Source organism: Artibeus jamaicensis, unplaced genomic scaffold (assembly GCF_021234435.1).
Source record: "Artibeus jamaicensis isolate MK-2021 breed Jamaican fruit bat unplaced genomic scaffold, CSHL_Jam_final scaffold_847, whole genome shotgun sequence".
NCBI lineage: Eukaryota > Metazoa > Chordata > Mammalia > Chiroptera > Phyllostomidae > Artibeus > Artibeus jamaicensis.
The window spans coordinates 11121565-11183726 of record NW_026522057.1 but is presented as its reverse complement, the minus strand read 5'-3'; the positions used below and the strand labels follow the sequence as shown (position 1 = coordinate 11183726).

The 62162-nt window shown below is 42.5% G+C and overlaps 3 protein-coding genes across 9 annotated transcripts; 1 reads left to right on the top strand and 2 right to left on the bottom strand.

The window, feature by feature from the left end:
* Positions 1–8468: 8468 nt before the first annotated feature.
* On the bottom strand, positions 8469–23202 carry ZBTB8OS (zinc finger and BTB domain containing 8 opposite strand). 6 transcript variants are annotated; one of them, XM_037149803.2, is made up of 8 exons: positions 23030–23195; positions 22666–22814; positions 15231–15255; positions 14622–14743; positions 14319–14401; positions 13259–13311; positions 11635–11671; positions 8469–8761 (listed from the first exon to the last, which is right to left on the bottom strand). In XM_037149803.2, the coding sequence occupies exons 2-8, from the start codon at positions 22760–22762 to the stop codon at positions 8675–8677; spliced, it is 504 nt and encodes a 167-aa protein (XP_037005698.1). In that variant the 5' UTR covers positions 22763–22814; positions 23030–23195; the 3' UTR covers positions 8469–8674. The 6 variants fall into 6 exon arrangements, with proteins under 6 accessions (XP_037005698.1, XP_037005701.1, XP_037005702.1 ...); XM_037149806.2 differs by lacking the exon at positions 15231–15255 and having other exon boundaries at positions 22662–22814; positions 23030–23202; XM_037149807.2 differs by lacking the exon at positions 22666–22814 and having other exon boundaries at positions 23030–23194.
* A 208-nt stretch (positions 23203–23410) lies between these two features.
* RBBP4 (RB binding protein 4, chromatin remodeling factor) lies at positions 23411–46046 on the top strand. Its single transcript, XM_053660128.1, has 12 exons — positions 23411–23566; positions 24136–24283; positions 28700–28845; positions 36715–36888; positions 37220–37335; positions 37455–37615; positions 37726–37852; positions 38017–38094; positions 40494–40570; positions 40777–40834; positions 40920–41030; positions 45064–46046. The coding sequence occupies exons 1-12, from the start codon at positions 23551–23553 to the stop codon at positions 45127–45129; spliced, it is 1278 nt and encodes a 425-aa protein (XP_053516103.1). The 5' UTR covers positions 23411–23550; the 3' UTR covers positions 45130–46046.
* Positions 45521–61130, bottom strand: SYNC (syncoilin, intermediate filament protein). Of its 2 annotated transcripts, XM_037149798.2 has the most exons (5): positions 60998–61130; positions 54818–56075; positions 48478–48602; positions 48298–48353; positions 47142–47207 (listed from the first exon to the last, which is right to left on the bottom strand). In XM_037149798.2, exons 1-5 carry the CDS (start codon positions 61048–61050, stop codon positions 47197–47199), a joined length of 1503 nt encoding a protein of 500 aa, XP_037005693.2. In that variant the 5' UTR covers positions 61051–61130; the 3' UTR covers positions 47142–47196. The 2 variants fall into 2 exon arrangements, with proteins under 2 accessions (XP_037005694.2, XP_037005693.2); XM_037149799.2 differs by lacking the exon at positions 48298–48353 and having other exon boundaries at positions 45521–47207.
* Positions 61131–62162: the final 1032 nt, after the last annotated feature.

Genomic DNA, 62162 nt, shown 5'->3' with positions numbered 1-62162 from the left:
CAATAAACCACACACAAAAGAAACCAAGGGACTCTTTTCAAGGCAAAATATTTTGAAGTGTACTTACTTATGTAGCATGATAAATACTTTTCCCCACCCCGTTTCTTTTTTTCACATCAGCAAAAGTCATTGGATGTTTTATCACCTTTAGAAAGGAAACCAGTGACCAGGTTAATGCCAGTCACCACTTTACCTCTGGGATTGACTAGACCATTTGAAAACATTATTACATCAAATGCAGCTTGTAAAGTACATCTAAGATTTTACTACATTTGCTTTGTTCTTTCAGATTTCTAGATATAGAAATCCATTATATAGTTTGTTTTTTTTTAAGCTTCACCTGAGGACATTTTTTTCATTGCTTTTAGAGAGAGGAGGGAGAGAGAAAAAGACAAATATCAGTTGTCTCTTGTACAGCCTAGGTATGTATGTGCCCTGAGCAGGAGTGAAACCCACAACTTCTCAGTTTGCGGGACTGCACTCCAACTGAGCCATGTGGGCCACAGCTATATAGTTTTTTGATTTTCCCACTGGGGAGATCTTTTAATCCCTAGTTGATATTATTCACAAGTACTTAATCTCTTTATTAAAGAGTAACTTTTATAAAAAGATTTTGCCCTGGCTGGTGTAGATTGAGCACAGGCCTGCAAACCAAACAACCACAGTTTGATTCCCAGTCAGGGCACATGCCTGGGTTGCAGGCCAGTTCCCAGTAGGGGATGCATGAGAGGCAACCATACATTGATATTTCTCTCTCTCCTTCCCTCCCCAAAGATAAATAAATAAAATCTTTTTTTTAAGATTTTATTTTTAGAGAGAAAATAAGACTTTAAATCTTTTAAAAATCTTATAAAAATAAGATTTTCTTTTTATTTATATTTATTTTAAAAATAAATAAAATATTAAAAAATATATAGATGCTTAGGCAAATTAGAATCTCTGGCAGATGAAGCCTGGTATAAGTATTTAAAACAAATCTTACTAGCATATTTTACATGCACAACATCTCCTATTCCAGGTTCCCCCTTTCTTCCCCATGGAAGTACTAGAGATGGGCACTCAGACCATTTCACCTTCCAGTCTATTAGTTCTGAATCCTGTCACTAAGGAAAAATTTTAAAATACAGATGCCCAGTTCAAAAATATATAAATTTTGTGAAATTACAAGATACTATGTATGTTCCTTTAACATTTTTGTTAGGGACAAATAATATGAACACTAAACTAGTAGGTAGTCTTAAAATAGCCCATTTTTACTTTGTGATGTATTTGGATTTTGATTATGGGTATTACATTCTGGAAATGCACATAGTACTTCAGACTAATAAAAAACTATTAGGAACATGTGACTGAAATATGATATCCTGAAGTTTTGTGAGCTTTTAATGTTTTTGCTTTTAAAAAAGGAACCAGAACACCGTCCAAGCCTTATGATGCTTAATTGCTACATGTTAGAATTCCATCAGTGAATTGAATTAAATAAATTTTTAAGATTTTACTTTAAAAAAAAAAAAGATTTTACTTATTTTTAGTCAGGAAGAGAGGGAGAAAAACATCCATTGGTTGCCTCTCACACACTCCCAACCAGGAACCTGGCGGGCAACCCAGGCAGGCCCCCTGACTGGGAATGGAACTGGTGACCTTTCCATTTATGGGGCCACGCCCAACCCACTGAGCCCCACCAGTCAGGGCTGAATCAAATTATTTTTTATTTAAGTTAAACATTGCACTATATAGAAATAGTACTCAAAACTAAGATGTGTTTTTTAAAGGAGATTTGGGATAAATATGGAAACAAAAAACTTTACTTCGTGAATTACTATTAAAATTATTTTTAAAGATTTTATTTATTTATTTTTAGACAGTATTTATTTTTAGACAGAGGGGAAGAGAAAGAGAGAGGGAGAGAAACATCAGTGTGTGGTTGCCTCTCCCATGCCCCTCACCAGGTGGCATGGCCTGTAATCCAGGCACATGTCCTGACTGAGAATCAAACCAGCAACCCTTTGATTGGCATGGTGGCACTCAGCCCACCGAGCCACACCAGCCAGGGCTAAATTTTGTTTTTAAATAACATCTTCTAAGTAGAGTACCGTTCTTATTGCCATGTTTAAGGTTATGTTCGCAATGCAAACAAGTATATCCCTTCAGTAGTATTGTATATACAGACACTCCCTTGCTTAGTCTCCTCACCCTGCCTGAACACACACCATATCCAATAACAAAGGCGGCACATTATTGTATAATTCAAAAAGTTTAAATGCTAAAATTAAATTAAAATATCGTGCCTTTTGTTGAGTCAGTTGATCTAAATTTTTTTCCCTTTGGAGGAAAAGATCCCCAAGGAACACAGCAGTGGAAAACGGTGCCTGTGAGCATTGGCCCTAGACGCCCCAGTGTTTCAGGGCACGTTTAAAAGTGAAAGCCCGGGTTTTACCCCCTAAGCCGTAGCGACGTTTATTCACGCTCAGGCGTGTGACCAGAAGACTATAACGGCTGCTAGACCCTCGGAGAAGCCCCGGACCTACCAGACACCCCTAACACCAGAGTCTGGGTAGTGGAGCAGGGGGTATTGAAAGCAAATTTTCTGTAGGGCGTTATTGGGAGCTCTATAAAGAGCCTACGTTTGCCAGGGATCTACTAGACGCCAAGACTCAAGTAGGCACTCGCGCCTTTCCCATTTAAAGCAGGAGAAAACTGAGGCTTAAGAAATGACCCCAAAGCCACCCGTGACTCCTTGCCTCACGGGGATTCGAGCACACACAGTGTGGAACGCCTACCACTACCTAAAACCGTCGCTCTGCTGCTGGGAGGGCTGGTCTATTTTATCCCCTCTTGGTTACAAGATTGTTACCTGCGGGACAAAGCATTTCAACGCTCTAGGCATCCCTGAAATGGCCTGCACCCCCAACCCTCTTCTCACACAACCCACAGGGCCCATGCCCCTGGCCTCGCGGCCCAGAGAGGTGGGCCCCCGCGGCCAATCAGCGCCTTTGGTGCTCGGGTGCGGAGAACGAACCCCACTCTGCATCCGTCCGTTGGCCAGATTCTGCCGCACTGTTTTCAAGTTTGCAGAGTATCCGCCTTTCCTCGTTTCTTCCGGAGTAGTAACTCTTTAAAAGATACTAACCAACAAGTTTTATGAGAGTTTCCTGACAGCCAGGTGAAGTTGGTACTATTTTGGCGAATGAAGAAACAGGGTTAGAGTGGTGAAGAGACTTGGCCAAGATCAGAGAGAAAGTCTCAAGAAGGAAATTGGAAGCAGAGGCTTTGGCTCCAATCTTTCAGGTATATATATATCCCTCCACATATTTTAAGTTGAGGCACTGATAATGACTTCGGGAAGTCACATGCAAGGCAGAGAAATGAAATGATGTCCTGGAGTAACTTTACATTCCAAGTAGAGAGACTTCCATACAGCTAATAATAATATGAAGTAGAAAGTACCAAGTGCCAGAAGCACATCCGTTTATTTCTTCAACAAATATCTTAGTATCTTCATTTGCACCCTCTTCTAACTACCCAGTTCCCTAGAGTAAATTCAGACAATTTGGGCAAGGAGAATATCATATTTGTTTTTGCATAAAAATGAATGTAAGTAACACAAATAGTCCTTAATCCAAGATGCTCATATATTTAACATTTTTACATTTATTTTAGAGAGATGGGGAGGCGGGGAGAAGGAGAGAAACACTGATGTGAGAGAGAAACATGGATTGGCTGCCTTCCCTATGCACCCCAGCTGTGGGGCTGAACCTGCAACCCAAGCATGTGCCCTGAACTGACCCAGAATCCAACCAACAACTTCTCAGTCTGCAGGACACCCAACTAAGTGAACCACACATGCTGGGCTCTGCTGATACATTTTTAAGGATAATTTTGAGATAATGCCTCTTAGAATGGAGAGGACATCTAAAATTCAGACACAGTGAAAGGAACAGAGTTGCCCTGGCTCGTGTGGCTCACCAGACTGCAAAGCAAGGGGTTGCTAGTTTGATTCCTAGTCAGGGCACATGCCTGGGGTGCAGGCCGGGTCCCTGGTAGGTGGCATGGGAGAGGCAACCACACACTGATGTTTCTCTCCCTCTCTTTCTCCTTCCCTTCCCCTTTCTCTAAAAATAAATAAATAAATAAAATCTTAAAAAAAGAGAAAGGGGGGCAGCGACCGGAGGGGAGAAGGAAGGGAATTTAAAGGGAAAAACGGGGAGGGATTTTGAAGAACAAGTATGAAAGACACAGGGATGAGGACTGGGGGGGGATAGGAGGGAGGTGGGGAGACGGGGTGGGGGGGCTGTGATGGGAGAAATAGATAAAAAAAAATACTGTACTTGAAAAATAACTAAATAAATTTAAAAAAAAGAGAAAGGCACAGAGTTGATCAATAACTAACAAATTAGCAAATAGCTGAGTGCAGGGAATGGAAAATATAAGAGAAATTCAAGAAAACTCCAGTGTGGGATTGTGGGAGGGTTGGATGATGTTAAAAAAACAAGAAACCTGGAATGTGGACATGAAAACATGACATTAGAGACCTCCCCTAAGGAGCACGTCACCAGGGGCTTGGAACCCGGAAGATCTGGATTAAACATCACTGAAAACAGACTATAAGATGAAAGGTTCAAAGTTACATAAAATAACCAGGAGCCACTTCCTTTGCTTTTTAAAGTGCTCGCTACTTAAAAGGGGAGTTGGACTGCTACCTATGTTAAGAAACTTGATGCAGCAATGTATCCATAAATTTAAAATGTGAAGTATTTCACTGGAACAGAAAGGACCCAGTATAGCAGGGATCAGGAAAGTGGGGCTGCCCAAACAGCTTCCAAGAGGTGCATTTCCAGTTCTATAGAAAAAAGACAAGATCTGCGTAACACAACAGACTGGTGGTTGCCCAGGGCTTCGAGGTACGGGAGAGATGACTGCTTAACAGTGGGTTTCTTCATCTTTTTATTCATGCATTTATTTATTTATTTTATTTATTTATTTTATTGATTGATTGATTGGTTGGAGGGGGGAAGAGGGAGAGAAATATCAATGTGTGGTTGCCTCTCACATTGTCCACGTTAGGGACCTGGCCTGCAACCCAGGCATGTGCCCTGACCAGGAATCAAACTCGTGACCCTTTGATTTGCAGCCTGAGCTCAATCCACTGAGCTACACCAGCCAGGTCTTTTTAGGAGGAAAAATGTTTGAAAATTGATTGTGGTGATGGTTGCATAAGTGTGAATATGGTGAAAACCATGGAGTTGTACTTTAAATGGTAGTTGTACGGTATGTGAATTATACCTCAATAAAATTGTTATAAAGAGAATCTGGGCAAAAACATCAAAGGTTATGTGGTGTGACCTTTGCTGGTACATTTGGGTAGGCTGCTCTTGCCATTGGGACAATGAGAAAGGCAGAAACAAATTTGCCCAATAATTTGTTCATTTTTATTCTCAATGTGATACACAGCCTTTGAATGTTTAATTCTGTGGCTATCAACAGAATCAGTTAGGGACCATAAATGGAAGAATTGGTTTGGCATAATGGGATAAAGAGTTTTTGAAAATAGATGTTCAACCTGGATATGTTAGAAAGAAAACTTGATGAATCCTGGAAGGACTAGTACAGCAGGAGAGGGAGGGGCAGAGATCAGTGGCTTTGTTTGCTCTTATTGATAAATGGAGACTCTAGCAGAATGGCACTGCCACTGGGTCGTCTCTAGGGTGGCCACACCACCTAACCAAGCACCGTGGGTTTTTCAGAATTAAGGAGAAAAGTAAGGAGGGTGTTAGCATTTATGTCTGCTGCAATAACAATAGCCCTCGTTTACTCTATCAGGAACTGTCGTAAGAGCTTTATGTGTATATATTCATTTAGTCCTCTCAACGATCCTACAAATACTAACATCACCACTTAAAATGAGAAAATTGATGCATAGGGAAGTTACACAACATGCTCAAAGTGGAGAATTATTAAGTGGGGAAGCAAAGACAAAAACCCCAGTGATCTGGCTCGTTTGTGCTATTAACCACTATAACCCCAAAATAAAAATGTTAGCCCAGCAGTGTTTAAATTCCACAGCTCCACGCTGACTGGTGAGGTTCAGTGGGCCGAGTGCTGGCCTGTGAACCAAAAGGTTGTGGGTTCAATTCCTGGTCAGGACACATGGTTGGGCTGTGGGCCAGGTTCCCTATTGGGAGTATGAGAGGCAACTGGTCCATGTTTGTCTCACACATGATGTTTCTCTCCCTCTTTTCCATTCTAAAAAATAAAAACTTAAATTCTTTGGTTTGCAGGCTGGCACTCAGTCCATTGAGCCACACCAGCCAGGGCTAAAAAAAAAATTCTTAAAGCCCTGGCTGGTATAGCTCAGTGGATTGAGTGCAGGCTGTGAACCAAAGGGTTGCTGGTTCGATTCCCAGCCAGGGCACATGCGTGGGTTACAGGCCAGGTCCCCAGTGGAGGCAACGTGAGAGGCGACCACACATTGATGTTTCTCTCCCTGTCTCCCTCCCTTCCTTTCTAAAAGTAAATAAATAAAATCTTTTTAAAAACACCCTAATTTGTGCTTAATGCACATTTTTTAAAACTTTTAAAAGTTTATTTATCTTTAGAGAGGAAGGGAAGGAAGAGAGAGAAGTATCAATGTATGGTTGCTTCTTGTGCATCCCCTGCTGGGAACTGGCCTGCAACCCAGGCATGTGCCCTGACTGGGACACATTTTTAAAAAAAGATTCTTAACCTAGGAAAGCTGGGGACAGGTGTATGCCAACTATACTTTAATATTAAAAAGTTATGTGATGGGCAAAAACAAAGCCAACTTCACATATTAAGGGTAACATACTTATTTTCCTTTCGTGCAGAATCTTCATTTTGGCATATTTGCTTATTTAATCCTCACCTGAGAGCATTTTTTTATTGCTTGTAAAAAGAGAGGAAGCGGGGAGGGAGAGAGAACATCAATTGGTTGTCTTCTACACGCACACCAACTGGGAATCTAACCCACAACCTAGCTATGTGCCCTGGCCAGGAATCGAACCTGCAACCTTTCCATGTATAGGACATTGCTCCAACAGAGCCACACCAGCCTGGACCATCTTGGTGAATTTTAAAACTAACATACTAATGTTCAAAACTGTGATAAATTATACATCTATCATAAGTAAAAAGTTTGTATTGCTTTTACTGAACTCCATCATATAGCATTGCTGGTAAGAGAAATGGCTGTGCCTTTCCTCCTCGTCAGGTTTATACACTACCTGGCTTATCACATCCCTAGACGTCTCACTCTAGTTGTGGCTCTCCCACTGCCCTCGCAGTATCCTCTGGTTTATTTTCACAATCAACCCCCCAAGCGGCCCATGATGTGCAAAGTGGTCCAAGAAAGACAGCCCCAACACAGTCTGGAAATTCATCCTAACAAAAGGCAGAGACTCCAGACATTTTCTTTGCTTAGAGCCACAATCCAGACTTGCAAGATTAAAGAAGGTTAAGACACACTACCCCTGCTGGGTATCAATTTGAAGAGCTACAGGCTCTTTGCCTAGCCTTCATTAGCCCCACTCTGTTAAATGCCCCGGGAAAATTCTGCAGTGCTCAGAGAGAACACTTAGAAAGCTCACCATCTCTTCCTCTTAGGCCAAGTTCAACCTCCTATAATATTTAGCACCACCACTGGCAATCTCTTATGTTTGTGTGAATAAATAACAACTTTGCAAATTCTTGTATCACAAGAAAGAATACCTCAATTAATGAAGAGAATAATTTTGCAAATCAAACCAAAGCAGTTTCATTTTTTTTAAAGTCATCAACTTTGGAAAGTTCAGATCATTTTAAAGTTCTTTTCCTTGATTCCTGTCTCCTTAGAAATAAAGAGCTTAGGTAATTTTTTAAAAACAAAGAATTTTTTTAAAGATTTTATTTATTTATTTTTAGAGAGGGGGGAAGGAGAGAGGGAGGGAAACATCAATGTGTGGCTGTCTCTGGAATGCCCCCTACTGGGGACCTGGCCCACAACCCACGCATGTGTCCTGACTGGAAATCGAACCTCGTCCCTTTGGTTCGCAGCCAGCGCTCAATTCACTGAGCTACACCAGCCAGGGAACAAAGAAATTTTTAAAAATTCCCACCCCGGCTGCTGTAGCTCAGTGGGTTGAGCGCCGACCTGTGAATGCAAAAGTGGCTGGTTAGGTTCCCAGTCAGGACACATGCCTGGGTTGCAGCCAGGTCCCTGGTTGGGGGTATGCAAGAGGCAACCAATCGACATTTATCTTACACACTGGTGGTGTTCTCTAACTGTATAAGTATACTGGCTTTAATAGAAGGAAGGAACCATTTGTAAGGGCACTAAGTTTTCTTATGGGAAAACAAGAAAGCATCAATACGATCCACTTTTGGACCAGGCTGGAGTGCTGGCATTCCACTGGAAGGATGTGCGCACCTGCTGCTATGGCAGGGAACAAATGAGGAACCATACTTGCCACCTGAAGAATTCTTTAGCATTTGAATATTTAGTTAACACAAACCAAGGCTATGCCTTGATTTTCCATTTGTGAAAGTTACACTTTTAAGTCAAAAATTTGTTGTGCATATCATCATGTATCATCAGACTGTAGAATTTATATCATGGTATCTTCTCAAAAAGAAGAGAAAACACAGTTCTTCATAGGAGGCTTTGTTTGTTTTTTGTATCTTAAATGTCAATGATCACAAAAACTTCTGGCTTCTCTTCATTATAGACCTGCATTGCTGAATATGTTATTGCCTTGACTTCAGTTCCCTAAAGTTGGGGTTAGAGAAAAAGACAAATAGGAAAAAAAAGGACATTGAAATCAGAATCATTAACTCTAGAACAACTGGCAGAAAGTCAAAATTTTATTATTTTGAGAAACTAAAAACTCAGTGAACAATTACTTATCAAATTGATATAGTATTACACAGTGATCTAACAAAAACAACACGCGCACAGTAGAAACAGCACTGAACTGCAGTCAGGAGATGGAACTCTAATCCTGCCTTTGTTTCCACCTGGGTACAGAAGCTGTCCGACCTCTCCGGGCATCGGCTTTTTCCATTTATCAAATCCACAAATCGAAGAACACAAACTTTCCTCCTATTTGCTTGGGGTTCCTTCTGAAGACTTCCTCCTTGCAGTCTAACCTGGGCCCTAGGAACTCGGTCTAGTCTCCCTTCAGCTGCCAATATTCACTGTACCTTGGAGGGTTCTCTCTCCACATGTTTCTCATACATGACAATGACCTGCTCCAGTTCAGAAACACAGTATTTGATGTTCTCTTAGTTCCTTTTATAATAACCCTGTTCACCACAAAATGCACCAGAGAATTAGGGGGCTGGCACGTGCCAGCTCTGTGGCACCAAAGAAATCCAGGGATTTTAGACAGGTCTGAATGGCACCTGCCTTTGCTTTTTCCCCTCTGCCATAAACCCCGGGGGAACAAGCACTTCGATCAAATTCAACTTTCTGCCTGCGGCAGCACACACCATGCAGACTGATACCACCTTAAAAGTCTCCCACAATTCTCAAAAGGGTACTCAGCGCTGACCAGTAATCCAATTGTACATTTACCACAAAATTCACTTTCTCACTCTGAGGCAACTGAAATTTCACATCTTTACCTCTAGCCTCCGTCTTTCATTTTCTCTCTCTCTCACCTGGGCTTTCTCAGAAAAAACAAGAACAATCAGTAAGAAGTGATTCATCTCCCCCACCACCACCACCACAAATCTGCCACCCTGCTGTATCTGTACTCCCATCAGCCTTTTGTCCCGTTGCAATGGCCAGTCCCTGCTCCTATGAGAAGGCCAACTTCACTTCAAGACTCTACTGACCCCCAACCCCTAGCCCTTAACAACTTAAATCTTTGCTCTAAAATCACTCTTCCTCTTCAGCATGATCAATTTCCCCCCATATACTAGATTATTTCCACTTGGCATGCAATCATGCTACAAAACCTTCCAGCTAATACGAGGCAAAGCACAAAACTTCCCTACCAGCCACATACCCCTCTAGCTACTACATGTTCCCCCTTTCTGCAAAGTCATCAAAAGAACTGTCTCAATATACTGCCTCTACTTTCCCAACTCAGAGTCCTTCTTTGACCTACCCCAAATAGTTACATTATTCCACTGATTAGTAAATCCAAGGTCAATTCTCTGTCCTTACCTTACTCAATCTTTGAGCAACCTTAAGAGCATTAGCTATCTAGCTTCCCGGGCTGCCCCTTTCTCTTGCTCCCCTCACTAGGCCTTCTTCTCCCTCTTTTCCTTTTTGGGCCCAAACCTAATGCCTTCAGGGTTCGGTCCTCTCTCCTACTCTCGCTCAGCTCCCCTGCCTCCCTGGTAACTTTATCTAGTCCTGTGACTATGAACAACCATCTATTCAGTGATGACACAGAAAGTCTGTATGTCCAGACACACCTCTCTCCCGAACAAGTCATTCTATACATAAATGCCTATTATCTGACATATCCATTTGGATGTCTAATAAACTTCTCAATTATAACATGTTCAAAAAAACCCCATGTGTCACTTGTATTACAAAAATAATGTTTTCAATCCATATGCTCCCCACTACTGGTTTCTTTTCATTCTATGCTTCTCTCTCTCTCGAAGATACTGCACCAGCCTTCATTTCATCTTATATGAAGTGACAAGTTGAAGAAATGATACCAGCATTTCCTAATCACCTCCAGGTAATTTAGATCTCCTTGACCTGAACGCAGGGGTCAGGAAACCACTAATCACAGGCCAAATCCAACCTGCCACCTGTTTTTGTACAGTCCCACAAACTAAGGATGGTTTTTACATTTCTAAACGGTTGGGGAAAAAAATCCAAAAAAAATATTCCATGACATATGAAAATGACATGAAATTCAAGTTTCAAGGCCCATAAAGTTTTACCGGAACACGATTGCATTCATTCATTCGTGTATTGTCTATGCGGCTACTGTGTTACAACACAAAAGGTGAGGTGGGGGTGGCTCTTCCATCACTCTACCCACAAAAGCTTAAACATTATCTGGCCCTTTACAGGAAAGTTCTGTCTCCCCGATTCCAACAGATTTGATGACACAGAGTGAAGCCATACAAGCTGGCAGATACAGAGGACCAGGTGGTAGAAGGTCCTTTAGAGAACATCTAGTCCAAAACCTTCCTCACAGAGGGAGAAACCAAAGCTCCAAAAGGCAAGGGACTTATTTTTCAAGTCCACAATGACCAGTAACAAACCTGACCCTCAAACTCAATTGCTGACTTTTTTTTTAAACAAGTTTTTTTTTTTTTTAAAGATTTTAATTAGTTATCTTCAGAGGGGAAGGGAAGGAGAGAGGGAGAGAAACATCAATGTATGGTTGCCTCTCGTGTGTCCCCTGCTGGGAACTGGCCTGCAACCCAGGCATGTGCCCTGACTGGGAATCGAACCGCGATACTTAATTGCTGACTTTTAATCCACCAAACCAGGTATGTGAAATCACAGTGCTTTAACAAAATGTGCCCAAAGAGGTCAACGACAGTTGAGAAAAACTTACCACTTTATACCAATTTATTAAAAGTCATTGAAGTTTACTGTCACATACACGAAACTTTATGGTAAGGAAGTACAAAATGTTTTTAATGACTGGAGTAGAAACGTACCTGAGGGTGCTTGGACAATGAGAATTCTTCTCCCCACCTTGAGAAGGAAAATTAAAGCATAATTAAGATGTCCAAGAGTTGCTGTTTGTCTCTCTTCACAGATTTCATTTGATTTTTTCCTTTTCATTAAGCTTATTGGGGTGACACAGGTTAACAGAATTTACAGGCTTTCAGGTGCACAGTTCTACAACATGACATCTGTGTAATGTACTGTGTGTTTACCACCCTAAGTCAACTCTCTATCCGTCAGCATTTGTGCCCCCATACCCTCCAACTCCCTCCACATCCTCCCCCTATTCACCTATTTTAAAATAAGCCTTACAAATGTAGTTAAGATACCAAAAAGCCAAGAGATGGAAGGGGTAAGAAGCTATAAAGTTCATTTTAATTGCCAGTGGATACAGCTACTGAGGGACTTATGTGCAACAGCCATTTAAACAAAGTCATAATCTTAAAAAAAATGTACCCCAATATAGTGTGCATAGACAGATTCTCAATAAACACTCTTGAATATTATTTCATAATAGGGTAGCATGTCCAAAATGTTCTCTGTACTCAAGGATACAGAACTAATAAAATACCATGTCCCACCGGAGAAGACAAAATAAGGCAAAATAATAGATTCTATACTATGGTCTGAACTTGGTTTGCATTTTATAACTTTTTAAAAAATGCCCATGTCTGTATGTGGAACGCCCTACAAAGGCACCCATTCTCCTAGAGCATGGCTAGAACTAAGTGTCCTCTCTCCCTTCAACACTAATGTGGCTGAAGATCACAGTAGTAGAAGCAGTAAGCAGTAGTAGAAAGAGGAAAATTTTAAAACTTTGTTCAACCATTTATTAGCTAAGTACCCTGGACAAGCCTATTTCTTCACCCACCACCCCCCAAAAAAGTGGTGCTAATAAAAGACCTCACTTTACAAAAGCAAATGAAATAAAATTCAACATAAAATGGAAAAGATAGGTTTTACATAAAAATAACATAAAAGAGCGCGGGCCTGCGAACCAGAGTATCACGGTTCATTTCCCAGTCAGGGTACATGCCTGGGTTGCAGGCCAGTTCCCAGCAAGGGACACATGAGAGGCAACCACGCATTGATATTTCTCTCCCTCTCTCCTTTCCTTCCCCTCTAAAGATAAATAAAATCTTAAAAAAAAATAACATAAAAGATACCAAGTAACTAATGACTTGGGAAACACCAAGCGCAATCGAAGTGACCTAATCAAGTGTTAACGAACTCTGGAAGAAAAGAATAATAGAAGAAACTGCTCTGAATGGAGTCCAGGTGTGAGGATCTGTGAAAACTGACAAATCAGTGGTGCCCATCACCAAGCTAGGCTTTATGCATATATCGAAGCGAACTAGCAATTATGTATTTTTTGTGATAAAAATCAATAAATTGGTGGTTAGCTTTGACAACTCCAATCAAGTCTGTCCTGACAAGTTTCTGGTCCTGTGAGCTCTCCCTCCTCGGTGTTAACAAACCTTAACCCACTTAACCAGCTGAACAGCCCTACTACTGACATGCACTTGGTCTTCTGACTTTCTGTCTGCTGAGTTCAGTGACCAATGTGACTTAGTATCTTTCATGACCTGCTAGTAAAAAATTTTTTAAACTCACCCAATTGACCGTAATTTGAAACTTCTTTGATCAATATTAAGTACTTTTACTTCCTAAAGAGGAAAAAAAATTTTAATTAAAAAGAAATGTTCATTACAGACCATCTACTAAACACGTGTCTAGGTTATCACCTTTTCTAGGTAACAGCATACAACTTCTATTATGCAAAGAAAATTAAAACGTTAACTAAAATAGAACAATAAATAGTAGAAAACTGTACTTGAAAAATAACTAAATAAAATTTTAAAAAAATAGAACAATAAATTAAATATACTTCAAGGAAATAATGTTTTGTTCTTATATATTCAAGGGAGGTATTCTTTAAAATGTACAATCTAAAAACAAGTCGAAAGAATTTTTCTGTAAAACAGAGGATGACCTAGGATTTCAAACACTCTCAGCCTATGTTTTTCAACTTTATTGAGGTATAATGGACAGAACTCTTAGCCCATTTTTATGTAATACTTCAGGCACTTGAACTCTGTAAGACGAATGACCCAGCTGGAAGGGTGTGTGTAGGGAGCTGGAAAGGGAGAGAACGAGGAATTAGGGGAGCAAGGAGGAGCCATGTGAGCTCCAGAACAGTGAATCTGGAGAGGTATTCCTTTCCAGAGGTTGATGGCAACAAGCAATCTCCTTATGGCTTTTTCTTTTTCACATTAAGGAAAACTAAAAGGACCAATTTTTTGACTTAGGCCAACATGGCAGAGCTGCTAAATTTCAAATGGGACAAAAGGAACATGTAAATGGACAAAAAAATATAGCTCAAATTTGGGAGACATAAAGTGTTGATAAAGACAGTAAATGCATTCTTACTGCAGAATCCTGACTGGTGACAAGTATACACTAAGAGATTGAAATACAAATGACATATACATGGGCAGACTCAGGTTAACCACAGAGAGCCTATGGTCGTTACAATCTCTGCCTATCAGTATCACTGTTACGTATCTCTATGGCTTGGTTTTACGCCACATGTTCTACTTTAAATCACTCGTGCCATTTTAAAATATGAACTAAGAACCCACATGCTCAGTAAAAAAAAAAAATCCTTGCTTACCCGGGGTATGAAGAAGTCATCAGCACTGAACTTATAAAGCCACTCATCCAAAAAGTGAAACAGAAGAGACTGCAAGTCATCTCCTACACAGAATCAAAAAGAACCATAATAGTATGATGTTTAATAATTCTCATCTCTAAAAACTTGTTTGAATTTAAAAGCACAATGAATTTCTTAGGCAAGTTGCAAGAGGAAGAACACGCTCATAATCAGTTTTGTTGTCCTTAGTGTGAAAATATTCTGCAATTATGCAGAATACTGCACACTTGTATAATAATTCTTCCCTGTAAATAAACTGGTTACCTTGTGTTTCCACTTCCACTGTTTGGAGGGGCTCCACAGTCCCCGTATCTGTCATGTAACCAAACATGGCCATCGCACACTGCTCGAATGCTTCCTCCAGAGTATCTCCCCATGCGTGTAACCTGAAGAAAGACATTCATGCCCTGTGTAATATAACCCACTGCAAGAGAGGAAACCTGACTGAAAGTCAAAATAAAATCAGTATGATAAATACAAAACCAAAGGCCTTCAGTCAATTTAATGGCACTGAAACTGGGTGCTTTTAAGCCATCATTTTCATGTTCTAAAGGAACATGAATAAGAAAAATTAAAATGGGGAACATCAAGATGAAAACATCAGCCTTTTTTTAAAAAAGATTTTATTTATTTATCTTTAGAGAAGAAGGGAAGGAGAGAAGGAAAGAAATATCAATGTGTGGTTGCTTCCCATCAGTCCCCTGCTGGGAACCGGCCTGCAACCCAGGCATGTGCCGTGACTGGGAATCAAACCAGGACCCTTTGGTTCACAGGCCTGTGCTCAATCCACTGAACCACACCAGCCAGGGCAAAAACATCAGCCTTCTTATTTAAGCACATGGTTTCAAAGGCATCAATTCCAGCTATACTCACTGGACATCCGCTGTATGATCCAGATCTGAGGGAGAGAATGGAAAACACTATGAGCAACTAAACTGGACTTGCTAATCACAAGAAAAGAACTCTCATTCATTGCTGACACCAACCTTGGAGAAAGAAAATGTGGGTAGATCACACCTTATGCTATCCATTTACACAAAAGTTAACTGCTTTATTAAGGATTATTTTTTAATTTTTAAAATTTCTTCTAGGCATTTACAGTTATTATTCTGTTAATATAAATTAAACAAATGGCTAAACAACTAATAGTGATACAATAAATATTAGCATATTAATGTTAAAAGGTTATTTTTTAAAAAGATTTTACTTATTTATTTTTAGAGAATGGGAAAGGGAGGGAAACACCAATGTGTGGTTACCTCTGGCACATCCTGCACTGGGGATCCAGCCCACAACCCAGGCATGTGCCCTAGACTGGGAATCGAACCAGGACCCTTTGGTTCACAGGCCTGTGCTCAATCCACTGAACCACACCAGCCAGGGCTAAAAGGTTATTTTTTAATCTCAAAATTTACATTTAAAAGAATGACAAGTTCTAGAAAGCAATGAGGCGCTGGTCTTCTAGGTGACCTAAAATGTGTCTAATACATCAGTTTCTCAATTTAAAAAAATGTCATTTCCTTCCCTGGCTGATGTAGCTCAGTGGATTGAGCGTGGGCTGCGAACCAGTTCGATTACCAGTCAGGGCACATGCCTGGGTTGCAGGCCAGGTCCCCAGTGGGGGCCACCACCCCCAGTGCCTCTCACCACTGAGAGGCAACCACACATTGATGGTTCTCTAACTCTCTCCTTCCCTTTGCTCTAAAAATAAATAAATAAATAAATAAAATCTTTTTTTAAAAATGTCATTTCCTGATAGTTACTTTTCCTTTTGAATGTAATCATAAAACTGGTATCTACTGTATGAATGATCAAAATTCTAGGAACTATATCACCATCAAAGATATGAAATTCCAGATTTCCCTGCTTCACCTTTTCATGCACGGTTAGCCAAATCCTAGATAAAATAGTTTTGGGGTTTTTTAAAACAAGAGCCAGGTTTTTTTACCTGTCGACTTCTAGCATTTGACGAACTCTTTGATGATCTAGTTGGCTGATAAAACGGTTTTAGAAAGTAAACTCTACGATAAGTATTAGGAGCTTTTCCCTGATAGTCTCCCAGGAATACTGGTAAGTAACAACGGCTACTATAGCAAGCTCCCCCTGGATCTGTTATGTCAACACTTCCGTCTACTCTTCACCTGTGGTATAGCTTTCATCAATTCTTCCCACTCCAAATCACAGAATATTCAGGATGAAAGTGAGTCTTAGAGATCATTTAATATAATTCTTTTACTTACAAGAAGCAGCCCGAAACCCAGACACTGTGTGACTTGTTCAGGACTACACTGTGGATTAGAGGTAGAGTTAGGGCTGGAATTGAGATTTTTCTGACTCCCAACTGAATGCACTTTCCACCATAACACATTGTCATGTGGTGGCACTCGAGGTTCAAACTCATCGCTAATTTACTCAGCTATATTACTGAGGATTTCAAACATTTCAGGCACGAAGGGGCTCATGACCAACAGAGATGACAAACCAGTTAAAAGAAAGTGACTAGTATTAACCCTAGAGAAATGAAAGCATGTATCCACAAAGACATATAAGAATATTCATGGCAATTTTATTCCTCAAGATTAAAACCCAATGTCTGCCTGGCTGGCATAGCTCAGTGGATTAAGCGCGGGCCTGCGAACCAGAGTATCGCGGTTCAGTTCCCAGTCAGGGCACATGCCTGGGTTGCAGGCCAGTTCCCAGCAGGGGACGCACGAGAGGCAACCATACATTGATATCTCTCTCCCACTCTTTCTCCTTCCCTTCCCCTCTCTCGAAAAATAAATAAATAAAATAAATTTAAAAAGAATTAGACTTTAAAAAAAAAACAAAACCCAATGTCTGTCGAGAGAATAGATAAAACAAACTGAGGATGCCCTGGCTGGTGTGGCTCAGTGGATTGGGTCCCAGCCTGTAAAACAACAGGTCACTGGTTCGATTCCCAGTCTAGGGCACATGCCTGGGTTGTGGACCAGGTCCCCAGTATGGGGCATATGAGAAGCAACCAATCAATGTATCTAGCACACGTTGATGTTTCTTTCTCTCTCCCTGCCCCCTCTCTAAAAATAAATAAATAAAATCTAAAAAAAAACAACCCAAACCTGATGAATATAATGTGATACTACTCAGCAATAAAAAAAGTGTGAACTACTGATATTATATTAACATGAATCTCAAAAATATTTTAAGTGAAGGAGACTTCCGCCAAGATGGAGGCATAAGTGGATGTGCCGTGCCTTCTCACACAACCAAGTTTAGAGACAACTAAATATTAGCAACAGAAAACACAGCCAGAACACGGAAAATTGAACTTTTTGGAAGTCCGTTAACAAATTCTTCAGCCTGACTGGTAAGGGGCGAAACCAGCAGCTGGTGAGGCGGGGTTGCACAGGAGGACTCGGTCAGGCGCACGGAATCCAGGCACGCGGAATCCAGGCGCAGGGTTGGACCTAGTGAGCGACCGAGCGAGCGACCGTGGGGGAGACAACGGAGGAGCGGTGCTGCGTGTTGACTGTGGTCGCGCATTTGTGCGCAGGTGGACGGGCGAGGGAGTGGGCGGTTGGACCGGGGCCCTGCGGGTCCCGTGGCAAGCGGCAGTGGAGGGCGCCGCCATTTCCCTGCTCTGACCCCACCTCCACATACAGCGTCATAACCCAGCGACTCTGAGTGGCCCGGCCCAGGTGAACCACCTAAGATGCTAATCTTCACCCAGCTGTGAGAAACAGCAGAGGGGGTCGCCATTTCCCCGCTTTGACCACGCCCCCACATACAGCGTCACAACCCAGCGACCTGGGAGTCCAAGGCGCCGCTTCTCACACTTAAAGGGCAGAACAGACCAAAAATGGCGCAGGAAGATCTCAAAGCACCAGAGCCTATAGATCTAAGCAATGAAGAAATAGCAAAACTCTCAGATGCACAGTTTAAAACACTGGTCATCAGGATCCTCACAGAACTTGTTGATTATACCCACAAATTAGACAAATATATGAAGGCGAAACTAATTGAAATGAATGGAATTGCACAGGACACCAATAGCACAGAAAAGGAAACTGGGACTCAAATCAATGGATTGGACCAGAAGAAAGCAAATAATGGCCAAACAGAAAAGAGTCAAGAAGCAAGAATTCAAAGAAATGAGGAGAGTCTTAGGAACCTCCAGGACATCTTTAAATGCTCCAACATCCGAATTATAGGGGTACCAGAAGGGGGAAAGGCACAGCCACCAGTGGAAAACTTATTTGAACAAATAATAAAGGAGAATTTCCCCAATCTGGCAAAGGAAATAGACTTCCAGGAAATCCAGGAAGCTCAGAGAGTCCCAAAGAACTTGGACCCAAGAAAGAACACACCAAGGCACATCATAATTACGTTAGCCAAAATTAAAATGAAGGAGAGAATCCTAGAAGCAGCAAGAGCTAAGGGGACAGTCACCTACAAAGGAGTCCCCATCAGACTGTCAGCGGATTTCTCAAAAGAGACCTTACAGGCAAGAAGGGGCTGGAAAGAGGTATTCCAAGTCATGAAATCCAAAGACCTACAACCAAGATTGCTCTATCCAGCAAAACTTTCATTTAGAATGGAAGGACAGATAAAGTGCTTCTCAGATAAGATCAAATTCAAGGAGTTCATCATCACCAAGCCCTTATTATATGAAATGTTAAAGGGACTTATCTAAGAAAAAGAAGTTAAAGAAACATGAACAGTGAAAGGACAACAAACTCACAGTTATTAACAACCACACCTAAAACAAAAGCAAACTAAAAGGACAGCTAGATCAGGAGTGGAAACATAGAAATGAAGATCTCAAGGAGAGTTAGCAACAGGGGAGTGGGAGGAGGAGAAGGGGGGAGAAGGTACAGAAAATAAGTAGCACAGATAGAAAACAGAAGGGGGGGCAAGAATAGCATGGGAAATATAGAATCTAAAGGACTTGAGACACATGGTCATAAACTAAAGGGGGGGTAATGGTGGGGATGGGGGGTAGGGTGGAGGGGAATGAAAGGGGGAATAGAACAACTGTAACAGCATAATCAATAAAAAATTTTTTAAAAAAAGAAAAAAATATTTTAAGTGAAAACTACAGAAGTCTCAGCACCTAACGACTCCATCCAAACCCCTCTGCACTGAGAGTGGCACGGCTTGAGCACGGCTTCTAGCAGCCTAAAGCCACCCACCTTCCTAGGACTGCAGTGCTTACCCCTACCCATACCCCGCATTACAATGCCTGCCTGAGAAATTGCAACACAGCCAGAAGAATTCACTGTTTGTTCTGGCCAGCACCTGACCACAAGCCCTTGACCTCCCTATCTTAGAGCATTGACTAAAAAGGATTTACGTTGTAAATATTTTATCTTTTACAGCTCAGAAGTGTCTTTCTCAAGGACTCCAGAGCCATTCCTTTGAAATGTAATCACCAGGAAGGTCTCTGTCTGGGGAGGGGAGCAGGAGGACACAATCCGAACTTTGCAACTGCCAGCTAGCAAACACTGAGTTTACACTAACCCAAACTTTAAAAAATTTTCACTTCTTGGTGTCTACTGAGCTCCATCTTCTCCCTCAATTCCTTTCTCCATTTAAAACGGGAGGGGATTAACAGTCCTCCAGACCCCTGCCTCTGATACTGGATTGTTGGGGGGGGGGGGGGGCAAGAGGAGGTGCTGAACCACAGAGGCCTGTCAGTCTAACTAGGGGGTGTAAACCCATCCAAAGCCCATGAAAACTTGGGAAGTTGGTCGGTTACTTTGAGAAAGCACCTGGTCTATCCCAAACCCAAGCTCCTGGTTATAACTCCAGGGGGACAAAGAACTTTCTTCCTCTCTTGACCATCCCACAGTGCATTTCTCTCTCCATAGCCATGACTTTAGCAGCCTCATGCCTGGCAGCCACATGAACTCCAATGGATCAGCTGGAAACAAGCTAAGCTACCTGGATGGGGACTGAGACCACTTAGCAGCCACCTGCAGGCTCCAAAGGGACAAAGCTCTGTCTTGTTTGGAAATCCATGTTTGTCCCATGCGTTCACATGTCCTCTCTTCGTAGCCATGCGGCTGTGTGGCCTCCACGTGCAGGCTCCAAGAGGGAACCTTAATACTGCAGCACAGCAGTGGGCTGCAGCTGGAAACACACGCTAAGGGGGCCAGATGCTGGACTGGACTGGACTTGAGTATGGAGCAGAAACTCTGGAAACTGGCTTTTGTTTTGGCTTTGCTGAGGACAAGATTGGACTTCTTCCGTGGAGAAACAGATGGAGACAGGACATTGGAAATTCAGGAGGGCAATCCCCTTAATTTTACATCATCGATAAACCATACCACAGAGTCTCATCTTCCCATGGGGGGTCTCAGGAAACTCTTCTCCTTGTGATACTGGTAACAGTATGATAGGAGAACATAAGAGATAACGGAGTCTAGACTAAGGGGTGCAGGTAAGATTTTCTAAATGAAACAAGACTTAACACTTTAGTACCAGAAAAATAAGAGTAATCTATACTTGCTTGTTCATTCTTTTATTCCCAATTTCTACTCAGTGCCTTATACACAACTGGTTCTCAAAAATACTTCTGAATGAACGAGATGACAACCAAACTGAGTCACAGAGGAAAAACAGGCCTCAGCATATTTAAAAAAAAAAAACAAAGACGAAGAAAGAAACAGAAAACAGGCCCAGGGTGAAGTAAGTCCCTTGGCTTCAGGATCCCAAACCAAGATTAATTTCAGCCCTACCCAGGAATGTGACCTTAAACCAATCAGTCTGAAATTTCCTGTTCAATCTGGTGAGGTAATCCGCCTGGCAAGACCCTACCGCCCTTGCCCCAAAGAAAGATGCCCTTGCCTGAAACAATCTCTTGTTGTCTTTTGTTAGTAAGTTTGTCAAACCAGTTTCTGCCTATGAAAACCTTCTTTCTTTAAAAAAATAATTTTTATTTATTTATTTTTAAATTTATTTTTAGAGAGGGGAAGGGAGGGAGAAGGGGAGAGAAACATTAAGGTGTGGTTGCCTCTTACATGGCCCCCACTGGGTACCTGGCCTGCAACCCAGGTATGTGCCCTGACTGGGAATCAAACCTGTGACCCTCTGGATTGCAGGCCTGCTCTCAATCCACTGAGCTATACCAGCCAGGCAAAAACCTTCTTTTTTATACATCTTTTCAGAGCTTCCTTCTATTTGCTAGTTGGGATGCTGCCCAAGGCATGAGTCATCTAATAAAACCAAGTAAATCTTCAAATTTATTCATCAATACAAGGATTCTGTACAAAATGTTGGCAATTAAAATCCAGTATGACCAAGTAGGATTTATTCCTGGAAAGCAAAGATACAATTATGGGTAAATAGATTAAAGTAATTTACATAAATGCACAGTCATCTTCTCAGATGTAGTCATGATGCATAACATAAAAAAAATATTACCAGGATTTTTAGGCAACAGGTTTTCTCTGTACAATAAACAAACTATTTTGTACTTTTCCTCTCATTCTTACTCACTGCATTTTAGTGAATGTTGTAATTGGGAGGCAAGAGGTACACTGGTGCCATACTACTGAGTGGACAAAAGGGCAGAACCTCAATGGAGAACAATTTGGCAATAATTTTGAAGTTAAAAATGCACACATTTGACAAAGCAATGTACCTTTTAGAACCGAAACCTACATATAATCTTGCACATGTGCAAAACAATGGATGTACAAGTGTATTCCCAGCTGTGTTGTGTCTAACAGCTAAATAGTGAAAATATTATAAATGTGCCTCAACTGGATACTGGATGAATAAAGTAAATGCTAGAACGTCTTTTGGATGTAAACAGGCTGAATCTAGTGAGGGAGACTAGGTTGCTTGGGATAAGCCCTGAAAACTTTTCAATACATATTTGCTTTGCTTTTTGAACTTTTAATCACATATAGGACCTACAAAAAGTAACTTTAAAAAAATTGTTTCTAAGTGAGAGAATCATGAGTTAGGGAGAACCTGGCCACACTCTATCCTACTGTTAGAGATACCAAGGGGTGACAATCACTCAAACGCTTGCAAATAAGGTCATCTTCAGAATTAACACCCCATTGGATTCCCACAAAATAAATGCGATTAGGCACATGTAGGAAAAAATCAAGAGACTGTAAAAGCGGGAGACCATGTTTCCTGAACTCTCACAAACCGGGTGGCTTTGTCTTTCAGCATTCCCCCAACAGGTACGAATGAGACCACAACACCGGGCGAAATGGAATCATGTCTGAAGCACCTTTTGGGGAAAACTGGTAAACGAGACCGGAAGCTCCGGGCAAGGAGAGGAGATGAAAGAAGTGAGCCACCTACTCACACTCGTACTTCCGATTAACCGGAGGATACTTGGCCTTGATCGCCTTCTGCTCCTCAGTCAAATTGTAGTCTCTAACATCTTCCTCTTCCTGCGCCATGACTGCAGCTATAGACACTCTACTTCCGCCCTTCACCAGTTGGACTTCGGCCCTGATTTACAAATTCCGATTTAGATCCCGCCCCTTGGCATGCACCCTTAAAGCACCAAGACGTCTCGGGCGTACTTCATCCCTTAAGACTTCCGTTCCAGTCTTTGGCGCTTCTAGAACATCTTTTAAAAGTCAATACCCCATTTCCTGGTCTTGCTCCACAAATGGTTCTAAATACTAAGGAAACAAATTGGGGGATTTAGGAATAAGTAATACCTGAGTTAGACACTTGTAGGTCTGAATGATAGAAGCCTTTTCTTCCTGCCCCAGTCGGTAACTACACCAGAATGTATACTAGACCTAGATTATTCATTTGAGAACTTTGAAGAGGTGTTAGCCTAACAGTCTTTAAGAAAATGGCTGCCCCCAGGAGCGTGAGGATTAAACCACTCACGTGACCCTGGACGGGCGTTCGCCCACCAACAGCTCGCGCGCGCGCGCGCGCGCGCTCTTTCGAAGGAAGTCGCTCGGGGACGCGTCGGGGCAGGAGCTGAGAGCGCGCCTCGGTTCAGGGCGAGCGATTCTGAACGTCTGGATAGGCTGTAGACGCCGACTGCCCGCCCACTTCGCCGTTTGGGGTGCCCCGATTGGCCGGTGTTGGCGCGAAGGTACGCTAGTCAGCCCTCACGCAGGGGCCGCAGGAAACAATAGAGGCCGCGCGGAGAGCGAGCGCCAGTAGACTCCCCGCCCCTCCCGCAACGGTAGACCTCGGGATACCCCCGGCTTGCCTGCCCGCCATGGCCGACAAGGAAGGTGAGGGTGCCGAACCCACCCAAAGAGGACGGGGCGTGTCGGGCTTTCGCCGCGGCCTCCACACGGCCTAACCCTGAGGGCAGGCCCGGTTCTGCTGAGTGCTGCCCGCACCGTTGAAGGCGTGAAGGCGAAATCGCCCCGCGAGGCGGGTTAACGGCGCTCTAGTTCCTTTGGAGAGGAGGCCCGGCGCAAAGGGGTGAAGCTGGCGGTGGGGGGCCCCTGCGGGTGTTCCGACCTTCCTCACGCTCCCTGTCGGTCTACTTGCTTCTCTCCCGGTGCGCCCTGAGCCGGTTCGCAACACCCCGGGGCTCGGTCCTCGGGCCTTTTCGTCGGTCCCGTAAACTTAAACAGTGCTCCGGGGCCCGGCGCCCGCTCCCGCACGGCTGGCGGGGTGTCTAGCCCGGGCGACCCGGGAGTAGTTACGACCCGCGAAGGCGGAGGCGTGTTAGTGCCTCCGCGCAGGGACAGACCTGCCCCTTATCAAGACTCAGGAGTCCCACGGGTGGCTTTGGAAGTGTTTACTCGATTTCTATTGTGTTCGCTAACTTAGTTTGTTTTTAATATTTTAGCAGCCTTCGATGACGCAGTAGAGGAACGTGTGATCAACGAAGAGTACAAAATATGGAAAAAGAACACCCCTTTTCTTTACGATTTGGTGATGACCCACGCTCTGGAGTGGCCCAGCTTAACTGCACAGTGGCTTCCAGATGTAACCAGGTGATACGAATTTCTTGAACATCATTTTGGGGTGACCTCAGTGTAGATTTGTCACGTCTATTTACCTTTTTTTCTCTCCAGTCACCCTTAGGGGGCACCTAATCGGAACCTATTGGTGACATTTTTTTCCTAGGGCGAAAAGTAAAATTACTTTGTAATTTTTTCTGATAAGAGAGAACATGCTGTTCTCTTTTTCTGTTACTGGGTTGAATAGTCATGTTGTAACTATAGTGTACCAAATAATAGTGGGAAATTGTCAGCTTTCAAAACAGTCCTTTTAATCTCACAGTCATTGGTTGTAGCTGCTAATACAAAGACGAGTGTGACATGGTGCTTGTCTGCAAGGAGCACGGTCTAGTTGTACCTAATAATTAGAGTTGCATGTGCTGAGAGCAGTTTTAGAGAGATACTTAGGATGCTTAGAACTAACACCTGAAGGTGGGATGGTTCACATGTGAGAGATTAATCACATGTATTTCTTACTCATGGGTAGCTTATGTCTAATAGTGGAAATAAAAAATATTATTTAATTTCGCTTACATGTATTGAGGGTCTAGGTGCCACTTAAGACAAACTTAAATACCTTCCTTTCCTTGACTTACGTGTATAACCTGTAACAGTGAAAAAATTAACACCATGAGAATGGAAAACAAAATGATGAGAGGAAAGAAAAAGTACATCCAACTTAGTATGAGAAAGGCTCAGGTTTTAGCAAAACCAGTATGCCTATTGGAGTAATGAATTTTCTATTACAAAACTGTTTTGGTATTCAGAGTAACATTTAAAAGCTATGTGTACTGAAAAGTAAATTTCTTCAAACTTTCGTCTTTAGAAGTCTGTGTTTCAGCTCAGCAAATAATAGATATTTGATAAAATTTGTATTAAGAATAAGCCCTCAGTGGTGTGGCATGGTTGGTTGGGTGTTGTCCTGCAAACTGAAAGGTCTCGGGTTTGAATTCCAGTCAGGGCACATGCCTGGGTTGTGGGTTCAGCCTTGAGTCGGGGTGCATGTGAGAGGCAACGGATCAGAGTCTATCTCTCGCATTGATGTTTCCCTCTTTCTAAAAAGGAATAAAATATTTATTTTTTAAAAAATGAGACTGCTACCTTTGCAGTGGCATTAAAGAAATTGGGAAATCTGTCTTAAGGTAGTTAAACAAAACCATAATACCTAGAAATTTAGAGTTGGAAACTTCTTTATCAGGTTTCCATGTTCAACTGATCATCAGAGTCAGCCAGAAAAAAGAACGAATTCTTACCACATAGAACAACATGGATGGGCCTAGAGAGTTTTGTGCTGAGTGAAATAAGTCAGAAAGACAGATAACATATGATTTCACTTATGTGGAATCTAGAAAATAACATAAACAAGTAGAACAGAAACAGACTCATAGATACAGAGAACATTTTGATGGTTGCCAGATGGAAGAAGAGTTGGGAATGGGTAAAAAAGACGAAGGGATTATGTACAAATCGTAGTTACAGAATAGTCATGGGGATATGAAGTACAGCATAGGGAATGCAGTCAGTAAGTAACATAACTGTAGTACCAAATGAGTAACTAGGTTTATTGGGGTGATCATAAGTTATATAAAGTTTGATCACTTAGTTGTACACCTGAAACTAATATAATATACGTCAACTGTAATTGAAAAAGAAATTATTTAGCTAGCTGGGTAGCTCAGTTAGTGTTCAGTATGCTAAGGTTCTGGATTCAGACCCCCTATCAGGGCACATAAAAGAATCAACCTATGAATGCATACGTAAGTGGAACAACAAATAGATGTGTATGTGTGTGTGTGTGTGTCTCTCTCTCTCTCTCTCTCCCTCCCCCTCTCCCCCGCTTCTCCCTCCCTCCCTCCCTCTTCTCCTTTCCTTCCTCTCAATCAGTCAATTAAAAAATTGTTTTTAGTTAAAAATAGCTAAAACAGCCCTGGCTGGTGTAGCTCAGTGGATTGAGCACGGGCCTGCGAACCAGACAATCGCGGTTCGATTCCCAGTCAGGGCACATGCCAGGGTTGCAGGCAGGTTCCCTGCAGGCCAGTTCCCAGCAGGGGACGCATGAAAGGCAACCATACATGGATGTTTCTCTCCCTCTCTCCTTCCCTTCCCCTCTAAAGATAAATAAATAAAATCTTAAAAAAAAAAAAAAAAAGATAATTTATAAAAAAAAAAAAAAAAAAAAAATAGCTAAAACAGCTTTGGCTGGTGTGGCGCAGTGGATTGAGTGGCAGACCGCAAACCAAATGTCACTGGTTCGAGTCCCAATCAGGTCATGCCTGGGTTGCAGGCTGGGTCCCTGGCGGGGCAGCTTGAGAGAGGCAACCATAGATTGATGTTTCCTTCTCTTTCTCTCCTCTATCTAAAACTAAATAAAACCCCCTTTTTTTTTTTCCTTAAGTTGAGTACAGTAGAAGTGGATTTTTTTTCTGTCAGGAATTTTTAGTGGTACTTCAAACCCTTAAACTTATGGTAGAGTACTTGATGAGAAAGACTGTAGTTGATGATTACAGATTTACTGGTTACCTGCTAAATTACATTGGACCAGTGTGTCCCAAATATTGGCTACCCCATACCTACTAAATCCTGGAACATGAAGGCTTTTCATATAATGTGATTAGGTAAGCTTGGGAAGCAGTGAATTAGACTAAATTCCCCAAGGCTGAAATCTGTGTATTTTAATGGCTTTATGCTTTAGCAGATCTAGGCAAATAAACCTTTAATACTTGATATCCAAATACCCTGCCTTTTTTCTTCCTTTTTTTTTTTTTTTGTATTCTACTCATAACAATGTTAGTTTTTTTTAGAATGCAGATTATTTATAACCAAGCATCTTTAATGCCAGTGTTCTTATTTTGAAATTCACATCCTTTAAAAAATAATTGCAGTTCTATAATATTCTTCCCTCCCTCCCTTCCCCTGGTTCTTCAACTTTCTTTTCTTTTTTTAAAGATATTATTTATTTATTTTTAGAAAGGGGGAAGGGAGGGAATAAGATGAAGAAAAACACCAATGTATAAAAGATACTGGGGATCCAACCCTGCAACCCAGGCATGTGCCTTGACTGGGGATCAAACCAGTGACCCTTTGGTTTGCAGGCCGGTGCTCAGTCCACTGAGCCACACTAGCCAGGACTGATTCTTTTAACTTTCCAAATACAAATGTCAATTTTGTGTTGAGAGCCCTCTTTTTAACTCTATTTTTTTTATGTAATAAAAAAAAGATTTAAAAATTTTATTTATTTTTAGAGAGAGGAAGAGAGGGAGAAAGAGGGAAACATCAATGTGTAGTTGCCTCTTGTGTGTCCCCAACTGGGGACTGGCCAGCAACCCACGCATGTGTCTTGGCTAGGAATCGAACCTGTGACATTTCAGTTCACAGGCCAGCATTCAATCCACTGAGCTACACCAGCCAGGGCTACTTTTTCTATTTAAGATAATAGATGTCTATCACCTCTGTACAGAGGAATTCTGATTGGTTATTTTAGACCCAATCTCTGGTTTCTTCTCAATATTAAGATGTTTACTGGTGTCTTCTCTGGTTATTCTATTGGCTTCTCAAATGTGACACGTTCCAAATTGAGTATATTCTTTTACCTGGAGGTCCCATCAGAACTTTCTCTTAGAGTTTGAGTTTAATCTGTTTTTTAGCGTTCTCTCCCACTATGTTTTCCCATCCCTAAGCCAGATTTGCACTTGCTCTAGTTCTTTTACTTCTATGATCTAAGGCGGGTTGCTTCATCTTTACAGTGTTACTGTATTTAAATGACACAGGTATGTGCAGTGCTTAACAAGATTTCTGGTGCTTTTGTTAACCTTCCCCTTTGCTCAGTTTCTTTCTTTTTTTCTTTTTTAATCCACACTTGACATTTTCTTAATTGCTTTTAGAAAGAGAGGAAGGGAAACATCGATGTGAAAGAAACATTGATTGTATGTGCCCCACCTGGGGACCAAACCTGTGGCCTTTTGGTTACGGGACAGTGCTCCAACCTACTGAGCCACACCTGCCAGAGTCAGTTCCCTTTTCCCAAAATACCTACTTGTCTTTAACAGAGCCCGTGTTCCACTCTGCCAGGTTTTATCTCATTTTGAGACCTGCTCAAGTATCTCCTGTTTGATGAACACTTCCTTCATTACAGAATAATCTTTTTCTTCTGTATTGTGCACCTTCTATATAGTGTACATTGACTTGTGTTTTACTCATTTGTGTACATGACTACCTAATTGCCCCATCCTCCCTGGAAGTGCTCTGTAGTCTTCCTTGTACTTGGCTCTATGGAAGTTACATTGAAAGGAGAAAATGACTTTCTCCCCTCAAGACCTGGTTGTAATTGTGCCTTTTGCATAGAAGTGTGTCACTGATGTTGAAGTCTGTTTTAGTACTAATTTGAATAGTGACCATGTATTCCTCTTACAGACCAGAAGGGAAAGATTTCAGCATTCATCGGCTTGTCCTGGGGACACACACGTCGGATGAACAAAACCACCTTGTGATAGCCAGTGTGCAGCTCCCTAATGATGATGCTCAGTTTGATGCTTCACACTACGACAGTGAGAAAGGAGGTAGGAATCTTAAAAGTGAAAGAAGGAATCTATGGGTTATATTTTTCATCTTTGAATTACCATAAAAAGAATATACAGTTGATAGAAAAAAAAAACAAACCTCAAGATAGAAACAAGATTTTAAGCTTTGGAAAGCCTGAGTTTATAGTACATACATTAGATGTCAGAAGACATACATAACACATACTTGATTCAGCGCCTTTTCTGTAAACCTTCCTCTAAAATTTGTACTGGGAAGGTTTCTAGAATTGAAATTGGTTTTAGAAGAATGTGTGTGTGAAAACAGTTTTACTCTTTGAATAGATGAAGCAAAGGTATACATAGCATATATAAATAGATATACACAGTATCTGGTATTAAAATTCATCATGGGTGTCAGGAAAATGTCTTACAAGGTTTCTTAGAGGGGCAATAATGGGAAAGAGATTGAGAAACACTGGCTTAAATTGCCCTTTTCCAGGTTTGTAGTAGAAATGACTGAACCATGGCACTTGCTACATATATAAAAATTAAATGAGCCATTTGATTGCATGCTGTTATAGGAGATAACCTAAGGGTTTACTTGTTCGTGAAAGATACTTTCCCTTACAGAAGAGATAAAATGAGTGAGTTTTCTTATTGTCCTGGAACTCATTACTGAGAAGTGGAAGTGAAGCTCTTGTTGAGATTTATGCTTCAACAAAATGGGTGTTTAATGTTTATCATCTTAGATTTTTCCTGATTGGCAGAATCTATTTTATCTAAATTATTTTGGGTTTCAATTATTTTCCAGGATCATAATGTGCAGTTGATCTTTATTTATTTGTTTGTTTGTTTATTTTTAAGGTATATTCTTAAGCACATTTAACTCAGTATTTGGGAGACTCAGGTAGCTAAGGGACATCCTTCTCCCTAATCATCACCTGAGGATACGTCCCCTAAATCTAAAGAGATGAGAAGGGAGCGAAAGGAGCATCAGTTGGCCGCTTCCAATATGTGCTCTGACCAGGAATTGAACCCACAACACTTCGGCACACAAGATGATGCTCCAGCCAACTGAGCCACGTGGTCGGGGCTGCAGTTGATCTTTTGATCCTTGCGTATTTAGCTTGGGGTGATGGAGATTGCAAAATAAGTGCTTAGGATAAAGGTCAGCAAACATTTTGTGTTTCTGACCCAAGTGTGTAACTGTGGGGTTGATTACTATGAAGTTATTTTCTGGGTAGGATTAGTGATGGGGGGATAGGGAGAACGACACTGAACTTAGCCTTTTATTAGATGAGAATAATGAAGATAAGTTTTCTAAAATAGGATTTTTGGTTATTTACACACAAAACAAATACTCTGGTAATATAATAAATTATTTTAAAATACCAAAGCAGTTCTGGCCGGTGTGCCTCAGTGCATTGAGCACTGACCCGTGGGCTGAAAAGCTGCTGATTTGGTTCATAGTCAGCACATGGCTGGGTTGCAGGCTGGGTCCCCGGCTGGGGGTGTTCAAGAAGCAGTCAGTTAAAGTTCCTCTCTGATGTCTATGTTTCTTTCCCTCTTCTTTTCCCTCATTTCCCCTCTCTAAAAAGAAATTTAAAAAATTTTTTTTAATATCAAAGCAAATATAAAACAATGTGGGAACCTCCATAAACCTATTCCCTATAAATTACTAAAAAATTGATAACATAGTTTATGAATGATTTATTTATTGGATTACTCATTCCAAAGATATGTTAAGTACTTACTGTATGCCAGACATGTTTCTTGGTGCAGGGATACAGTATGGAATATTCTATTCTGCCCTGGTGTATCTTGGACAAATTTCTGTGTAAGCACACGGGACCCTACCTCCCTTTCATGGCGGTATACTAAGTCATAGCTAACAGTTTTTATTTATGGACATTTAAGTGGTTTCCAATCTTTTGGCTTTAAAAACAATTCAGGTACATGCAACTGGCATAGTTTTGCTGTAGAATAAGTTTTCCTAGTGTAATGTTCATCATAGGGCAAGAACATTTTCAAGTATAATGGACGGTGCTAAATTGCCCTCCAAAAAGATTCACAGTCCCACCAATAGCAGAAGTATTTCTGTTACTCCATGCCCTCACCAGCATTAACCTTAATGCTGCAATCTTATTTGACTTTGCTTTTTAAGTTATTCATGATGTTGAAGTTATTTTAAAATACTTGCCTATCTTGACCTGCCCATTTATGTTCTTTGCTCATTTTTTTTCTTTTGGGTTATCTTTTTATGTATAAGGTAGATTATCCCCAATAAATAGATTGCAGGTAATTTTTCCAAGTTATTTTATAATCTTAAGGCTTATTTAGAAGTTAGGGGCTTTAAATTTTTTTTTTAAATTTAATCCTTATATTTTTTCACTACCATTTAGTCCCCTATACCCCCCTCTCCTAGCAATCACCATATGTTGTCCATGTCCATGAGTCCTTAGAAGCTATATGTTATTTTTTTTTTTAGCTATAAGTTTGTAATTGTCCAGCTTTCTTCCAGTGTCCTTCAAGTATTTGAAAGGCTTGTCATTTCAAAATTTATAAGTAGTTAGATGTAGTTTTCTTGTACATTTATGTTTTGACCATTAAAACTTTAATCTTCTGGTTTAGGTATGGAATAGGGATCCAAGCATTTTTCTAAGTGGTTAGCAACTTTTTAAATACCATTTGCTGACTAATCCATTTTCTCCATTGGTTTTTGAAATGGCATCTTTTAATATAGATACTGAAATCTTTTTCTGCTGAGTTGAGTGGCATCAAACCAATTCACTTGTTATGTTCCAATGATACCTGTATCCCTCATACTAGTGAATAGTAAAGGAGCAATGAAAAATACTAGTAATGTGTATGGTATATCTGTATGACTATGTAAGTCACTTTAATTAATCCTCAAGGGAACAGATACTCAAGAATTTTATAACTTGCCATAAGGCTACACAACATATTATCTCCTATTCCTTCCTCTTCTCTCCTTTTTACTCCCATTTAGCCTGTCCCCCCAGATCTTCAGATTACTAGATATGCTTGATGCTTAAAGGGTGGAGGCCTTTCTCCATATGGTCTCAACAGTGGTGGTTGGTTGTTATGTAGGTAGCTTCCTAACGTCTCTCCTTGGTCAGATAAAATGTCCTAGACTCTTGGATTGAACTACTGTAATTGATTATCATCTCCTTGACCCTATTTGATTTGAGGAAATTGATAGCAGATAGCTTCAAAAGATAGTTTGCATTGAACTTTCAAAGCAAAAGACCTAAAAACTGCCTTAAGCCTGTTTTGACATTAGAAAGAATTTGTGTGTTTATATTAGGTTTAGCCTGGCTATAGTCATAGTTTAAGCCCTGAAAATAGATTAGATGTAAAATTTTACCTCAGATCATGTTACCAAGATCTTCAAATATCAACAAGTTTATTTTTAGCAACTTGTTTGGGAATTGACTTGGTGTATTTTAAAAAGATATCTTTAGTCTTTTGTCTCGATTATATATAATAAGCTTTTATTAAATCATGGTGAAATAACTATTTGACTCAGGATGTTAGAATTTATCCTTAGTTTCAGAATGTTTAGGAGCTCAAAAAGTGGCTCAGTATGGGAGAAATCAGAATGCTGGTTACCTTGTTTGTGGGGGTTGGGTATTGGTTAGGAGGGACACCATTGTGCCTTGTGGGGGCTTTATGCTTTATTTTTGATGGGTTGTGGTTCTGGTGTATTATACTTATGTACAAATTTGTCAGGCTGGCCCTGGCTGGTGTAGCTCAGTGGATTGAGCGCAAGCCTGCTAACCAAAGAACCACGGTTCGATTCCCAGTCAGGGCACATGCCTGGGTTGCAGGCCAGTTCCCAGCAGGGGATGCACTAGAGGCAACCATACACTGATATTTCTCTCCCTCTCTCTTTCCCTTCTCCTCTAAAGATAAATAAGTAAAAAGTCTTTTTTTAAATTCCTTTAAAAAATTTGTCAAGCTGGCAGTTTTACTGTATTATTTAGACGTCAGATTTTAAAAGTAGTGTTTATTGCCCTGGCTGGTGTAGCTCAATGGATTGAGCATGGGCTGCAAACCAAAGGGTCGCCAGTTTGATTCCCAGGCAGGGCACATGCCTGGGTTGTGGGCCAGGTCCCTAGTAGGGGCCACGTGAGAGGCAACCACACATTGATGTTCCTCTCTCTCTTTCTCCCTCCTTTCCCCTCTCTCTAAAAATAAATAAATAAAGTCTTTTTAAAAATAGTGTTTGTTTATATAAAGAGAAACAAAATAGGAATATGTTTATATAAAGAGAAACAAAATAGGAATACAGTTAAACCTTGATGGTCATTCAATTTACTGTACAGTCATGTGCCACTTAATGACATTTCAGTGAGGGATGAACTACATGTATGATAGTGGTTTCATAAGAATACAGCGGGGCTGAATTTCCTTGTAAGAAATGGAAGGATGTATGGTTTGGGAGGAATTTTATTTCACTATGACAGGAACAATATCTGTGGGACTTGGCAGTAGAGTCCCTCTCATAGCACCTCAATTGTGAGTGTACAGATTACATCCCAATCAGCCAGGCACTGAGCTGTGTTAGCACAGAGGATCCTGTTCTCTCAGCAGTATATACAGTCATACACCAGTACTTGTTGGCTTCAGAACACATCACATTTTTTAATGAGGAAAAAAAAATGTCTCAGCACTCTGCATACTTGCTAGAACTGGTATAAGTCATTACACCACCCGGCAAAAAAGAGTGCTTTGTCGTTTGGTACTCGTCGGTTTCAGCACTCAGCATGAGTTCGGGGATGAATTAACGATGTGTGCCGAGGTACCGCTGTATGTTCAGAGGACTGTAGCCCTTCCAGTTCTAGTTCGAATAGCCTTCGAAGGACATTGCTGTACATTCTTTGTCAAGGACCTAAGATCCTGTACAAAGACCCAGATCCACAGGATGTACCTTAGCAAATATTAAGTGTCACTGCCACTTCAGTAAAAGCTTCCTGTGGTAGCGCGGAGCCATTCTGTCCCTGTGCTTTGGAAGTATTTTCAGGATGTAATGATGTTAAAGCATAAAAAAGTTTTATTTCTTTAATCAATTCAATACAAGAGAGAGCCCTTTGTGCCAGGTAGGTTTAATGAAACTGAGAACAAATTTCCAAAGTCCAGATAACTGAGTCCACAGTTCTACACTCTCTCCATATTAAATACTCTTTTTTTTATAAATACCACAAAGTTCTTTAATCTGAACCCTGCTCCAGCATTTGGTAGTGAAAACACTTTGCCACAACAATCCCATGTCTATCTCTCCCATCTTGATTCTTATTCCTGCAGATCCTCAGGCCACCTTTCACTCCCTTCAGAAACTTTTTTTTTTTTTTAATTCTTATCAGGGGATATGTTTATTGATATTAGACAGACAGACAGACAGACATTTATGGAACCCTCAACCTAGGTATGTGCCCTGACCGGGAATTGGACCTACAGCCTTTTGGGTTATGGGGTGATGCTCCAACCAACTGAGCCACCCAGCCAGGGCCTGACAACCACTATTAATGGTCATTTAGACTTTACCTAGCCAGTTTTTCCTCTGTATTTATTTTATTTTATTTTTTAGAGAGGGGGAGGGAAAAAGAGGGGGAGAAATTTCAATGCATGAGAGAAACTCACATGCGCCCCCAACGGAGGTCCTGGCCTGCAGCCCAGGCATGCGCCCTGACTGGGAATCAGGCTAGCAACTCCAATCTGCGGACTGGCCCAATCCACTGAGCCACACCAACCAGAGCTTTCCTCTGTATTTTCAATGCAATCCACATCCCTGTCTGTGAAGCAGCATTGACAACTTCAGTGTTCTGTTTCTGGCCCAGTCAGAGGAAAGCAGGGGGAGATCTTGTGGGACAGTGGTGTTGACAAAATATATAGTGGTGTACAGTAATGTCCTGGGCCTTTACATTCACTCAACCACTCACCAATCGAGAGCAACTTCCATTTCTACAAATTCCATTTATGATAAATGCCTCATACAGGCGTACAATTTTTTAGCCTTAAACCATATTTTTTACTGTACCTTTTCTATGTTCAGATACATACATACTTAAGATTGTGTTCCAGTTGCCAGCAGTGTTCAGTACAGTGACATGCTCTATGGGTTTGTAGCCTGGGAACAGTAGGCTATATTAATAGCCAGCCTGAGTATGTAGTGGGCTAGATCTAGGTCTGTGTGAGCGCGCACAGTGATGAAATTACCTAACACATTTCTTGGAACATTTCGCAGTCATTAAGTGACACATGACTACATTAATTCCATAGTCTGTTTTTCCTGCTTCATATTTGACCTTTGACATATCAGCTTCAACTTGGGGAGCTTCAATTATAAATCCCCTGGGCTGATTTCTTATTGATGTACTTTACAATTAGGCTCTCTGTTGAGTATATACTCAATACTCAAAATAACCCATATTTTGTAAAGATTGCTTATTGCTCTGTGCCATGCCAGCTGTTTCTCTTCTCTTGTTGTCAGTGTCTCTTTTCTGGCCATTATACTTTTTTTGTCATAAACATCTGTAGTTGTATGCCTGTCTCCCCGTATTTGGACTAAAAGTTTCTAAAAATCATGGATCATATTATTCCTTCTTTTAATGTTGTAGATCTAGAGTTCTTGGGGAGAAAATTGTTTAATGTGGGCTTTTCTCTTCTAGAGCCTATTTTGAACTTTTATTTTTAGATTTTTAACCTCTTTGAAACATTCAGTTTTTAACTTGTAAGACTTAAAGTTGAAAGTTACCTAATCTGCTAGCTAGATTACCATTAATGTCATTGTTTTTCGAAAAGCTTTTTGTCCTTTAAAGGATAAAACTTGTATACCAGTGCTAGTGACAGCATTTTCATTTACTCCCAGAACTTCCTTTTGGATAAAGTATTTGGGGCTCAGAGAAATTGAGGGCCTTCCTCAAAACCACCAGGCTAGTAAGGGGCAGAGTCATTTAGGCTAAGGTCTGACCTTACACTCTTACGTTCCTTATCATGTGGCCTTGTATTATTCTTTGACTAATCATTAAGTATATTTGTTTACATATTGCTTGCCAAGATTTACATAATCACAAATTATATTGTGTTATACATTTCATAATGGTACTTGAGAAAACTTGAAAGCATACAGCAGTCAAATATGAATTTAAAAAATGTTTTTGTCTAGTCCTTGCATACCTGGTTTATTTCAACCAAGCACTGTAGTTGGAAAGTATAAGTGGGGGTTAGGAAAAGGGAACTAGCCCTTGTGGCTCTGTTTTTCCTCACCAAAGTAAAAAACAGTGTAGGGAGAAGATGCAGTGTGGTGGTGTTCCCAAAAGGCTGTCCCAGACTGGAGCTTCAAACAAGAGGGATTCTAGTACCTAGCACATTGTATTTAATGAAAGTAGTTAACTTAGGATTTATGTGTTTATTTATTTAATTATTTAATTTACACTACTTTGGTACTTAAAGTGAGGTTTGAAAACTGCTTATTGAGAACCTGCTTTTGACGTGGAGTCCATAGTGTTCCTTAGTTTTAGCTAGAAATATACTCTAAATAGGTATATAACTGCCTAGAGTCATTTCATAGCTGAAAGAGTACTAGGCTAAGAGTCAGACAACTAGGGATCCAGTTTAGGTTCTGCCATGGCCATGTCATCATGAACAATTATAGATACTTTGAATTTCTATTTTCCCATGTAAAATTTTTGGAGATAATAACTTTTTGCTACTATGTAAGGTTATGGTAATCAAGTGAACTAGGGCTGTAAAAGCATTTTATGGTGCTAACAAATGTCTAAATTACTTCTAAATTATGCCAGCTTGCCTTGCCTGTGTAATGTTTTGAATGACATAGAGTAGCTCTTGCTCTGTCCTCATTTGCAGTTAATTTCGTATTTACAGAATTTGGAGGTTTTGGCTCTGTTAGTGGAAAAATTGAAATAGAAATCAAGATCAACCACGAAGGAGAAGTAAACAGGGCACGTTATATGCCGCAGAACCCCTGCATCATTGCAACAAAGACTCCATCCAGCGATGTTCTTGTTTTTGACTATACAAAACATCCTTCTAAACCAGGTACCTGCCCTTTTCAGTTCAAAAACAAATGAGTCACTGTGGGAATACATTGCCTTCATTTAGTCTTTTAGTTCCTTGTTATTCCTTGCATAATTTAACGTCTTGTGATTTATATTGATTTATGTGGATATTCTTCATTCTTTAGGTGACAAAAAATATTCCTTTACATAGAACAGAATGATGGTGCAGCTTAAGCATTATATATTTGGTAATAATGGGTCTGTATTGCTAATAAATGTCAAGAACTTTAGACTTCTTGTTAAAAATTTCATTATGCTTCATAGATCCAAAGAAGCAAATGGGTGGTCTTGATGTGTCTGTTACTTTGCAGATCCTTGTGGAGAGTGCAACCCAGATTTGCGTCTCCGTGGACATCAGAAGGAAGGCTATGGGCTTTCTTGGAACCCAAATCTCAGTGGGCACTTACTTAGTGCTTCAGATGACCATGTGTGTATCCTTCCTATTTTGAAGCAAATCTGGGCTAGTTACCAGCTGGTTTCTTTTCTGGGGTATGTGGGGAAGTGAGAGAATCATCCTTTTTTATAACAGTTCATTTTACATTTAAGACCATCTGCTTATGGGACATCAGTGCTGTTCCAAAGGAAGGAAAGGTTGTGGATGCGAAGACCATCTTTACAGGGCACACAGCAGTAGTGGAAGATGTTTCCTGGCATCTGCTTCATGAGTCTCTGTTTGGGTCAGTTGCTGATGATCAGAAACTTATGATGTAAGTAGAATACATTTAATTTTTTTCATAAATTATGTTTTATATTTAGTTACCTATTCAAGTGTTTTTTCTGTATTTCTCTCTTTTTTTTTTTTTTTTTTTTGCTAAAGCTGGGATACTCGTTCAAACAACACTTCCAAACCAAGTCACTCAGTTGATGCTCACACTGCCGAAGTGAACTGCCTTTCTTTCAATCCTTATAGTGAGTTCATTCTTGCCACAGGATCAGCTGACAAGGTTAGTTTGATTTATTTCAAAAGAAAACAGGGTGAATTTCTCTGTGGGGTTTTTTTTTTTTTTTTCTGATTTTTTTTAATGCACAGAGATCTTTTAGATAGGGGTTTTCTTTTTCTGTTCATAAGAAAAAAATTGATTACTCTTTCTTTGCTTTCTATACATAGACTGTTGCCTTGTGGGATCTGAGAAACCTGAAACTTAAATTGCATTCCTTTGAATCACATAAGGATGAAATATTTCAGGTAAGAAAACTAAGGATATAATTTTTTTGAAAGGAAGACTTTGATATGTGTCTGGGCATGCTCGTGCTTTATTCCATTGCTATGTATAATAAAAATGTTCTATGTGTCTATGCTCATCTCTGTAGGAAGGCGGTTGGTTTTTCCTCTTGCTATTTCTCAACTTCCTCAAACTGGTCATTGGTCACCTACATTGTTGACGTGCCTGGTTATTTATCAGCCTTGTTCTTGACACTCTGTCTCTTTCCTGATTCCCATTCCTTCATTCTTTCTAACTTGCCATGTGTATTGATTTTGTAATTCAAGCCTAAGGTACTGGCTCCATATTTTCTGCCTCTTCTGCTTATGCTTTTTCTTTCTTTCTCTCTCTCCCTTTCTCTGTCTCCCTTTCCTTCCCTCCCTCCCTCAACTTACTGATTGTAGAGAGAAAGGAAAGGAGAGAGACTGGTTTTTAAAAATATTTTATTTATTTATTTTTAGAGAGAGGGAAAGGGGGGGAGAGACAGACATCAGTGTGTGATTGCCTCTTGCGCACCCCTTACTGGGGACCTGGCCTGCAACTCAGGCATGTGCCCTGATTGGGAATCGAACCAGCGACCCTCTTTGGTTTGCAGCCTGGTGCTCAGTCCACTGAACTACACCATCCAGGGCTGATTTGTTTTTAAGATTTTATTTATTATTTATTTTTAGAGAGGGAAAGGGAGTGAGAAAGAGAGGGAGAAACATCAATGTGTTGGTTGCCTCTCATGCAGTCCCCACTGGGGACCAGGTCCACAATCCAGGCATGTGCGCTGACTAGGCATCAAACCAGCAACCCTTTGATTTGCAGGTCGGCACTCAGTCCACTGAGCCATACCAGTCAGGGCAAGACTAATTTTTTTTTTCTTTTATTCTATGTATTTATTCATTCATTGGTTGACTCCTGTGTGTATCATGACCAGGAATTGGACTTGTAAATTTGGTGTATTGGGACAATGCTCTAACCAATTAAGTTACCCTGCCAGGGATTAAGCTCCCTTTTTATTTCTTTCTTTTTAAGTGGGGGGTGAAGGCGAGGGGAAGAGAAACTTCTATCCGTTTCCTCTTATACATACCCTGACTGGGACCAAACCTACAACCTAGGCTTGTACTCTGACCAAGAATTAAACCTGCAGCCTTTCAGTTTATGGGACAACGCTTCAACCAACTAAGCCACACTGGCAAGGGCTTAAGCTCCTTCCTTAACATGTAAAGTTCTCTGGTACAATTCAAGAAATGTTTATTACAAGGATACTATGAGAAACACAGTCTTCTTTGCTGTCAAAAAACTTAAAGTTTTATAGTGAGCAAAGGCCCATTTAGTATCACTATAATAAAATATTGTTTTGTCAAGTGTTAAGACCCTAAGGGTGGTCAGAGTTCATTTTGGTAGGTGACTGGCACCCAAACTCACTCTATGTGAGCCATACTCTTATACACCTAGTCTCAGCCTTACTTTCATCTCTTCAGCCTGCTCCAAGGAACATTTTGTCCTTGCTTTTTGTGGTAGCGTTTCCTGGAGGATATCCAAGTTCTTCCCTAAATACTGTTTGTTAATGCCCTCTTATCTATACCATGAAGTTAGGACTTTCTTACCAAACAGTTTTAATAATTAGGAGGTTATTGCCTGTATAGTAGCTAACTTTAATAAAAATTGTTGTAAGGGTCATTTTAATCAGTCTTGTGTATAATATTGAATTCATAAGTCAGAATATTTGTCTAGAGGTCAGAATTAGATGAGATTAAATACACTGAGGTCTTCAAAAATATAAGAGCAGCCCTGGCTGGTGTAGCTCAGTGGATTGAGCACGGGCTGTGAACCAAACGGTTACCAGTTCAGTTCCCAGTCAGGGCGCACATGCCTGGGTTGCAGGCCAGGTCCCCAGTGGGGGCCACATGAGAGGCAACCACACATTGATCTTTCTCCCTCTCTTTCTCCCTCCCTTCCCTTCTCTCCCCCTCTCTCTAAAAATAAAGTCTTTAAAATATATATATATTTAAACATATGCATGTGCAAATAAAAGCTGATATCCTAGGTTACTTTTAGAGAGGGGGGAAGGGAAGAAAAGAGGGAGAGAAACATCAGCGTATGAGAGATGCGTCAGTCAGTTGCTTCTCACACACCCCCAGCCAGGGACCTGGCCCACAACCCAGGCATGTGCCCTGACTGAGAATCGAACATTGACCTTTCAGTTCATAGATTGGCACTCAGTGCACTGAACCACATCAGCCAGGGCTTATCTGTCAATTTTAACTTTACTATCTAAAGTACTTTGACTTCTGCCCTTTTGTTGACAAAAATTTAAATTGTTTAAATACAATTTTAGGTATGTTTTACTCAATTTTATAATTGAAAACTTTTCTGCTTTCTTTATTCTGTGTAGGTTCAGTGGTCACCTCATAATGAGACTATTTTGGCTTCCAGTGGTACTGATCGCAGACTAAATGTCTGGGATTTAAGGTAAGTGCTGTATTAGTTACTCTTTGTGGAATTATTTTCTTGATTTATATTCTACAAAATTAGTTAATTTTTTAAAATCTCAACAATTATAGAGGACACATGAATAATAATGGGGGGTGGAAATGGGAGGGAGGTGGGGAGCACTGGGGGTTGGGTTGGGGGGAAGGCAGAAAACTGTACTTGAACAATTAATCTTTTTGTTCTAGTAAAATTGGGGAGGAACAATCTCCAGAAGATGCAGAAGATGGGCCACCAGAGTTGTTGGTATGTTACAAACATCGAGCAGTTGAAATCATCTGTAATTTAATGTCTTCTATCTGCTTTTCATATCCTGTTTTCCTTCTTCCAGTTTATTCATGGTGGTCACACTGCCAAGATATCTGATTTCTCCTGGAATCCCAATGAACCCTGGGTGATCTGTTCTGTGTCAGAAGACAATATCATGCAAGTGTGGCAAATGGTAAGTATTTAGTTATTTGGGGGGAGTTAAATAAAGGAGGTATAGTGTCCCTTATATTTATGTATTTCATGAATAGAAGTGGCATCTCTGTTCAGTTTACTCCTGAGTATGACTTTAGAGTTTGATTATACATTGTATCATTTTCAGCTACCTACTCCTTACCTTTTATCTGGTTATCCCACCAGTTTCTTTTGCCCAGTTAAACCAAAATTTGCTTCTTTCCTCATTCTCCCCACTCCCCTTTCCTCCCAACTTTGCTGTTTTCCATATGGCTCTCGTGTTTCCCTAGCTCACCACACGTGAAAATTCAAGAGTTCTCCTTCACTGTCTATTCACGTCTAGGTCTAGTTCACTTATCAGACTTTATGTTGTTTGTCTCTGCGATGTTTCTCCCGTCTGTACTCATCTTATAAATATAAACATGCGTACCCAGCTTTCCTATCTATTCCACACCCTAGTTTTTTGCTCAGGTTCTCATTACCACTTGTTCGACTATTGCAGTAGCCTCCTAATAATTGTTAGCTTGCCTCCTGTGTCTCCCTCTTTGTGAGCAGTTGAATATCTAGGAACAGTCATTGCCTTGAAATCACCTGTGAATGTGCCTAGGACAGTTCCTACCACAATGTTCCAACATCAGATACTATGGTTTCTCCATGAAACTTCACTAGATTTCAAAAACATTCCCTGCCTTCATACTCCAGTTGGAGCTTATCGCCTTTCTTTGAATTTTTTAGAGTACTTAGAATTTGGTAAAGATAGCTATGATTTCTAATACATAGCAACATAAGAAAACAATTGCATTTTACAGACAGACAGTGATGATAATTGCACACAAGTTGAATGGACTTAATGCCACTGAACTGTGTCCTTAAAAATGGTTAAAATGTTAAATTTTATGTTTGTGTGTATGTTCCCACAATTTAAAAAAAAAACAGTTTCATAATTTTTCATTGATGGTACCCTGAGAAATGAAAAGAATTCCAAAAATTTTTTGGTGTCTCAGGGTAGATCTAGAGGCAGGAATAAACGCCAAGGGAAAAGGTTGGGGCTCAACATTAGGAAAAATGTCTTAAAACTTTCCTACAGCACTATTAATGAGAGTATTTGTAGCTTATGAGACTTAATTTTTTTAACAAATTATATTACATCCATACTTTGGTATTATATGTATCAAAGAAGTATGCTTAGTTTGCTGAAATATTCATGACATACTATTAAGCAGAGAAAAAAAGCAGGTTGCAGAATAGCATGGTGGAATCCCTCGTATTAAAATTATGTGTATCAGGCTTATGTTTAAATATAGGTAGTAGGTATACATTTTAGAAATCTGTTTGCTAAAATGTAGTTTGTACACTTAGGGAGTTCTTGATATTTTTATATCCTTCAAGGATGTGTTACGTGTGTAATAGAAAGTCCACCTCACCCACAGAAAATTAATATGAAAAGTTTAAAAGTTCTAACAGGAAGGTGAAATGAGCTTCCTTGGATAATCTCTGTTAAAGATTTTTAGTGGTTGCCATGAGAACACCATAGGATATTGAACTTCATCGCCTTCAAGGCTATCAATTCCAGGCCAAGTTGTTGTTTTACTCAGTTGCTGGGGTGTGAGTTGGGTTTTTTGTTTCCTTTTTTATCTTCACCAGTAAAGAACAGGCTGATTTTTCCCCCCCTAAGAGAGGGGGAGGGATGGAAAGAGACATTGACATGAGAAACATCAAAATTATTGTTGTTTTTTTTTTTTTTAATTTCAGTTGCAGTTGACATATATTAGTTTTGGGTGTACAACATAGTGATTAGACTTTATGTAACTTAAGACAGCAATTTTCAACCAGCGTGCCGCAGCAGGCACACTGGTGTGACACAAGAATTTTTAAAGCATTCAGTATCTGCCTATTTAGTCAGGGCCTCTTTTCCCTTAGATTGTCAAATAAAAAATGACTACTGCCAACACAATAGCTGTCCAGTTGTGAAGGAAGTATAATTATACCTATTTTTTGGTCAGATCAGCAAAATATATATTGTTTGGTGTGCCACAGAATTTTAGTAAATTAGTTTATATGAGTGCCACAAGATGAAAAAGGTTGAAAATTGCTGGCTTAAGAAATGATCGCCCGGTAAGTCTAGTATCTGACACCATACGTAGTTATTGCAGGGAGTCTCTTGCTATTTATAAGAAGTCTGTTTAGGCTAAGGAAGGGACTTAAGGGGGGCCTCTGCTGCAGCCTCAGCATGGGTCTGGTCTCCAGAATGACCAAACACTTAGAGAGTTGGAACTTACAGTTCCACTAACCTGCAAATGGGGGGATTGAGCTCTGAGAAACTCTTGGAAAAGCCCTTGATCTGATGAGCTTCTGGGTTGGTGAATATATGGATTCCAGCTAGAGAGGACTTGGAGCTCTGTGCCTGTTGCCCACTTTGCCCTGTGCAGCTCTTCCATTTGGCTCTTCCTGAGTTCTGGCTTTTATAATAAACCAGTAAAAGTAAATAAAGCACTTGCCTGAGTTCTGTGAGACATTCTAGCAAATTATCAACCCTGAGGGGGTTATGGGAATCGCCAAATGTATAGCCAACAAGCCGGATGGAAGTACCCAGGTAGCGTGGGCACTCAGGACTTATCACTGGCCTCTAGAATGAGGACGGTGGAGTTTGTTTTGTTTTTTAAGAGAAGGGAAGGGAGGGAGAAAGCGAGAAACACCACTTGGTGTTGCCTCTTGTGTACACCTGGACCGGGAATTGAACTGGCAACCTTTTGTTCAGGACGATCTCCAACCAACCAAGCCCTTAGTCACATCCCTTAAATGTGTAGAGTGGTGCTACCTCTAAGTAGTTAGTGTCAGGGTTGAATTGACATGGTGGATACCCAGTTGGCATCAGAGAATTCATGTTGGGACAAAGATTACACATTCATTGTCAGAAAACATCACACAATTTTATACATTTCCCTGCAGTCAGGATACAAGTTGTTTAAGGACAGGTCAGTTTCATCCTCTGTAGTGCCTAGCCTAGTGATTTGTGCATGTTAGAAGAATTTTGCCTAAATGAAAATGGTTCCTGTATTTAACATGCCTTTGGATATAGGTAATAAATCAAAAAATAGAAGCAGAGTTTATTTTACACAAGAGTAATTTTCAGTTAAAAATATTTATGTTGAGATTCGGAACATACAGTTTTGGTGAGGTTTCTCTTTTTTAGTACACAATTGAGTGATTTTTAGTGTATTCACAGAATTATGCGACCTTTGCCACCATCAGTTACGCCAAAAAGAAACCCCATAACTACCCGTACCCACTACCCATCACTTCTCATTTTCCTCCAGTCCTCCCAGCACTTGGCAGCCACCAGTCTACTTTCTGTGTGGATTTGCCTATTCTGAACATTTACTATAAATAAAATCATACAATATGTGACTGGCTGTTTTTATTTCCTAATAGTAGTCCATTATGGATATAACATTCATTTTACTTATCAGTCAGTGGACATTAGTGGTGTTTTTACTTCTTTCTTTTTTTTTAGATTGTATTTATTTGTAAAAATTTTATTTGTTTTTTAGGGAGGGAGGGAAACATGAATGTATAGTTGTCCTTGCACACCCCCCACTGGGGACCTGGCCTGCAACCCAGGCATGTGCCCTGATTGGGAATTGGTTCCAGCAACCTTTGGTTTGCAGGCCTGTGCTCAATCCACTGAGCTATATCAGCCAGGGCTGTTTTTACTTTTTGACTGTTAGGAATAATATCTGGCTGAAGGACTAAAGAAGGTTGATTATTAAGGCGTACAATAACCATACTTCAGTTTTGTGGGAATGTCCTAATTCCAGGAGTGTTGGCCTGTGGGCCAGCTGCCTGTTCTTATTAGAACACAGACATGCCCTTTTGTTTGCAGATTGTCTGGGCTGTTTTCCTCTAACAACTGCAGAGTCAAATAGTTGCAGAGACTGTTACAGACTGTATGGCCTGTAATTTGTTTATCCAGCCTAATCTGTTTTTGAACTTGCCTTCATGTTTACTGAATACTTTTTTTTTTCTTCCGGCAGGCAGAGAACATTTATAATGATGAAGACCCTGAAGGAAGCGTGGATCCAGAAGGACAGGGGTCTTAAACACATCTGCACTTCTTGTGATTTTAGACTCCCCTTTTTTCCTTTCCACCCTGATGATACTGATTTAACACTGGTTTTGAGACCCAGACTTTGTTCAGCTATCCCTCTGTATTAGGTACCATCAACAATGCTATTAGCCCAAACTGAGGGTGTTTTCTAAATGTTAACTGGGGGACTTGATTCAGCAAAGCCACAGACTTATATTTAAATTTTCTTCAGGAATTTTCTAATAACAAAAATCTAAAGTAGCCACCAAAAGGGGATTATTGTGTGTGGTTATTTTATTTTTCTTCTAATGCTATATCCCCAAGTTTTTCAAACTCATTTAAGTAAAGGCTAGAAGTAAGGAATAGAGCCAAGTGAGATAGGTGTCTGAGCCATGAAGTACAAGTACTGCAAGATGTCATTTTTATTCAGGAATTAGGGGAGATTCAAGTCATAAATTGCTACTCGAAAGTCTTCACACCTGTCTGTCCAGGATGCACATTTTCCTCTGTAGGCCAGTCTCCTCTGAGTTTCTTGAGTTAAGTCAAAACTACACGTTCCTCTTTCCCCATATATTTTTGCTTGTTAGTGTATTTCTTGAGCAGTTTTCATATTATTTCTTTCCTTTCTGTGAAATGGTTTTTTTAAAAAAATAAAAACTTGGGACCACCAAGTTGTAAAGATGTATGTTTTTACCTGACAGTTTTACTCCAGGTAGACTGTCAGCTGAGAAGAGTGAATCAATAGCTTGTATTTGTTTTTAAAATTAAATTAATCCCGGATAAGAGTTGCCCTTTTTTTTTTAGGAGTTAGTCCTTGACCACTAGTTTGATACCATCTGTTTTGGGTGACCTGTTTCATTAGCAGGCCTGTTATTCTCCATGACTAACTGTGTAAGTGCTTATAATGGAATAAATTGCTTTTCTACATAACTCCATGCACTGATGGGTTTTCTTTAGTATATAATATCTATCAAACACCAGTCTCTGGCTTCTAGAAGAATTCTTAGATGAAAGTTATTTTCTATGGTCTTTGACTATCAAGAGCAAAATTAATTTTAATAGACCCAGAGCTACAGAAAAGAGCTTCACTCCTTCCCTTGGAAAGTGAAAGATACAAAACACTGGATCACAGGTGCACAGATTAGTCTTTGATAAAATAACATCTTACTGAAGTCTATCCCTAGAGGATCCTACGCGGACTTGCAAGAATGTCAAAGGCAGTGAGGCAGAGAGATTGTAAGGCAAAAATTAAGTTCGGAAAAGGTACTTGAACCTTTTCTCATAGGGTGAATCTCCACAGTATGTTTTTCACTGGGGTCTGTACTTAGAGGTCAGAAACAATGGGCTCTTGAAAGCCTTTCTAGCTGAGTGTTGTGACCAGATAAAGTCCCTGGTTCTGTGTAATCACTAGGTCTGGCTGACTGGATCACTGACCAGAAATCATTGTCATGAGGTACGATCTTTCAGGAAATCTGGATTAGCTCCTTTTTTTCACGTCAGTAGTTCTTTTAGAGAATAGTGAAAGTTATCTTGACACAATTCAGTAAACTGTGAGTCAGCATAGACTGAAAGAAAAGTAAACTTTGAAAAAGGATTCATTTTAAAGTCTTAATACTCAAGGCATGGCACAAAAGAATTCAAATTGTAAACCCATATCATGAAAACTGGCTGTCTGCTGACCCCACCTGTGCTTCAAAATAATGTTTTTGGTTTAGGTCAACCCCAGGCAAGATGCCTTCTTCAGACAGACTGCAGGTGTGCATACACCGATCCTTTACTCGGCCTGCAGGTCGCTGCTGGAGGGCAGGAGGCTTGTGTTTTCCAATCTTCTGTGCATTGATCAGTACCAGCAGCCCTATGACATAGAACCCAGGTAGGAACTGACTGATGCCTTCTGCCTCCAGCCAGCCCCAGAATCTTTTAAAACAGGTCAGTCAGTATTTGTAAATTTCCCAAGGTGAATTGCTTGCCAAGTCCCTGGCACTCTTGTCTGGAAAAAGTGTCCAAAGGGTACTTAGTGATCCTTAGTGCTAAGAAGCTTTTTTGGTTGTTTCAGGATTACAGATTCCACCATACATTTCTAAACAGCTCCTGTAAGGTTGAAAAAAAAAATGAGTTTATACTTCGTGCAGTTTGAAATGTTACAATATAAAGTTTATAACAGATAACTTCAGAAATTTAGAGCAGGCTATGTTGGGGAGAGATTGCTAGACTGTGACTCACGACCAGGGATGACTTTCCCCCTAGCAAATACTTGGCTGCTTCCTATTTGCAAAGGTTACCATAACACATGGTAACCTGTGTGATGTGATGGGAGGAGCTGGGTAAAATTTCTTTCTGTCCAGGTTAAGTTTAACAGTGCCTGAAATTCTGTAGTTTTCGTTTCTTTGAATTAACCACTGCCTTTCCCCTATTGTACTTTTAATCTGATCCACACAAAGGTGTTTAACAGATCATTTTCCTCAATTACAAGGCTCTAGTAATCTCCCAAACAGGAAGTGTAATCAGTTATGCCTGGATAAAGCACAGTGAAGGAAGATCCTAGAAAGTTAGAAAAAGCATCAGTTACAATAGTTATTTGTGAGCCTGTATGTAAGCTGTAAGGTTAACTAGGAAGTTAATAAAATGTATGTGCATTGAACTAGCATACAACTTGACAGAGACCTTTTTTATCCTTAGTTTCTTTACCCAAGAGAATCTAAAACGAATAACATAATTGGTACATAGAGGAATTAGCGGATAGGTGTGTTGCATGTTTCATAATCTAAGCAATAATCCTATCCCTCAGCCCTTAACATCCTCTCCAGCCTTTTTATGTAGAATAATTTAGCTGCCTTGGTCTCTCTTTGTCATAGTCTGAACAAGGTAGCATAACTGCCCCCTCTGCTATTCTAAGGAAACTTGATGAAGAGCATGTTGGGGAAGGGGGGAGAAAAGTGAATGCACAGCGCCTAGATGTTTTGTCCTGTTACAGAATTCCTGGTGATAATGAGGGCATGTTTTTGAGTCCTACCAGAAACTGAAACATTCCAATAAACTGAATGCTTGAACTAAGCAAATTGGAGGTATGTGCTGTCTATCCCTAAATGGTTTGTCATTAGACACACACTTAAGTTCTTTTCAGGTATTAGTATTGTTAAGCAAGCAATGCAAACACCACTCTTGCACCCACAAGGGTCACCTTGAGACTCTGTCTCGATTTCACCTGCCTGTTCCACGCTCTTGGGTAGCATAGCCCTTTAAAAAGAAAAGAGCCACTTTTTATCTGTTCATGGATGAAATAATTTTTGGAATCATTTTCCCCCCACCCCCAGCCACTCAGCCAGCATTAGTTGAGATTGGGGTAGCAGCAAAAACTGACTTATAAGTTGAGAGCTCTTGAGCAAGGCTGATCCTTAGCTGCTCCATCTCTTTGTTCTTCTGTTGCTGGAGTTGCACCCCACTTCTTAATTGCCTCTGTCGTTCTTCCATTTTCTCCAGCTGTTCCTGCATTAGAGGGCCAAGAACATACCTGATGAGCCGAACAATAAACATTGGTAGTTTACAAAGCACTTCCTTGTCTATCATTTAATCCTCACAGCATTGACACTAAAACGGATTCAAAAGGTGGTGTTTTGACAAAGTGATACTCTATTTGAAGATGGTGACCTGAAAGGAGTCTTGTCTGTTAACTACAGCTTACTTCTTAACAGCATCCTGCTATTAAGGGGAGACAGGTACTCAGAATTTTTAGTGTAACAATTTTAAGAAGTGTTGGTTGGGGAAGAATTTGATCCTCTACTTGGTGAGCTGAGAAATGTTAATTTAGAAGAAGATGCTATGATGCTATGCCCTGGGGGCCCCCTGGAGCTTTCAGATAACTCCACTCCCCAATTTTGCCCATTTTGCCCACACCAGGCAGGATGCCTTCTGTAAATGGTCACTGCTGAGGGTTAATACCTGAACAATGAGGTAAGGAAGATGTCAGCAAATCAGTCTGGTGTTTAGTTGCTAGCTGACATCCTTAGGAAACAGAGTTGGAAAGCATTTTTTTTTAAGATTTTATTTATCTTTAGAGGGGAAGGGGAAGAGAGAAGGAGAGAAATATCAATGTATGGTTGCCTCTCGTGCATCCACTGCTGGGAACTGGCCTGCAACCCAGGCATGTGCACTGACTGGGAATTGAACCGTGATACTCTGGTTCGCAGGCCCACACTCAATCCACTGAGCTACACCAGCCAGGGCCTGGAAGGCATATTTTAAAGAGGCAGTGACTTCTCAAATTTGGAGAATAGTAAGAGAAATCCAGTTTGGATTGCAAGGATCTAAATAGTTTGTTCTCTGAGTCATCCTTGATTTACCTATGGTGTGTCAGTCTGCAATGGTTGATACTCTGGCTGAATCTCAAACACTATCAAAGGCCTTTTTTTAGTGCCTCTCCACGCTTTGGACCACACAGCAGTGCAGCCTCACTGTCTAAGCATGTCGTCTGAAGGGAAGCACCTGCATACCTCTGTACCCCAATTTCCCAAGCCCCACTAGCAAACCTGTTATTTTGGCGAGACACCAAAGTACCTTTACCTGCCTGAGAAGGTAGTCTGCACCATCAGTTCTTTGACAGGGAGAAATGGTGTCACCAAGTGAAGGACCTGTGGCTACAGTCCCTGGCACTAAGGACTAATCTCTAGCCTTAATTCTATGTAGCACCACTAGATTAATTTTTTAAAAACTGCTTTATCACAGTCTTCCAAATGCTTCCCACTTCTTTTAGTTTGGCCTTCAGACCCCCTCTGGTTTGACCCCCGTCTCTCACTGGAGCCTCCATTACTCTTACATGTGAACATTGCCCCCTGGCACTGTCTGGTATGAAAGTCACCAACCACATGTGGCTACAGCACTTGACGCATGACTCGCCCAAATTCAGACATGCTGTGAGTGTAAGACATGCTGTGAGTGTAAGAAAGCAGGTTTCTAAGACTTGGCACAAACATAACTACCTCAAATTTTGATACTGATTGTATGTTGAAATTTTAATGTTTTTATATGCTGGATTACATAGAATATTAATTTCACCAGTTTCTTACGTTTTTTTTTTTTAGTGTGACCACTAGAAATTTTAAATGGCACCTGTGTCTTGTGTGAGACTTGTATTGGACAGTGCTGATGCAGCCTGACCAGCTCAGATCTCTGCCTTTCCTTCCACCCAGACAGCATCTGCTGTTGCACTGTTATCTGTCTTTCAAATGCATGTCTAACTCCCAATCAGATCACAGGTTCCCGATTCTTAGCACCTTATACATAATGCTTGTTGATGTAAAACTTGCCGATAGTGAGCATATTCAATATTTCAGCATTGGCACCCTACTAGTTTCTGGTCAAAAACAGATCATCCCCAGCAAATTCTTCACCTCCCACTGTAGCCAGTCCAGATCCTACCTGTTTTACTCCACGAGTCTCACTATCTCCCCTCATAAGGTCTAAATTGCCCATTAGGCTTTTCGAATCCACCCACCACGCTACCACTTTGAAGAGTACATACCTATGTGCCAGGCACCATTGCAAGTACTTTATAAATATTAACTAGCTCATCCCTTGCAAAAGCCTATAATGTGTATTATACATGTGTGGGAGCAGAGCCATGTGGGTTAAGAAATGTGTCCAAAGTTACCCGGTTAGGAAGTGGTAGAACTAGGTCTCACCATTGAGTTAGAGTTCACATTCTTAATGCTTTTTTTTTTTTTTTTTTGCCTGCATATATGTAGGCTCTTTAGTGGTTTTCAAACTTTCCCATGATACCCCAGAAAGCCAAAATGGGGTGCCCCTGCCACTTTAATTAGACAGTAGCTCCACTTTTGCCTGTTTTATATACTGGCATTCCCTATACAGTTGTTTTTGGGGAAAAGGTCTGTGGCTTTGAAGAAAACCTCATTTTGAAAACCACTTCCCTAAAGATTGCATAAAAAAGCCCTTTTACATGTGGGTTCTCTCCAGCCCTGTCGCTCTACTCACATTCCGGATGATCCAGCCACCCCAACTTCCTGTAGCGTGTCTGTGTGTTTTCATGCTTTTGTATAAGCTCTCCGCGCTGCTTGGAATGCCTTTCCCTGTCTACCCCAGGAATTCATTCACACAAACACCTTGTAGTGGTCGACAGTGGACTGGAGCTATAGCACAGGGTTATATATCCTCCCCTCACTTCCTGGGTGTGTAACCCTGGACAAACGACTTCACGTCTCTGTCTCACCTGTGCTCTCATTTTTCAAACGATGACAGTAGGACATACCTACCTCAGAGAGGTAAGGATTAAATGAATTATTACATGTAAAGAACTTCAAGTACATGCCATCTATTAATCAGTCCTCTTACAAAATTTCACCCTGTCTCCGCAGGCAGGGGTAATTACACCGGCTTCATTGGTACAATACAATGCCTTTATTCCTGTAACTATTACAGTGTTTACCACATTGAAGTCTATTATTTCATTGATTCTAAAGCTTTGACATTTTAACAGGTCAGAATGGATCTTAAGATCCTGGCCAGGTGGCTCAGTGGGTTGGGAGCATCATCCTGTCCACCAAAAGGTTGTGGGTTCGATTTCCCGGTGGAGGCACATACAGGAGGCAACTGGTCCATGTTTCTCTCTCTCAAATCAATCAACATATCCTTGGGTGAGGAATTTTATAAAAATTTTAAAAATGTCTTCAGTTCTATGAAGTATGTGCATGTTACCTGGTGTCCCTCCTGGACTGTCAAGTGTTGGAAGGCAGGGACTCCGGCCCCTCCCCACTTCTCCTGCCAGCACATAGCCCCCCGCCCGGCACACAGACGGTGACTGTTGGCACAAGTGAGTAAGCACTGGGACAGTATCTGTTGAGTGGATACACGAAAGAGGCAGTGCTCACAATTGCAAGAGTGAAGTGTACCTTTGAAAAGGAATCGGGTGCCGTGAGTGACCTTTGGCAAACAATATAGGAAGCCATTCAGACAGAATTAGCTGCTTCCTGCCTTGATTTCTACTTTAACTGTGGTTAAGTGATGGGAGACATTAAGAGCGTTCTTCACAGAATGAACTAGGGAAAGTTGCGCAACCATCAAATCTGAATAAATCCAGTACAGTGATGAAAGTCACGGGGGAGAAAGATTCTACAACTCAAGTACTACGCTAGGAAATGAATCCAAAGCTCTGGCTGGTGTGGCTCAGTGGACTGAGCACTGGCCTGGGAACCAGAGGGTCACTGGTTTGATTCTGGGTTAGGGTACATGCCTGGGTTTCAGGCCAGGTCCCCCGGTGTGAGAGGCAACCAGTCGATGTTTCTCCCTCTCTCTCCCTCCCCATCTCTCTAAATATAAGTAAATAAAATCTTAAAAAATAAAACAAAAACCAATCCAGATGATTCCCTGTGTATGACACCACCATCCTAGTCACCCTTGCCTGCCTTCTCAGCATCCTCTTTGACTTCTCCCCTCTCCGCCCTCTTCATGCAATGGCCCAGCTTGCACCACCCTTGTTCCTCATTCATGCTCTTCCTTCCGTCATTGTTGCCTCTTCCCTACAGCAGCTTCCCAGCTGCTCTCCTTTGCCTCTGGGTCTCTAGCCCGTTTTACTCACTGCCACCAGTACTTTTTCTTTTTTTTTTTAATTTTTTTATTTATTTATCTTCAGAGGGGAAGGGAAGGAGAGAGGGAGAGAAACATCAATGTATGGTTGCTTTTTGTGCGTCCCCTGCTGGGAACTGGCCTGCAGGGAACTGGTCCGCAACCCAGGCATGTGCCCTGACTGGGAATCGAACCGCGATTGTCTGGTTCGCAGGCCCGCGCTCAATCCACTGAGCTACACCAGCCAGGGCACCAGTACTTTTTCTAAAAGTAGAGGAACAATCATGTTAAATACTTTTATGCTTTTATTTTCTAAATTAAATTTATTGGGACAATATTGGTTAATTTAAATACCTTTAATGATGCAACTGAATAAAGTCCAAACTCCCTAGTTTGATTTCAAAGTCCAATGTGCCCCTACCTACCTTCACGGTTCAACCTACCTTTCAATTTTTCCCCTTTCACATGCAGCCAAGTTACTAATTATATTTTGGATATATTGGGCTAAATAAAATATATTAAAATTACCTTCACCTACTTCTCTTTTTTAATGTCACTTTCAGAGACCTTTAAATTATATATGGGGCTTGCATAATATTTGTTTTAGACAGCACTGGTCTAAATCTTGCCTATACTTCAATACCTAGCTCAAATAACACCTCTTCTTCCACAAAGGGTTCTCTGATGTAACCCATGGCTAAAAATAATCTCATTTTTCCATAGCACTCTTACCGGCACCTCTTTTAAATCACATGTTACTTTCTGTCCTGGATTACAATTAATGTAATGTCCATTTGAGTGTAAGCTAGTAAAATAAGTGCCCTTTCACTACATTGTGAATGCATAAAAAACAGTGGGGGTCAGGGTGAGGATACTACACATATGCATAGTTTGAAAACATTCAGTATTATCACCAAAAAACCCTACTGTTTTCATAACACGAGCCATAGAAAGCTTGAGTAAAGCGAATGCAGCCATTTTTAACAGAGGACACGTTCCCTTAAGGATGTATCAGGATGTCTGGGAAGGCATAAGATGTTTACGTGTGTTTTTTTTAAGGTTTTATTTATTTATTTTCAGAGAGAGGGGAAGGAAGAGAGAAGAAGGAAAAAACATCGGTTGCCCCTCGTCCATCCCAATGGGGGACCTGGCCTGCAACCCAGGCATGTGCTCTGACTGGGAATCAAACTGGCAGCCTTTTGGGTTGCAGTCCAACACTCAACCCACTAAGCTACACCAGCCAGGGATGAGATGTTTAAGTTTTGTCAAAAGACAAAACTACTGCTCTAAAAGGTACCACACTGTAAACTTCTTACAGTACCCAGCAGCACTTAAATCAAGATTTAACTGACACACACTCTGAGCGGGAGAGTCAGAGGTAAGTAAAACAAATTCCCTACCTTCCAAGAGCTCCCAGCCTGTGGGGGACATTCATGAATATTTATATCCCACTGTTCCATAAAGGGATTAGAGCTGGCTCACAATTAATCAGAAACAACTTGACTATGAGTGAGATGGTGACAAATGCACAAAAAAGGAAAATAAGGAATAGAGATTTATAGGTTTCATGCCAGTTTTAAGACTGGAACACTTCAAGGCAGAGATCAGATAAGCGGGACTGGAGGTTGCATTTCGGGGGAGGGGAAAGTGAATGAATTTCAACTCGCCTCCTACCCTCTTGCTCTCTGTAAGGTGTCATTCACTTAGAATTGGAAAATCGTGCCATGGAAAGAGCACTGATATTTGCGGTTGGTCAGACCAGGGTTCAAGTTACTCGGCTCACTGGGCCTCAGTTTCCTCTATATATTATATATATATATATATATATATATATATATATATATATATATATATATATATATATGACTTAGAGGATTGATGAGAGGATCAAATGAGATAATTGGTGTAAAAGTGGGGTGAACCAATGATCACTGAAAGTGCAGATCATTTTCAGCCCCTAGGACAGGCCTGAATGCACTAAATGAAGAATGTGGAAGGGACGTGAGTGAATGGCCCCAAAGAATAAATTATTCAATATCCTTCATCCCCAAAGACGTTGGACTCCTGGCACCTTTTCCTTCCCCAGGCTAAAAGACCGCAATCCCCCTCATGTCCAATGGGCCTACCCTGTACTGCTGCACCTCCTCGTCTCGTTTCTGCCTCACAAGTGTGATCTGGTCCTCCAGGTTCCTGTTCTGTAGCTGGAGCTGCCGCGCCTCTGCTTGCAGGGGTCTCAGAGCCTCCTTCATCTCCTGGATCTCTGCCTGCGTTTTCTGCAGGGCTTTGGCAGCAGCTTCTTTCCTCTCTAGGAGCCGCAGCAGCTGAGGCTCATACTCCTCCTCCAGGCCCTGGCGGCTCTCTGCCATGAGATTCTCAAACTGGGCGGAGAGCCGCCGGCTCTCCTGCAGGAAGTGCCCATCCCCCTGGCTTGGAGGTGCTTCTAGTTGTTGCCTTAACTGCTCCTTCTGCTTCTGATAGGCATCCCGGAGCTGGGCCAGTTCCTCCGAGAGCTGGGCTGCTCGTGCGGTCAGCACTTCCCGGAAATCGGCAAACTGGGCCACATCCTGCCGGCGGCACTCCAGCTGGTATTGGTAGGCCACACATTCCTTTGTCACCTTGAAGAGCTTCTGCTTGACCAGCCGGATCTCCTCCCGCAGCCCGTCCCTCTCCAGCTCTGCTTGAGCATGCAGTTTGTAGGCGGCCAGGATGTCCTGATGGACTTGTTGCACCTCCTGGAGGGCTGGCTCCCGGAGCAACACAAGCTCATGAATGAGCTGATCCCTCTCCTCTTCCAGCTGAGCCACAGCTTGGACACATTGCTGGAAGCGCCCCTCCAGCAATTCCAGGTCCTCTATGCTCAGGCTGTCCTCTGGGCTGGGAGTAGGCCCGGCTCCGAGGCTCTCCTCGGGGTTAGGTTTCTCCACGTCTGTGAGTGTCTCTCCCCCAGAAGCTGTCTGCTCTGGGCTTGTGACCTCCGGCTTCACAGTCTCCTCCGCACACAGCGTCTCCTTCTCACACAGCGCCTCCTCCTCCGGCTTCACAGTCTCCTCCGCACACAGCGTCTCCTCCGCACACAGCGCCTCCTCCTCCGGCTTCACAGTCTCCTCCGCGTGCAGCGTCTCCCCTGGCTTCACGGGTTCTTCCACACACAGGGGCTCCTTTGGCTGCCTGATCTCCTCAATGTGCAGTGTCTCCTCAGGATTCTCAGTCTCTTCCACGTACAGTGTGTCATCAAAGTCATCTGTGGCCCCCAGGTAGAGAATGTCCTCCAAGTCCAAGGTCCCCTCCAAAGATAGAGCAACTTCTGGGTCCAAGGGCCTCTCCTCATCCAGGGATTCAGACTGCTTCTCCTCTTGAAAAGAATTGTCCTCTGCCCCTGTTCCCCTGCAAGAGAAATGAGGAAACGTGAGCGGGCAGCCACAATTCCAGGTGGTTCGTGGCTGGAGCCATCAGACCCAGGCGCAGGGGGCATCCCGTTCTCACTTCTGGGCACTCGTTCGCTCCCTTCCCTCCACGGACCTGTCCCCACACAGCCCATTGCTCAGACCCTCGGACAACACACCCATGATGTCCATGTCTAGCCTCCGTTTACACACCGTCAAGGACAGGAAGCTCACGCCTGAGCCACCACTATTTGTTTCACTATCATAACACACACTCTGATGTTGAAGTAAAACCTTCTTCCCTGCAATTTTTATCTGGGCTTGATTCTTCTTTCTAGAATCAGACGAATCTTCTTTTCCATGTAAGCTCTCTAAACCCTTACAGAGAAAGAACTTATATTTTAATCGTTCCATGCATGCCAAGGTTCCAAGTGTCCTCCTCACTTGGGTCACTTCTTTCTGACCAGACTCCACATTGTCACTGTCCCCTGGGGATGGGGATGGGAGCAATACACAGGTGCGCTCTGAGCAGTCGGTCTCTGGACACTAAACTCCTATTGATGCAGCCAAGATTCCCTTGGCATATAGAGAGGTTCCATCATACTCTTGACGAATGCCGAGTTTGACTAAAACCCTTAAGGCATTTTCACAGCAAGTGACTTTAAACCATATCGCTTGCTCCTGTAAAATTTCATTTTTTTCCATTTAAAAGGTTTTATTTGTTTTTAGAGAGAGGGAAAGAGAGGGAGAGAAACATCAATGTGTGGTTGCCTCTCACGCACCCTCCACTGGGGACCTGGACTGCAACCCAGGAACATGTCCTGACTGGGAATCAAATCTGCGACCCTTTAGTTTGCAGGCTGGCACTCTGTCCACTGATCCGCACCAGCCAGGGCTCAATCATTTTGTTAGAACTGGCCCATTCTTCTAACCCGTGAAGGCTCTTGAATACAGATTCTGTAGCTCTAACAAACGAGGCCCATAACGCAGCTGCCCATTGTCTGCTAGCTCAATCAGTTCCTGTCAATGAATGTGTTAGAAATGAGCAAGAAATAGAGGCAGGAGAAACCAGGTGATCTGATTCAAGTGCCTTTATCTGATGCTGCTACGGGCTGCGTCAGGTCGACTTCAGCACCAGGGGAAGGCAAGAGTGGGGTTTTTAAAAGAAAAAGTGCCAGGTTTGTGAGGGGATAGGGGACGCGTTAGTCTCTTGTTCTTCCAGGATGTGAACTGGGGCAACGGGTTCAGTAAAGGGCCTGGCTGTTCCCAGGTACAGGAGAGTCAGTCCCAGTCACCGGCTACTGTGGCCAGCACCAGGTGTCTATTTTGCACGGTGGGAAAGTTTCGATTAAGCCTCGGGCTAGCAAGCAAGTGGGGACAACTGAGTGACAGGCAGTCCAGAGGGTTGGAAACCGGCCCGACCGGGTCCTTAGCAGTCTTGCGGGTGTGGGTCTGGGCTGACCCTCCCAGAGTGCCTCCCTGATTCTCTGGCCCTCAAGTGGCTTTGGGCTTTTCTGTTTCAAATGCATCTTATCTACCTTGGATCTCTGAGCAATTATTTGAAAATACAAAATACATGGAAATAATTCTTATACTCCTACAGTTCTTAGGTCTTATTTGTTCCACAGGCCCTATTCTAAATGCTCAGTGTATATTAACTCATGCAATCCTCGTAGCAATTCTATGAGGTGGTTACATTTGTCCCCATTTTACAGATAAAAAACAGGCTACAAGAGATAAAGAAATTTGCTCATGGAAACTCAGGTATTTAAAGTACACTAGTTATAAAACAGACTAAATTTGACTATAGCTTCTAAGAAACATTTTTTAAAAAGATATAAAGTATAAAAGACCCTTGGCTGGTGTGGTTCAGTAGATTGAATGCCGACCCGGGAACCAAAGGGTCGCTGGTTCAGTTCCCGGCCAGGGCACCTGCCTGGGTTGTGGGCCAGGTCCCCAGTTGGGGGCGTGGGAGAGGCAAACGTCTGGTATATCTCTTTGCACCGATGTTTCTCTCCCTGTCTTTCTCCCTCCCTTCCCCCCTCTCTGAAAGTAAATAAATAAAATCTTTTTTAAAAAATAAAACAAGTCCCACATATCCTGTACTCTGTCTTCTCTAACACCCCAGGAATCTCTGGCTCCCCTTCTCTTTTCTCACGTGGGCCCTCTGGAAACTATGAAAGTCTGGCTTAGCAGGCCCCAGGCACCATCGGCTTCGTTCAACCTGGCAGCCACACCAGAACCTAAATCTGAAGACAACCCCACAGCCACTCACATCACTTTACCAGAGAGGAAGTGTTTCCTAGATATTTTTACCAGCTGTTACTCGGTACCTCAAACTGCCCTAAATTATTATTCTCCCACCCTGGCCAGATGGCTCAGTGGGTTGGAGCATCATCCTGTGTATCAAAGAGATACACAGGGTTCAGTCCGCGGCCAGGGCACTGCCCAGGTTGTGGAGGTTGTAGGTCTGACTCCTGGGACACATGCAGGAGACAGCCGACTGATGTTTCCCTCTCACATCGATATTTCTATCTATCCCTTCCTCTCTCTCTCTAAAATCAACAAAAATATATCCTTGGGTGAGGAAAAAAATTATTCTCCCCAAGTTGGCTGCACCTGTATTCTCCAGCTCAGAGAAACACAGCACCATAGACCAGGATGATATGGCGGGAAATCTTCAAACCGCTCTTTCCTTCCCCTGTACAGCCGACTTACCAGGACTGACCCTTCTGTCTCTGAAAGTCTCAAGGCCCCACCCGCTTTGCATCCACTGCCAGGGCCCCAGTCCAAGTCGTCATTTCTCACCTACGTGTTTGATCCCGCCTTTCAACAAGCCTCCTCCTCGTCTGTGCCCTACAATGCTCAGCTGACTGTAGCATATACAGCAAGCCCTGTCAGCCACCACACCCGTAGACAGCCAGCTGCTTAGCAGAGAGTCAGGCCCTCAAACATGTGGCCCCAACATACCTTTTCAGCCTCATCTCGCGTTGCCACCCCCAGAGCCCACCTGGTGCTTGACAATCTGGAACATGAGTTAATTTTTACGCATCCTGCTCCTAGCCTGCAATGTCTAAAGGATGCAGCTGAGAAAATACAGTTCATTGTATACCACCTGACTAGAGAACAGTCCTGGAAAGGTGGCGCTCCTATTGCTGGGCAGGATGCACCTGCTCAGCCAGCCAGAACCCACCCTGGTCCTCAAGAGAGACCCTGCTTTCCCAGCAGGCAGCCCCCACATCACCCTCCTGCTGGGTCCTCCACCCCATATGTTGTAACTGCGTTCAAGGCAGTATTCTATGCATTTTTCATGAACACTCATGTATATGATGCTCGTCTGTTATCCCCATTTTATAGATGCGGTAACTGAAGCATAGAGCAGAGCAAAGAACTCACTGGAGCTTCTGCTCCAGAGCCAGAGCCCCAGTTGACCATTCTTCCCTTAGAATAGGCACGAGGCCTAAAAGAGGTAAAAAACACTGAGGGCAGGTATTCTAGAACTTGGCTCGTAGCACTCAAAACATATGTGCGTCTATTTGCCTAACAAGTTTCTATTCATCATCCGGTCCTGCTAAAGTCCATCTTCCCATTCTTGTGTTTTTAAAGCACTTTGTATGCAGCTCATCTCTGCAGTTAGTATTTGTATTATGGAAGCATGTTGTCTCCTGGGGAGACAGACATATAGGAGCGTTCGTCTCCCCTGATAGTCAATTTCCTAAGGACGAGTATAGTTCTCATGCTCTCTGTACCCCAGGGTGGGGCTCTGTCAAAGGAAGGCAGGCAGAAACCGACTGACATCCAAGGAGGAAACTTGCCCAAGGTCAAGTGGCGAAGCTGGACGTAGAACCCAGGCCTCCTGACTTCCAGGTGGTGCTGTTACCACACACCATGTTGTCTCAGTCACCCCGCCCTGGGTGCCAACCCTCGGCTAGATGCTGCCTTCCCACAGCCGCCTCCCTCTAAGGAGCTGGGGGGAAAGTAGGTGATGGGGGGGCCCATGGGTAAGGGGGCCAGCTCAGCTGGGGCCCTTGACCTCAGGCTTCCTGGGTCCCCAAACAGCCTGCCTCTGCCATTCTGTCTCTGTCCCTAGAGGATGCCAGCAGCTCCCAGCTCAGTCTATCAAGGCTGTGGCTGGAAGTGTTTGTGACACTGTGCAGGTGTGAGTTGATGTGCGTCTGACTGTGGACTGGGTGTATGTATGGCAGTACAGGTGTGCGTGTGTGTGTAAGACTATGCTCAGCTTTGTGCTGTGTGTGCCAGTGAGGGGTGTCGGGTGTGTATTTGCACCTCCACCTCTTGGTCTGCTGGGAAGCCCAGGGCCACAGCCTGGCCTGGGGCGGAAATGCTCCCTGCTTGCCCCAGATGCCTCAGCCACAGGTCCCTCCCCCCAGCCAGCGGTTAGCTGACAGTGTGGATGGATGCAGCCGGCCTCCGCTCCAGGGCCCTCCTGCTGCTCTGGGACGCTAGACTCTGCCCCCCTTTCCGGGCCCCAGACAGCAGAGAGCAAGCTGCCTGAGCAGACTTTTAACTCCAGGCTGGCAGATGCCCAGCCTTGCACCAAGTGTCTCCCACACAGTGAACTCAGCAACCCGCGCCCTCCACCTCCTGTTGTATTTGGGGCGAGGGCTGAAAGAAACAAGTAACTTTGGCCACTACGGCCTAAACGGCACCCGACAGTTGAAAGGGTTGACTCTTCATGGCCCGTGGGAATGGAGGTATTATAAAAAGCCACTGACAAACGATACCAAGACCCCGGGCGGGGTCCCCCACCTCCCCTGGCTGGGCGGCTCTGCCCCGTGCGGCGCCCCGCAGGACCACTACCCGCACCAGGCGAAAGGAGCTGGTGGGTGGGGGAAGGGAGTCCCTCCAGCCCCCGTCTCCCGTCCCCACGGGGGCGGCCCCGCTGGTCCTGGACTGTCCTACCTCGCGGCCTGGGCGGCGCCGTCCCCGCTGCGCCGGGGCTCCGGGCTGGCCATGGCTGCGCGACCCCGGCCTGGGTGGCCGCGTTATTAATAGGCGGCCCCGCCGGCCGCCTGCTCCGCGCCCGCCGCACTGACAGCTGCAGCCGACACCGGATCCCGGCCCCGGGCGGGCGCGCCCACTTGGCCCGGGCTCCTGCCAGCGGGAGGAGGGAGCCTGCCGCGCGGCCAGGGGGGCGGGGAGAGGCAGCCCCTCCCGAGACCAGCCTAGGATGGGGGTGGAGTGGGGTGTGGTGAGGGCTGGGGGGTTCCTTATTGGCGTCTCCGAAACTAGCCAGCCTCAAGATCTTCCCGAACCTTCTTTCTCTCCACCCCTCCCTTCCAAGGGTCCCAGCTGCGGGGAGTCGGGAGAGGAGGGGGCGTCTGCAACCCCAGGAGAGCACCTCCCCTGCGAGGGGGTCCCAGCAACCCCGTGCGTTTGGGGATGTCGCCCGCAGTGGAGCGCCTTGCGGCCCCCACCCGCTCAGCGGGGAGGCCCCTGGCCGCAGCTGCTCTGAGCGGCTGGAAGAGGAGGCTAACAGCCACACCCCAAGCGCGTGGGGACAGTGGGGACCCTGCGAGACGGTGGCCGGGGTTAGGGAAGGACTGTATAGGAGGGGTTTAAGCCTGTGAGGTTGAATCCATATTTAACACAGCTTTCATTTCCGGGCAGCGAGGTTTCCCGGGGTCTCTCGCCTGCTCCACCTGTCACCCCCACCCAGCGCTGCTTCTGTCCACTCCAAGGCAGGCCCCCTCCCGCAAGTCCTTAGCCCACCAGGGTCCAGGTCAAACTTCCAACACTGAAGTCTCTCTCTGGGGGAGAGCATTCTCCCTTCTGATGCCTTTTTCCCACTTAGCCCCTCTGTCTGGGGAGGTCTTTGACTCAATGGTGGAAGAATGCCCCCCGCACTGTACCTGGCTGTGGACGTGTGTTTAATCAGCGAGGCCTCGAGTGGGGTGCAGAGGGGGGCACCATGCCAGTGTGCTGGATGTGTGTGGGTTGTGTGTCAACCTGCCCACGGCTGGCTGTGTGCTCATCCCCTGGTTTTGTGTGTGGTGTGCAGAGCAGGAGACTGTAGGACTGGGTGTGTCTGTGTGTGACCAGTGACCGTGGGGTCCCACTGATGTGT

Bases quoted from the DNA above. Each gene is read 5' to 3' on its own strand.
- ZBTB8OS (XM_037149803.2), bottom strand. From the start codon at position 22,762: ATGGCGCAGGAAGAGGAAGATGTTAGAGACTACAATTTGACTGAGGAG. The intron at 14,402-14,621 runs GTAACCAGTTTA...GATTCTGTGTAG, and splicing joins AGTGGAAGTGGAAACACAAG to GAGATGACTTGCAGTCTCTT. The intron at 13,312-14,318 runs GTAAGCAAGGAT...TTTCCTCTTTAG, and splicing joins ATGACTTCTTCATACCCCGG to GAAGTAAAAGTACTTAATAT.
- RBBP4 (XM_053660128.1), top strand. The intron at 37,336-37,454 runs GTGTGTATCCTT...TTTACATTTAAG, and splicing joins TTAGTGCTTCAGATGACCAT to ACCATCTGCTTATGGGACAT. The intron at 40,835-40,919 runs GTATGTTACAAA...TCCTTCTTCCAG, and splicing joins ATGGGCCACCAGAGTTGTTG to TTTATTCATGGTGGTCACAC.
- SYNC (XM_037149798.2), bottom strand. From the start codon at position 61,050: ATGGCCAGCCCGGAGCCCCGGCGCAGCGGGGACGGCGCCGCCCAGGCC. The intron at 48,603-54,817 runs GTAGGCCCATTG...CCTCTAATGCAG, and splicing joins AGGAGGTGCAGCAGTACAGG to GAACAGCTGGAGAAAATGGA. The intron at 48,354-48,477 runs GTCAGTTTTTGC...TTCTTTTTAAAG, and splicing joins CAAGAGCTCTCAACTTATAA to GGCTATGCTACCCAAGAGCG.